This window comes from Brachypodium distachyon, chromosome 3 (assembly GCF_000005505.3).
Source record: "Brachypodium distachyon strain Bd21 chromosome 3, Brachypodium_distachyon_v3.0, whole genome shotgun sequence".
Classification (NCBI taxonomy): domain Eukaryota; kingdom Viridiplantae; phylum Streptophyta; class Magnoliopsida; order Poales; family Poaceae; genus Brachypodium; species Brachypodium distachyon.
The window spans coordinates 13,223,007-13,283,954 of NC_016133.3; the positions used below are offsets into that span (position 1 = coordinate 13,223,007).

Here is a 60,948-nt window from a genome sequence, read left to right on the forward strand (position 1 = left end):
CTACCCGCCATGCAATATGGACAAGTATAGCCGTGCAATTAAGATTCAGCTTTGCTAAATTTCAAGGCTGAGATTCAGCATTGCTAAATTTGTAGGACAAGATTCAGCACGAGAAACATATGGTGATATGCAGCTCAGTTTTTTTTAGGGAAGATATGCAGCTCAGTTCGTTGTGCAAGAACGAGAAGACATGTGTTCCTCGAGAAAGATGCCTACAAAGTTTGCAAAGTTCTTTTAGATAAACATGCAAAGTTTGCATAATACGGCTAGTTAATTACTCAACGAGCGCCATATCATGGACATACCCAAGGGCGGAATCAGGCCTGGGCCAACTAGGGCCGTAGCCCCAGGCCTAGCCCGTCTCATAATTATAGCCCACAGCAACAACTTGTTATTTTTCATAGCCCACTAAAGAGTAGCCCCGGGCCTAAGTCCAGCTCAGCCCATCTTCCATGCTTCCACCACGTACAGCCCAGAGCCCCTAAAAAGAAAACGTACAGCCAAGAGTCCCTGCTTTCTTTCGTTCCGCCTGTTCGTTTGCCCAGCGTTTCTATCGCACGGCACAGCGTTTCTCATCTTCAGGCATATGGTAACACAGTTACTCGAGAAATGAAGAATCATCTTCGGATATATGAGTAGAAATATCAATTCACTTCCGAACATATTTTTTCTATTTCTTAGGCGATTGATAAATAACTATTTCTAAGTCGTTTTAAAATTTGAATTTTCCAAACTTGTACACCTCTACCAGTTTAATAGCAAAACCGCAATAAATCCATCGTCTGAGAAATAGCAAAGCCGTATACTTAATAAGGATATCTATAGTAGCTTCAGTAAGGCCTCTCATTCCTATGTTTCATTCTCCGCAAATTAGCACTATATGATATATTTTCTCCTGTAATTATCAGGAACTTTAAACGCAAACTTTTTTTCTTCTTATCGAAGCTGCAATTTATTGTTTTTAGGACAAGATAAAGCGCGATCTCAGTGAACCTAAGTACACTAGCTTGGATGCACAAATACTCTGCAAATTCTTGTGTTCTGCCCGATGCTTAGCTCTCAGGATGACCGCTGCGTAGGAATTGATGACAGCACATTTGTGTAGAACAGAGAGCTAGCTATACTGATGGCCATATTGCAGGAGATTGACCGTGACATAACCTGTCCGAACGATCCTACCTGCAGCCTGAGGAGTTGATCAAGTTTTGCTTGGGTTCCTGGCGCCTCCTGTTCCCGCTTATGGACAATCCATCGTGATCATGCATGATATGTATCTTTAAATTTCCCTCATATATGTCAGATACACATTTCTGCTCTTTTTGTGTGCTATTTATGGTCGGCATGTGCAACATGTATGCATGTATTGAGATGAGTTTTACTAAAAAAAATTTGCTAGAAGAGATGAGTTTTACTAGCTAGGAAGGAAACCAAGATTGCTATTTATCTCCGTAGTCTCGAAAGAATTAAAGGAGCCAAGTGTGTAAGTGGTAGTGTCAATTGAATGATTCACCAACCAGACCACAACTTCTATTTCCATGAATATATAGTTTCCAAAACGGTTTTGCTAAACAACAGTCGCCTGAGATTTGTGTGATCGAAGTCGACGCGTGCGAACCATTTGATGGACTGTTAGATTCGTGCTGGAGTGGCGTCTCTGTGTTTGTGTTTTTGGGCTGGGCCGTGACCACAGAGTTTTTTGGGCTTCTCGTCTGTGCCTCTTTGTATGCATCGCCGTCCTTTGGCATTCTCCGTTAACTCTTTTCTTTTTCGTGGTTTCTTTCGTGGTGCTGCCGCGCGACGTCTCGGCTGCGCCTCATCGCCGCACGGCGCCGTCGTGATCGCGTCGGGGCAAGGCAATCAAGTAAGCCGACGCTGATTTCGACACCCCTCCGTTCCAATCCCCCCATCCCCCCTCCCCCACAGCTGTCTGCTTGCTCGCCGCCGCTCGCCGACGATGCTTAATTCGCGATGGGGGGCGATGCAAGCCGACGTCGACTAACTGGTGGCGGTCGAGGCCGGGGGTCGGTTTTGGGGATGTTCGGGGGCATCCGCGAATCGAGCTTTTTCCATGTATGCTTAATTTTGTTATGTTCATTTTTTGTGATACACTTCTGTTTTCTCGCACAGGTCATTTTTTCGGGAGAGAAGGAGTTAGAAGGTGGCAATGGAATTGAGCTCGCCATCAAGCCTTAACACGACAGTAAGTGTTACATGCCGCAGGGGGGAGGGGATCCCCACGTTTTCTGTGCCTTTCTGTTAGCTGTTTTGGTAGTAATTAGGGTTTATACAGGATATATGTGATAGATGTCCTTTCTCAATACCTGATGTGGATACCTGCTTTGGATTTTTTTTTTGCGCTACATGTTGTTCTTGTGTAGTGTACACTAGGGGGTCCTGCGCACAGATATACATGATGTGGATACCTGCCTGGTTTGTTCCATTTTTTCTCTTTTTTGTTTCTATGCAGATTACTTGTGCAATATATATTGTTGCGCGGAAAACGCACATCTTAATACTGCACTTACGCATGTTGTTTTTTGGCTGGAACTAGTGACATTCGACACAGCAGCAGGCTAGTAGGTGTATACCATGATCTTCATGTTCCTGTTTTTTATGAGGCACTTGTTTTTGTTTTTCATTCATTATTTTTTGTCGGGCTTTTCACTTTTTTTTTACAACTGTGTATTCGAGAGACAGATCTTTTTATTCTTTTATATTGGTTGTTCTTTGTACTTGTAATAATACACATGTTATGGTTTTATGTTACCTTTTTTATATTTTACTTTAGGCTGGCGGGGGAGGGCACGATCACCACGAGTCTGAGTCAGAGGATAGTGCTGAAGAAAACAATCCTAAATGCAGAGTTCAATTCATCTCAGATTCTTCATATGAAGATGACGATCATATTAATGAAGTAAGCGTTTTGTTCGCCATATTTTTTTGTTTGTTGTGATTTTTTTTCATAGGGATATTTGAGATTTCTTCAGCATGTTTTATAGGTAGCACGTTTTCTTTTTTTCTTTTTTTTTCCCACACTGACGGCGTGAAATTAACATCATCTCTATGTTATGAGCAGCTGGAACACACAGATTCTGACAACCAACACACAAAGTTCTTCCATGATGTTACAGATATGGTTAGGTTTTTATTGCTTTATGTCTTCTTACCTCCCATTTTTTTGGGCCATTCCATCCCATCATTCATTTTTTGTGTGTGGTGTACTATGCGTTTTATATAGGTATTGCAAGGGCTCAAACGGAAACGTCGGAGAAAGTCAATGCGCAAGGAAAGCAGGAAGGTATCTCTTTTTTTGCTTTCATTATTAAATTTTTTCTCTCTATGTTTTTTCTGTGTTTTTTACCTATCTGTTTTGTAGAGAGCAAAGTTTGGAATTCAGCTAGCAGGAGGGAATGAAGCTGAAATTGTGCCAAAAGCTTACAGCAGATGCAATGTACATTATCTGCATGAGGTTATAAGAAGTTTCCGCAATTGCGAAAGGAAATGTGGTCTCATAAGAGGAGCAGGTTTTGGGGACATTCTTCAGTTCGACGGCTGTATTGTACCAAGATCCTTTGCTCAATGGATTGCCGACTGCACGAATGTGCGTACTGAAGAAGTGTGTGTGGGGGAGCAAAGAATCCAGCTGGGCACAGAGCACGTGGCTTCCATTGTTGGCATTCCATCTGCTGGTCTAACTATACAAACTACTGGAGAAGATGGGAAGATTTCTTTTCTTGCTTCTATTGGATTGAAAGAGCTCCCACCAATAAAGTTTTTTGGCAGCAAAGTTATGAACGAAGATCTACCGGATGATATGTTCATTAGATGTGTTCTTGTTGTCGTCTTGTCCACTTTCCTGTGCCCAACCTCTAGCACATTCCCTAGCACTAAGTATCTTGGTGCTCTGGTAGATATTGACAAGATCAAAGACATGGACTGGGCAAAGCTAACGCACAACTGGATGATTAACTGCATCAAGAAGTATCAGAAACAAAGAGCAAAACGAAAACGTCTCACCTGCACTCTCGGGGGCTGCATCTATAGCTTGGCGGTAAGTGCAGTTTTTTTTTTCATTTACAAGGTGGGGAGTGGGGAGCGGGAATGCCTAGAGAGTGTTTTTGCGTATTTTTTTTCTTCCTGACAATTTTTTTGTTTTAATCTGCATGTGCCAGGTACGCTGCCTTGATGAAGTTGATTTTGAGGGAATTCATCTTGAACAAACACTGCCCAGGATACTTGTTTGGAAAGGTGACATGATAATTCAGTACAGCAAGCTATACATGTGCCCCAACGGGAAATATGGATTTTTACCTGTGAGTTTCAGCTCAGGTTTTTGTTTTTCTCTTTTTTTTCCCTGTTTTTTTTCTTCGGAGCGTGATTTGTTTTTTTCTTATTAGGTAAAAGAGAATAACAAATCTTCTTTTAGTATTGCTAACAAGAAAGAATCAAGAGAGAAGCTGTTGATGGAGTTGAAGAATTTTTTAGAGTGTTCAATGACACAATCCCTTTCTTCCGAGGTATTTTCTTTTTCACACCCAGAACAGTACAACTTTTTTATACATTGCAGTATCCTGCATTTTTTCCCCTTGAGATCATCTGCAACTTGCAACTGCAATATGTAATCTTGTACGACCAATGCCTGTTTTTTCTTTTTTTTCGCACCTTGAATTTTTATCAAAGATGTTATGTTTTTTTTATCTGCTTTTGCCCAATTGATTTTTTCTTGTTCCTGTAATGTTCACAGGTGAAGGAAAATGTTGTATCTATCTTTGATGCGTACATGGGGACTGAAGATGAACATTGTTGGGAAAAAGCAAAGCGCTTATTGACAGACGTGCTGATGAGCATCACGACTAATTGCAACATTATGTTGAAGGAAGAGCATCATAATGGAAACATAGGAATACTATCAGGCGACACTGAAGTAGCGGGGAGTTCACAGGAGGCATCATACAACTGCGAAGGCGCATCAGACAACACTCTGAAAGTTGACTCTGATGGTGCAAGTACAAATGAAGGTACTGGACTAGGTACTTTTTTTTTCTTTTTTTTTGTTATTCTTGAGGACACTCAACAACTGCAGACTTTTTTCTATCCCCCCTCGTGTGCGTGACCTCCTGATGTACCATAGTTTTTTTCTGTTTACCTTTGTTTCTTCGGCATTTTTTGTAGGAACTACAAATGGGGAAAGGAAAAAAGAGCAACCACCCCATAGTGGAGACAAATCTAAACAAGATTCAATGGTATGTCAACATCAAATTTTTTATTTTTTGGTTACGTGGCGTAAAATGAGGGTTTTTTTATTTCCTTTTTCCCTTGTGTCATAACTTGGTTTTTAAGCATCATTTTTTTTTTGTGTTTTTTAGGAGCACAAAGATGTGACAACAACACAATTTGAATCAGGTAACAAAGGGGGCGATGGGATGCATTTTGCTCATACAGTGCAAGAATTGGATGGTACAAATGGGAATGTTACAGGGCTTTCCAACCCAATCATGCCAACAGTGGTATATAACATGCTTTCCTTTTAAAATCTTTTGTTTGTTTTTCCTTTTTTTTCCCAACGGTAATTGATTTTTTGATGTGCTTTTTTTTTCGGCCTGTGTTTGGCACCTTAATGTTTTATGTTTATCCATTTTTTTATATGTTCACCCATTATTGATATGTTCCTTTTTTCTTTTTTGTCATATTAATGTTTTGTTTTTCTGTGTCAATAACAGATGGAGCTGGATACCTATGCCAAAGATGTAAACAAGGATGTACATCTCACCGATCATCAATATGAAAAAACTTCAAAACTGCCTACAACTGACACTAGTGCAGTCCAAAACGAAATTGCGTTGCATGTCCCCCCCTAAACCTGGAAATATTGTACTAGCTGATACCATAAGTTTCCCCGAGGTCACAAGAATCACAAAAGGTTCTGATTTTATGACTAAACCTCAGAAATCAAAGGAAACTTCAGGTATACTCAATGTGATGGAAGAAACACAGCCACCTGGTGACAAAGGAGCAAAAGTTGTTATTGTGAGTTTGTATATGTACATTTTTTTCATTTTGCATTTTTTTTAATGTGGGGGGGAGCTCCAGCTTTGCACACCATGCATTTTTTTCCTAATTGTTTCCATCATATAAGATCCGTTTTTTGTTATGTTGCTTTTTTCCTCACAGGCTAATAAGTTTTGCAATGAAGCAACAGTACCATCTTCAAGCAACCAGAGCGCAAGCCTAAACCATATGCTGCTGGATGATTCTCGCAGAGCTGATGATACAATCTCAGTATATTATGAAGCAACAAGCATTGCGATAGTTAACAACATAATGCAAAAATTGGAAAAGCCGAAGGAAACAACCATGCCTAGTTGGAAGGTTTCTCAACATGAAGAAGTAATGCATGAACCAGTTTTTTGTGTTTTAATTTTTCATTTTCCCAGAGTCACCGAACCCGATGCGGCAAAGGTTTCACCGACTGTTTTTTCTTCCCAAAATATGCTGTAAATCATTGCAGGCAAACATCAATAAAGATGAAGCGAACAAAAAGAGTTCCACATTTGCAGGTGCAACATCTTTTGTTCCTAATCTCCATTTTTTATTCATTTAACTTGTGCCTTTTTTATCTTTTTATTTTTTACTTTTTTTTTCTACGTACCTGATCATTAGCAGGGAAAACAATGACATGCCTTGATGTACAACATACTGACCAAGTACTTCAGAACACAAGCATGGCAGCAATAGGTTTTAAATTGACACCTTCCTGTTTTTCTTTTGTTATGTCCTCTTATACTTATGTCCTGCATTTTTATGTCCTCTTATACTTATGTCCTCCATCAGCACTTTTTTTGTCTCTTTAATGATTTAACGTCTTTGTTTTATCAAAACAGCGCAAGCATATCCATGCAGCGAAACAAAATCAGACTCAGATAAATATGCATTATATGACGAGCAATGCAGAAGTGTAAATAGTTGGTGCGAAGCGGATTTTTCAGAAGAGTATGTTGATAAGAGTAGCATCAACAATAAGGTAAATAAATATTTTTTCTCATGGGGGGAAAGAAATTCATGACAAATTCCTTTTTTTCATGGACTAATGTGAAAACCACCTCCACGGACTAATGTGAAAACTTCTTTTTTTTTCAGGAAAATATCCATCCCCTGACAAGCTACTATGCAAGTCCAGCATATCAGGTTAATGGTTTTTTTCTAAATGTACCAGACAGATGTACATTTTATTTTTCCATCTTCACATCTTTGCCTCCCTATTTTTTCCTTTCTATATCCGCATGTTTTTGGGCGCTATACATGCTTTTTTTGTTAACTGATTTTTCCTATGCTGTAGGCAAGGATGGCTACATATGGCCCTTAGCAGAAACTAAATGAATCTGATATTCAATGTGCCCAAAAACAACAAAACAATGGCCACTGTAGTTGTGCAAAAACAGTGTCTCCAATTAAGCCCAGAAAATTACTCGAACAGTTGGTATGTTTTTTTTCCTACATTTTTTCCATCGTTTCGTTTTATGTTTATTTTTTTGAACAGAATTTCTATAATTTTTTAGTTTCAGCATATTTAAGTTTACTTTTTCAAAAAACACATTTTACAGGACTCCGCTGTCACAGTGAGAGGAAATGGCAACCAACACTTTAATGAAGGAAAACGAGAGGACCCCATCAATATTGAGGTTTTCTTCTTTTTTTTATCCTCGTTTGTCAGTCATCCCTTCTTGATCATGGTGGGCAGGCCTTTAATTTATGAACATTTTCATCAAATAGGATTCAGAAGAGTTAGAAATTCTTGACGAGGAAAGCTATTCAAAACAACTCCAGGAAAAACAAGTGCAGCGAAGGTTCAAAGGAGCAGAAGCAAAACTACCAAAGATTTCAAATGCAGGGGTCTATTTTTTCATTGACTTTGTTATTTCATCGAAAATTTCATAGCTACAGACATTTTTGGTTCTTACAGATTCTGTTTAACATTTTCATTTTTTTTGCCCTTTTTACCCATCTTCTTTTTCAATTTTTTTTTGTTGCGACCAGGATGCTTCACCTGTCCAGTTTTTGGGGGAGAGGAACAGAGAAACTTGCAACATTCTAACTGACAAAACAGATCAGATGTACAACCAAGCCAATAACAAAAGACGAGTCCTGCAGCCTAGCAAGTGGGTATGTTCACCTTACGAGACAGGGAAAGTAAATGTAAGGAACGATGAAGCAAGACTTTACCAATGTATCATGGCACTTGGCTCAAGCAGAGAATATAAGTAGTAAGTTAACATCCCTTGTTGTCCTTTTCTTTTTTTCTACAAAGTTTATGCAAACCGTAACTTTTGTGTTTTTTTTCTTTTTGTTTGACTTGGGGGTCCTTGCAACTATGTTTGGGGGGTTTATCAAAGTATCAGTAGCGAGTTAACATTAACAACCACACCAAAACTTGCTATTGAGTAGTGCTAACACTATTTGTTGGCTTTCACTTGTAGAACCGCATTTTTTTTTCTATCTTCAATTTTTTTGCAGGGTTGTTTTTTTTAAATCGTACCGTAAACGTTCAACTTCTTGCAACCTGCAACCATGTTTTTTTTTTGCAACATGCAATTTTTTCCTACGCACTGCAACAAAAATCTTTTTTTGGAACCTGCAATTTGTGTTTCTTGCAACCTGCAATTTTCTTTTTTTTTCTGCAGAGCGGTTGCAACTGCAACCTGCAAATTTTTGCTGCACACTCCTTTTTTTTTTCCCTATGCACTTACTGGGATACAAATCTGGGAGTTGCAACCTGCAACTTTCTGTATATTGCAGCCTGCAACTTTGGTTTCTTTTTTTTGCAACCTGTGATTTTGTTAATTTTGCAGGTGGAAGGTCAAGCCACATGCTGCAGTAGCATTTTTGGTTTCTTTTTTTGCAACCTGCAACTTTTGGTTTCTTTTTTGCAACCTCTTGAGATTTTTGCAGTAGCATTTCGTACATTTTTTGCAACCTGCAACTTGCATTCTTTGTAACTGCAATTTTTTAAAAAAGCAAGATAACTAGCAATGTGCAAGTTTATGTGCTGCAAGTTGATTGAAAATTTGTTTTTATGCAGCCGGATAGCAATTTATTTCGACAAGGTGAGGGTGAGCTTCAAGACATTTGCTGACTCTTTCAGACCCGAGGGGTGGGTGGAGGGTTATGTTCTCAATACCTTCTGCCGCAAACTGTTTAGAGACAATCACCCAAGAGAGTCATTGAAACACTTCTTCCACACAATGAGTGTAAGTTTCTCTGAATTTATTTTAGTGCATTGTTTTCTTCTCACTGGATTTCCTTTTGTTACGTAATGTCATTATTTTAGTGCATTGTTTTATTTTTTGTGTTTGTATGTGCTGGATTTTCTTGTTTATTCTTTTTTTAATGTGAAAGTAAATTGCTTCCCAGGAATATTTCCTAGAGAAATATACAACTGATGCAAAGAGGGAGAAAATGAAAGTGGGGGTAATGCACGCGTTTGAGGGAGCAGGGTCGGCAATGAAATTGCACCTCAGTAACATGGTGATTGTTTTCTTTTTTTTTTGCACATCACACACATCCTGATGATGTTTTCATGTTTCTCTTTTTTTTTTCTTGTGATGCCCACATACATCACTCATGACCTTTTTTCACGTATTCCATGCAGCTATATTTCCCAACTCTTAACATGCAGCACTGGTTTCTATTTATCGTTGACTTGAGGGACGAGAAGTTCATCGTCCTGGATTCATTATTTGGACCCGACAATATTTTACACCGCGAATCTTCACAGCTTCTGGCAAGTTTGAACAATTTTTTTATAACACTCGTTCCTAGCTTCTTAAACAGTTTTTTTTTCATACTGCTTTGATCAACAGGCCTTTTTTTGGGGGTTTAATAATTTTGTATTGATAATGCAGATAAAGAATTTCATAAAAGCCTGGTACGATCGTGGATTACCCAGATTACGCTTCGAGGATTATGGCATAATGTTCCCAAGAGTTCCAAAACAAAATGACGGGTTAGTAACTGTTTTCCGAAATCATTATAGGACACACTGCTTTTTTTTTATGTTTCAAATGTTTATCTGATAATTTTTATTCTTTTTCATGTCTTTTGCGCTGTGTGTTTGGTGAGCAAGCATGACTGCGGGATCTTCGTGATGAAATTCATGGAGCTGTGGGACCCAAGGAACCAACCATCGTGTGCATTTTCTAAAGACGATATACCAAGCATAAGAATCAAAATATGCAACGATCTGATGTTCTCAAACTTCAACATAGAAGAGGATGCAAAGAATTTTGCCTGGAATTACGTCCCATCAGTAAGCAATGTTTGTTTCTCTTTTTTCTAACTTTGAAATGCCCGACCTCTTTTTTTTCTGATGGCTTATTCATTTTGATCCTGTTTTTTTTTTGTTTGGCAGATGTACATCCCAGGGAGCAAATGAGAAGTATGGACACTTGAAGATCTTTTAGCAGGCCATAGCACAACAGTTTAGAAGCAGATAGAGAGTTCGGTTTTTTCTTTGTGTCTTTTTTTTAGGGCTACACCTGTTACATACTAATGTACGCACGGATCTGAACAAGTTTAGTCCTCTCTTTTTTTGTTTTTTGGGATGACCAGCACGACTGTGTTTTTTGTTTGTTTTTTCTTTCTTCATTTTTTTTGGGATGACAGAAGTGTAAGAAGTTTAGTTTGAAGACAGCTTTTTAAAAAAATAAATAAAGCGCATCTCTTTCTAAATGCCAGTCATTTTGTTTGGTCTAATGTCATTTTAATTTTGGTTTCCCTCAATACATAGTAAAAAAATTTATGCAACAAGATGTGTAGTGCTATGTACAGATTCTTCTTTTTGTTTGCATTACAGACTTTATTCCTCAGATGTAGTAATAATGGAGCAATTACCCAGTCTGCTGGAATAAACATATGTAGCAAGCTTGTGTTTGTTTTTTATATTTTTTTATCTCATAACGTCATGCAGCAAAACACACAGCACAAAAACTAGGTGTATATGATTCATAAACATAAATTCCATGTTTTAATGTTCGAAGGAAGTCTGCCTATGTTCTGATATTTTTGTTCCCAAAAAAAAAATCCTCATACATGAATTTAGCCATCTTGCTTTCTCTGTTTCCTAGATGGTGTAAGGAGCATGCTCTCAATTGCTTTCCGAGTTGGTTTCCTGATCCTGGGAGATTGGACATCTCTTTGGGGGAACGGAGATGAGATATCTGTGTTAGCATGACCACTTCCGCCCGTTTTCGGGGTGCTTGGCTTCTTTCCTTTGTTTTTTTCAGCCGTCTTGGGGGCCCCTGCCTTGCGTGTACTCGCAACAGCAACCCTTTGCTTCTTTCTAGCATTCTGAGTCGCAGTAGGGACACTTCCTGTATTTTTATTAACAAAAAAACCAGATTATAACAAAAAAAATGCTGCAAGAGGCGCAGTATCAAAACAAATACATGCACAGAAAAGGGAAGTATAAGTTTTTTTTATGGGGTGGGGCAGGAGTGGTAGTGGGGGGGGGGAGGGGGGCATTACCTTGCTTTGTTTTATTGCTTCGTTTCCCTTTCTGGAATTTTTCCTTGTCTATGGCCAACTTTTTGCATGTTTTTATGTTGTGATCATGATCTCCACAATGGCTGCACGTAATCTGTTGTTTAGTGAAAATTTCTTCGGCAAGCGTCTTTTGCCTCCCCTGCACTTTAGGACGCCCTTTTGATTTAGCAACATCAGGTTCTTTGTATATAGCGCTAGAGTTATGTGCAACATGGGACACATCAGGTGCTGTATTGTCTGCAGGCAGTTGGTTATCAATCTCAGGCTGTCCAAATTGCTTTTGTTGTTCTTTCTGTTCTGCTTCTTTTCTGATCTCAGATAGCTTCCGACGAATTTTTGTGCTCTTGTTGACCAAGTACATATATGTTTCTGTCAACGTGCACGCTTCTGCTGCCAAATCTGTCATCGTCTTAGACAATATGTTGTATCTGAAATGGCTATTTTCTGCTGTTAGCTGCAGCGGCACACCGCATCGCATGTCACGTACATCTTTAATTTCTGTTGGTCTCCATCTTTCAATAAAATACTTTTCAGGCAGAACAGAAACATTAAGGTGCAAAAGGACCTTTAAGGCATGGCAGCACAATATCCCATCTTTTTGGAACCTAGCACAAATGCAAGATATGTCCTCATTTGCCCAATCCACCATGACCATGAATTTTCTTTCTCTGAAATCTAACTCTGCAAGCATATTGGATTTGTAAACTTCATAACTAACATTCTTCTCTACCTCTTCCACATGAATTTTTTGTGTCATCTTCAGCTGTGTTTGAAATTTGTAGAAAATGCTTCTATTGTACAATTTTGCAGCCTGTAACTCAATTTCAGAACCTGCCCACAAAGTTGGTTTAGTAGTTCTTGTTTTTGAGTCTTGCTCTTTTTCTTTTTCTACTATGTCCTCAGAAATTCTCTGATACTCACCAAGGAAACTGATGATGCTATATGTTGCCCCCACATTATCTTTGAAAATGGCATTTGTGCCCTCACTCCTGGCTGTAGAATGTATGAAGGGAAAAAAAATCCTTCTTGAAATATACAGGAACAAAGTTTTTCCTTATCTCCCACATATGCTGGAAATACTTGACATTCTCAAATCTGTACTTCTGTATCATTGCTTGCCAGAGTGTTTCAAACTCTTCCTCTGTCTGAGATCTGTTAATTATGTCATTAAACTCAACATGCAGTGTTCGTTTGGTTGCAAAACACCTAGCACACTTCTCCTCTGCCTTCTTTTTAATGTGGAACAGGCAGTTTCGATGAGTTGTTTGTGTGAACACACGGGGAATTGCTTGTTTCATCGCAACATCTTGATCCGTGATGATTGTTAGTGGCATTTTGCCTCTCATACACTGCAAGAACTCCTCAAAAAGCCATGTGAAAGTCTCTATCGTCTCATTTTGAAGGATTGCACAAGCAAATAGGCAGTTATCACCATGACCTGTTATCCCAACAAAAGGCGCAAATGGGAGATTATATTTGTTTGTCTTGTACGTAGTGTCAAAACTGACACAGTCTCCGTACAAGTGGTAAAACCTCCTACAGTGCCCATCTGCCCAAAATATATTTTGTACTTTATTCTCATCGTCTATCCGGAAAGCATAATAGAAGCGAGGATCTTCCATTTGCTTTTTTTTGAAGAAATCAATGACCATCATCATGTCATTTTGGTTGCTCTCATTTCTTATAGCCGTTCTGTAGTTGTTAATGTCCTTTTTTGTGTATGGCAGTGCAGAGATGCCACCTCTGAAACCAGCTAGGATTGCCATTATTTTTCTGCTAGGAAGCTTCACTGCATTCATAGTTCTTATCAGCAACTTTTCCTCATCTGTCATGTGCTTGTGCGACCTTAGAAACTTAGCTTCACCGGGGGGGCTTAAAACATGGTTGTGTTCTAATTCAATTTTTGTCACTATCCATTTATCACCTTTCAATGTCACCACCATCGTTGCATGGCAATCTGTCACATCAATGGAATTCTTATTCCTCGGCTTGTTTAACTGTACAGGACAAGCTAATCCATCTTTGGTCTTCCTATTTTGGTCTCTTTTTCTTTTCCTTTCCTCAAGAACTTCCCTACTAACAACTTTCCCTGCCCTGTTGCATCTATATGTATATCTTGTCACTGCATCAGCAGCTGTACCTCTACGATGATAGTTGCCTGCTATTTTTGCAGAGAAACCAACAATGCTGGCATAGGTGTTGTAGAAAGCGAAAGCCTCTACATGGCTGCAGAAAGACATATCAATGCGCGGGACATGCTGAGCTCTGATTTCCTGGCTGCACGACTGAGATGATATCAGTGTTTCATTTTGCAGGTAATTTTCAATATCTTCTTTGCTCAGTTGCTCAACTTCAATTGTGTGTTCTGCATGTGCCTGTTTATCAAATCTGTGAGTTTGTCCATTACCAGTTTGTGCTGTTTTATCTATGGCTGTTGACAAATTTTCAGAGTCAACGGAGACATGATATGTTTCTGCATTTTCATCTTCACTAACACAAGCATCATCATCAGACAAAGCTGGATCCTGATCATTGCATTGACCATCATCTGGTTCCTCAGGGTAAGAACCACGCCCATCCCTGCCAGTTATCATGAATGTTTTGTTCTGTAATACAAAAATTCACCTTCTATCACCATTTTTTGATTTTTGCAGTTAAATTTTTTATAAACATAACAGGAATCGCAGCAAGACATAAAATCTATAAATTTTACCTCAGAGCCCATAGGTTCATGTAAGATATGTTCATATCTTGGATAAAAAGAATCTTGCGGCATCTCAGTGAACGAACCACAGGCAGGTTGTTCACGGGCGACATGATGACCCAATAAATTTTGCACAGAATCATCAGAAATCTGTTTATTTATTTTTTTCAAAGCAAATTTCAGTAAAACAGAAAATAAACATTTAATCAGGAAAACTTTCTTCCATTATCAACATGTCCATACTTAAGAATTGCAGTTCATTTGGTTCTACACTATTATCAAAAGTTTTCGATCAGTTTTTTTGGACTTTTTCCTCCTCTCATACCTGTGTTGGCATGTATGGATCAACAGCTTCCTGCCCAGCAACCACCATTCCTTCCGCACACCGAATTGAATCTGAGGACTCCACACATGGCGGTGCATCCGCCAGGTGAATTGTCTGCAAGACAGGCAGGTTATTGTTCCTTTTTTGCATACAAATTATAATGTTTTTTTTCTTTTTTCTTTTTTAATGCAACCATGTGTTCACAGGGTTCTGGATCTATCAAAAAACGAACCTGACGCGTAACTTGTTGAAACCCAGGGTACCTACTTGGACCCAACAAGAAATCACCGTAAGAATCCATGATTCCTGCGTGTTTCAATCCCTCACACAATCAAACTCAGCATGTTTTGTTTTTTTCTCACGCTTTTTCTGTTGAATCTTTTGTTCATATGTCAAATCTTCGTGAGATCAACAAGAAATTGGTAACCAACAAATCAAGAGGACAAAAAAACTGGGGCTACAACACAAGAAGCAGAGAAGGAGGGAAAGCACTCACCCTGGTACGTATCATGTTCTTCCGCCATTGATAAATCCTGGGGGAGTTTACTTGTGCGTGCCGCCGACGCGCACGCCACCGTCACACCCCCACAGCACCCTCTCTCCGCTCTGGATGGTTATGTGTAGTTTCTGTAATCAGATCGATGCAAGGCTTGGAAAGATCGACGCCTGTTTGTTTTCCGCGGGTTTTTTCCTTTTCTGTCTTGAGGAGGAAGAAAGGGGATTATAGAGCTATGGGCTTGGATTGAGAACAAACAGAACATAAATACAAACAACAGATTCTTAAAGCCCAGTAGCAAGGTATTACAGTGGGATAAAAAAGCCCAATACAAACCGACACAAAGAAAGCCCATAATGGATTTTGACTGAGACACAGGTTCTCACAGTCGATCGGGAAGGGGGAGGAGGTATCGTCGACTGAAACACACGTTCTCGCAGTCGACTGAGATGAATCACATCTCAGTCGACTGCTCCCTAGACAGACCCAAAAAGATTTATCATTATATTTAATTTAGGAGTACAAATTCACTCTAGATTGTATGAATATGTCATATCTTCAATGTCTAAGATTTCTCATGGACGCCGTTAATTTTTGGCGCATGAACACAAACACAAACTGGCCATTTACCTTTATCGTTAAAAAAGTTTCAATTTGCTGAAAAACATTGCACGTGACAATTAGGATGGGATTTTCTACATTATCACAGTGCGATCATCTTCCTCTTCTTTTTTTTCTGTATGATCCATACGGACCGGATTCCACGATCATCCTCTTCTTGAACGGGACTATCCATAAGTCCATCGTGAAGCATCAGGTCATAACGGTCCAGTAACAGGAGTTGTCATTGACAGACTGTAGCCAATCAAGGATAATAACAACATTAGGTATTTTGGATTAAAGCAGGCAAGACCATATACTTCTTGCACATGTTCCTTGCATCAGCTTGCGTTCCCAGTGTCTCCTTTTCCTACTAGATCTATTGACCATTTGCTGTATCCATCTATTGCTTCCGAGTTGGATCATATGTAAGCTTATATTTGCCGGCTTCCGATCGATGTGAAGAAGCCTAGCTAGGCCTGATAGTGATATAAGGTCATATCCATAACTTAATTATGTCATGTGCAGGGATGTGTAATTTCTGTGATGCATTAATGGAAGGCACGTGAACAAATAAAATGTAAAAAAATTAAATGCATTACGTGATCGAGTGTCGTTGCATGTCACATCAAAGTTCCTCGAGCCTTGTGAAGAAATTAATTTCGGTGCAAGCTTTGGAATTCTGCATTTAATTTCTGTAGTAGAAGCCTGTGGTGCTTTAAAGGTCGGTAGGCACATAAAGAGTAAAACTTTTATCGTGAGGCCATTGACAACAAAACATTGAACCATGTGTAATTTTTGTCTTCTGCAGTTAATTTCCGAAGTCTGGAACAACTTTGATGTAACATATGTTTCGTTGTTTCCGTTTCAAGTATTTTTACCATTTTTGTTTAATTTATGTTACGCCAATTCATTGATAGAAGTTTATAGCCCCGTCGGGTTTTATGAGATGGAAAAATCAGTCAAGTGCAGAAATCTAGTTCAATGGTAATTCGGTCAGGTAATGATGTACTATGAATGAAACATCTCTCTTTCTGAATTGGTCCGATCGACATAGATAGCAGTTCAGGACTAATTGGTCCGAGCGTGTGGCTTAGCAGACAGATCAAGCAAGGAACATATCTACAGGATGAGCATCATTTCATTTTTGGCCTTGAGCTTAGATTCTTGATGTCTTACATGCCTAAATTATCAAGTCAATCCGTGCCAGTGCCATTCACATATTTTACACCTGTGTTCCTACATATGCCAACCTCCGTGACGAGTTATGTATGCGTATATATAGAGCATATTTGAGTTTATAACCACATAATGTCTCACCCACCGTCCAGGGTTCTGTCGGTTATATAGGGAGAAGTGAGCAACAAATGTGTGCTACACCAATTAGGATAATTAGCTTCCTGAACTCTACAGTTGTGACACGTACGCCTGTCAAGTTCAAAAGGCATTTGAAAATCAAATGGAAGCTATATCAGATGGTTTTCTCTCTTTGGGAAGCTAGCAATTGATTTTCTCTCTCTTTAATTAAAAGGTAATCTCTAGTCTAAACGTAAGAAAAGGGTGATTAGGAGTTTCTTAAAATCCCCGATCAAATTGTGTCTCAGGATAGAACCCTATCTCGAGCACGCCACGGCCGATTTTCTGGTCCACTGGATCTGGCCATTGTTTGAAGTATACTGTACGTGCTACTTTCAGTGATCAACAGCCATTGTTTTAAGTTTCTTTTTTCTCATCTCGTTCCATAGATCTAAGATGTAGTACATACGAGGAAAAAAACATGAACAGCTAAAAGAAATATATCCAAATTACCTCTTTACGATTGAATCCAAGGTACTCCCTAGTTTTTTAAGATGACACTCCTCCCATTTGGGTTGGAGTACCACTTCATATCATCCGTTGGATCTAAGAAAATAAAGGGCTCATGTCTCTTCCGGGGTACCGTGACGAAGGGAGAAATATGTGAGAGTCTTCCTAAGAAGAAACACATATGCTGCAAATCAGGGGCATGTAAAATTTCCAGCAACATGTTGACGCAAAGAGGGGAAATAAAAGATGGTACCAGGATGTTCTTCTACTGTGTTGGACGTTGGCTTTTAGAATGCTCGTCACTACATGTAGGTGCACAGATACGAAAACTGCGCAGCGACAGGTCACTCGCTATCGAAGCAATAACGTCGGCCCGTCGCCGACACCGCGACGAACCTGCCGAGTTCTTCCCCGGGTGCACAAGGCGATTCCCTTGCTCTTCCAACTCCCCCGCTCAGATCTCCGGTGGCCTGACTCCTCGGCGAATCGGCAGCGGCGACGGCGCACCGTCGGAGAGCCAGACTTGAAGCTTTACCCTCCCGCTTTGATCACATACGGCACTATAACTACAGAGAGAGATCACGTGGATGCATCCCGGCGTGCGATCAGTAAGCCTAGCGCATGTCGCGTGACCGAGCGTGTGGCTTAGCAGACTGATCATACTACAAACATACATACCGGATGAGCAACATTCCTTTGTTTGTCTTGAGCTTAGATTCCTGATGCCTTACATGCCTAAATTACCAAGTAAATCCTGCTGCATCACTCTCAAACGTGTCAGTGACATTCCCATTTTTTCCACCTATGCTCCTACATATGTCAACCTCTGTGACAAGTGATGTATGTGTATATGTATATATAGAGAGAGCATACTTGAGTTTATAACCACATAATGTCTCACCAACCGTCCAGATTCTGACGGGTATATATGGAGACGTGAGCAACAAATGTGCCCTACACCAACTAAGTTAATCAGCCGCCTGAATTCGTTCTACAGGTCACACGCCTGTTAGGTCCAAGGGCAGTTGAAATCAGCTGGAAGCTAGAGAATACAAAGAAGATGTAAGTTTTCTTAAATTGGTAACGGTAAAGTGATTCAGAAGCAGATAACAGAGATTATCTGTTTTTAAACTAACTGACTACATACATGATCACCATGGTAATAAGTTTGAGGGTTCAGTCGCTCTTAAGAAGAACGGGAAAAAATATGATCGTGACTGCATGAGGCAAGGAATAATTACCCCATGCGTGCGTGCCTGCTCAAAAATAGATGTGCAAAACGATTTGAGTGTACGTTGAGGAAAAAAACATACACGTTAAGCAATTCCCCTGAAAACAGAAAAAAAAAAAGAAGACAAACGATTCAGATGGGCCCATTTATTTATCTTTGAAGCACAAGTCCAGCCTGCTACAACGTCTATGGACCCAGTGGGCCGTGCTAATATATTATCTCGCGCTGACTGCAAAGACACGGGTCGTCGAGCTAAACGCTACCTAGGTGTCAGAGCCGCGATGGGATCGACCAGAGAAACACTCAAATCACACAAGCTAGTATACGGTGGAAATCCCCCAAAATAAATATCTATCCCAAAAAAATATATACGGTGGAATCGCAATGAACCGTATAGCTTCTATAGCTTGGTTCCATCCGATATTATATATTATACCCGCCGGAACCCTCATCCATGTTTTTTTCCACACAGGATTTCTTTCCTTTCCATTATAATAAAATAAAGAGGTATTTGCTGTTCAAAAGAAAAAAGGAAATACAACGTCTTAATCGCGCCCACATACATGATTAGAATTTAGAAGAGCGCCGAGGAGAGAAAAAAAGGAGAGGAAAACAACTAAATAAGCAGGAAACCCACATTCCTTCGCTCCTGCCTGGAATCTTTCCTCGGCAGTATCTTCCTTCCTCCGGTACTAAACCTCGGAGCTGGACTGAGCTATCGTGGACTCCATATTTTCAAACTCGGATCACATATTTGAGATTGCAGCTGGATTTGAGTAACATACTGTGGCATCCAACAAAGCATCATTTAATTTCGGTATTTAAGTCACAATTATTTTAGTATTTTGGAATAAACAGTAGTATTAAAATGCTAGTATATCTTAACCCACAATTATTTTAGTCACAATTACTTTAGTATTTTGGAATTATTTTAGTTCTGTATGGGTATATATGGAGCATATTTGAGTTTATAACCACATAATGTCTCACCCACCGTCCAGATTTTGACGGCTATATATATATGGAGAAGTGAGCAACAAATGTGCGCTATACTAGCTAGGATAATTAGCTACCCGAACTCTACGGGTGACACGCCTGTCAGGTTAACGTTCAAAGGCATTTGAAAAACAATTGGAAGCTATAGAGTACAGAGAACACGTAAGTTTTCTTAAATTTGATATGGTAAATTGATTCAGAAGCTGATAATAGAAAAACCATTTGTTTTCAAACAACTAAATATGCATGCATGATCTTCATGGCCGGTAAGTTTGCTGAAGTATGAATGTTGTAAACATAATTTCAAGAGTCACCAATGCTAAACCACATGGTCTTATAATAGAAAAAGGCACATATCAGTTTTTACTGAAGCTGGCAGAAGATCCTAACCAGTTCGATTTCTTCATCATGGGCTAGCTAGCTGTTGCGGGCAGTGGTTATGGGCCAGTAGTCATGCAAGTGAGCATGAGTTTATGTTTTTCACAGTACCCCATTTATATACCTATAATTCTTTACCGGCCCAATTGGCGTCCCACGTTTTCATTTCTTTTTTCCCTCTTTCTTCCCCCTTTGGCTTCTCTGGGCACCGGAGCTGCGGAGCAGTAGCAGCAAAGCAGGAGGAGCCCACGCCCGTCGGGTTCATCGACCTCCCGGTGAGTCCTCCTCCTCTGATCCACTTCCTACCCCGGCGAGCTCTTGTTCCCGGTCACGAATCCATCTGGTTGAATGCCGCGCCGCGAAGCTCTTCTTGATTTCTTGCTGCGTCTGCGAAGATTTTGGTTTCGTGTGGTGGTTTATTGTCGGTCGTCGTGTTCTGTGCAGGTAACTTGTTTGACGGAATGCTTCAGGGGGGCGGAGGGCATGGGCCGCCGGGGGACGGGTCCCCGGGGACGTCCGGCGGGGGAGACGGCAGTGCCCGCGACCGTGAGTCCTCTCCTTCTTCTCCTCCCTGTCACGCGAGAGTTCCCCGCGTGTTTCTTGTTCCTGCTCGTGAGCGAATCCGTTCGATTGAATGCTGCGTCTGCGAAGATTTTGGTCCCGCCGCTGGTTGATTGGTGGCCCTCGTTTTCCGTGCAGGCAATTTGCTTGACGTAATGCGCCAGGAGGGCGGAGGGCAGGGGACGCCCGGCGGGGGTGGAGGTGGCGGTGGCGGGGGAGGCGGCGGTGGCCGAGGCTTTTCCCACGACCGCATCAGCGACCTCCCGGACGAGCTGTGCCACCACGTCATGTCCTTCCTCAAGGCGTGGGAGGTGGTCCGCATGAGCGCGCTCTCGAGGCGGTGGCGCCACACGTGGGCCTCCGCGCCGTGCCTCGACATCCGCCACCCCTGCGCCTGCGACAACCGCGCCGACCATAGGTGGTACAACACGTTCGTCAACAACCTGCTGCTCAGGAGGAGCCCCGGCGTGCCGCTGGACACGCTCCGCCTGAGCTGGACCCACGATGGCGCCTCCGACATGTGGACCGCCCATGCCGTCAGGCGCCACGCCAGAGCCATCGAGTTCTCCGGGGCGCGGCACTACCCGAGGCCGGAGCCAGCGTACACGAGCTTCTTGTTCGGAAATTTCAAGATCTTGAAGCTCACCCGTGTCAAGATGCGTAGCGAGCTGCTCGCGCAACTCTGTTCTAGGTGCACTTGCTTGGAAGAACTGGAGCTCAAGGACAGTAACATACATGGACATGGCGTTACGGTTCGATCAGGCTCCCTCAGGCGTTTGACTATGGTCAGCTGCTTCGCCCCTAAGGGCCTCTTGGTTGATGCTCCGGGCCTCGTCTTGATGCGCTGCACCAGACCTTACAATTTTGTTCCCAAGATCAGGAACTCGGGCTCACTGGTGACTGCCACTATTATGCTTGATGACACTTGCTTGTTTCGTCATGATGGTGATGAACGGCCACATATGGAGGACCACGGAGATGACGATGATGTCTGCTTCGCTTATGCTGATGGTCAGAATCCTGATGACAGTGAATCTGCAGAATCTCATGCTGAGGACCCTGACTGCACTGAATCTGGTAATGATGACCATACTGCGGACCATGGTGGAACTGCCAGTGTGTATCCAAGTCTGAATGGTGATTACTGTGGGAGCAATGCTATTACAGTTTTTGGTGGCAATGGCATTCTTCGAAGCCTCTCCAATGTGAGAACAATGGAGCTGTTAGCTCATCGAGGAGAGGTACATTTATTCGCCTTCTCAGTTTTTATGCTTTATGCAGTGTTTAGTCCATATGGATGGGAACTGGGAAGAGGCTAATGGCATTACTAGAGTTTTTTCCCTTGAATTTTGATGTGTGGACATTTTTTGTTATTTCTTCTGGTGGTGAATTTATGAAATCAATATGAATCAGTTTGAAAATATGAAGAATTGCAATATGATTGTTGATATTGTATCATGCACTGCTTAAATATCGTAGGTAGTATTATTTTTTTAGGTTTCTATGTTAAACGTAGTTCTCTGCCCTAAAAAAAACTTAGTTCTCTGATGCCTGATGAACTTAAGGAAGTTCCTTTTACCATTGGATCAGCTTATTGGACAGGTGCCATTCAGACGAATAATGTTCACAATTGATAATGTTGTTATACTACTGCCAAAAAATATATATCTCCAATGCTGCCTGGACAGTATTGATATGTTATTTATCCTATCAAAACTAATGTAGCAGTGAAAGTTTTCAGTGCCCTACAAAAGTTTGAATTACTATTGTTTATGGTGTATTGAACTATGAACCTAAATTATGGTTTGATGTCCTACGATATCCTATCCTTAATGTACAATGCCATAGAGCTAGCATGCTTGCTTAATTTTATTTGTCAGTAAACGTAATACGTGTGGGCCATCAATACCAACTCCAATATTAATGTGCAGGTTCTGCTGAGGAGTCAATTGAGGAAGTGCCCTTTGTTCAAAAACCTCAAGACACTGTCGCTTGGTGAATGGTGTATAGGCCCTGACTTTGATGCATTGTCAACCATTCTTGAGCATTCACCCAACTTAGAGAGGCTTTATCTCTGCCTCGACAAGGTACGCATGATGCACTACTTGATGTATGTTTGCTCCGAGAGTTTAGAAGTGTGGTTGATCCCTTAAACAAGTTCATTATATATTCTGCAAAAGGCCTACAAGAGCAGAGGCGAAATCAATCCAAGTGGGAGACCGTTTACTTGCAATCACTTGAAGATGGTCGATATCATATGTTTGACGGATGACACGATGGGAGATAAGTTGGCAGAATTCTTCCACGCTACAAGTGGTTTTGTCTTTATCCTCAGAATGGCAACAGCACCACAGGCTCACGGGAGGCGCACATGGCGCAGGACGAAGCTGTGGAGGGTTCTGCAAAGAGCGTACGAGAAAGCCAGAGCCGGGAGTGAGGGAAAGGTGGTGCAGGAACAAGGTCCATGTAAGTAATACTACTGTGGTTGATGCAAGTAATCTGCTTCCAGCTGTGGTGTCGAGGTAAAACGGCAACCGGGACGCATTGAGCAGACTCTGAACACAGAAAAACAGCAGAATTCTCAGGTGCATTGTCATGGAACTCTTTAGTGCCGATAGATCTGTACATTGGTTTGTTTGTGTGGCATGGAAAATGGTTGACCAAACTGCATAGTGACTCTGAATCTTGTAGTGTCCTGTCTTCAGACATCTTATCAGCTATTCAGTTGCAGGGTCGCTGGATGAGCCTTGTCCTGCAATCTGGGCTGAGTTTATGAATGCAGTTGATGTTTGTGAGTTGTGACTATGTAGGATGGTTGGTGTTCACACAGAGTTTTCTGAATATTTTTTTGACAGGTAAATATGCATAAAAGTCAATTGCAAATATTACTGCTTGACTACTTGGACAGCTAGGAACTTCGATGTGGCCTAGGTCATGTTTGAATGGTTGTTCAAACTGCACGGCGACTCCGAATCTTGTAGCTTTCCTTTCTTCAGACCTCTTGTCAGTGTTCAGTAGCAATGGATGGATTTGAATCGCTGAATGAGCAATCTGGTCTGAATCTCTGAATGCTGTTGCTGTCTGTGAGTTGTAATCATGTTTGACAAGTAAATGTGTGTTGTTTACAATTCATGTGCAAATGTTATTGACTAGATTTTGCATGAAGAGATACTTCATTCACCGCACTACAATTTTGTTCAATCTTCAGTAAGAATTTTTTGCTGAAGTTTTAGATTTTGCTTTTCCCGGGTCTCTTGTCGTTTCCCAGCCGCTCTCCGTGGATCGGTTGGTGGAGGAGCGGAACACCTCGGGGTCAGCGGAGGAGCGGTTTAATATGCTTTGCTCAAGGTCAAAAGCTACAGTGTTGACATCGAGCCAAGCCAAATCAGCAGCACCAAGGTCAGCAGCGCGCATAGGAAAGCCCCGGCGACCTCCGCCGGCGAGCTCCATCCCTGCGGGGCGATCGACCAACGAGCAGGCTCCGCCGCCACCCCGCGCCAGGTAATTGATCTACCGCAAAAGCAATTCTGAATACTGTGACGCCCTCTGCGAGCGCAGCAGCCGCTGCCTAGTGGAGGAATTTCAGTTTGCTGCTGTTGTCGATTTATTGGGAATTGATGTGCTAGGGCTTGAGGGGAATGCTTAGCCTTGTTCGGTGGCTTCATGCTTCACAATATGTGGGTGGGTCTTTGCTGTGAAACTTGGGCAGGGGCACTGTCAGAATAGAGAAGTAATTCCACGAGAGATGGAAAAGGAGATGACATCATTACTAGTGTGTAAATTCAAAGGGAATATAATCAACCGAAAAGAGCAAATAAAGACATATGGCTGATTGCACTCTGTAGAGGAGGTTTGTTACTTTTTAGACAAGTAAATAATCAGCTATTTATCTATATAAAACCTTTTACAAACTGTACGAATTTTATTTGTTGCAAAGTTATGCTCAGCTGCATAATATACTTGGTTCTAGCCTTTCACTATGAGGTCTGCACTGCACATGTAGATTTATTGAAGGTATCTTCAACAGTTGGGACATTGCTGATTCAGGGCCAGGCATTTTTGTTTGTGGCTGTGAACCTCCTACGATGCATGGGTGATGAGGCTGAATTCGCGGCTGATCAAATTACACAAACCAAAACCTCTGATGCCAGCAAAAAGAGAAGATCAGAGTCCACGGTGTGGGAGGAATTCACCAAGCTGTCAAATGGTCAACAGGCAGAGTGTAAACATTGTCTAAAGCGGCTCAGCGGAAAGAGTACAGGAGGAACAAGCCATTTGTCCCGGCATCTGAAGATCTGCCCTGCACGACCTGGAAACACCAGCAAGCAGCCACAGGCTCCTGAAGCGCCCTCTAGGCCTACAGTCTCGAACCTTTGCTCGTTTCCAATCATGAGCAGTGCAGGTTTTAGGCAGGCTTTGGCTGGCATCTATCATCCTACTTCTAGCATGATACCACAGAACGTCACTGAAGGACAGTTTATCACTATGTTTCGTAATGAGAGGCTGAAACTGAAGGATAAAATAGCATCTGCTCCCGGCGGAGTTTTTTTGTCAGTTAGAAGATGGGACCTTGAAGAGAGCATTTTTGAATGTCTTGCAGTGCATTTTATTGATGCAGAATGGAAGATACATAGAAGAATCATCAGATATCGCTTGTCAATGCTTGGACATGCCGATCCTGGACACTACATCAGCATCTTTCCCATTCGGCAAAACTCCAGCCATCCCATCAGTGTTTTATCAAAGGAAACAGTAGTTGAATACAGTCTTATGGATAAGCTTCTGGGAATTGCATTGGAACATTTAACGGATGTTACAATTACGGGGCGCTTGGAGAATATCCTTACAGGGAAGAACTATCTTCTAGCCAAATGTAAGTTGATAACTATGCAATGTTCCGTAGATGTGCTTCATAGGATCTTCGGATATGAGCTGAATGACGTCATCCTGGAAACGGGTCAAAAATGGCTTAGCTACATGACATGCTCAGCGAGAAATATCAACAACTTCTTTCGCACATGTGTCTACCCAGACCCTCTTTGGCTTCGGTGATGTGGTACCCGACTTTCTACCTAATGGAGGCTCTGTTGGAGTTCAATAAGGAATTTCCAAACCCTGAACAGATGGACTCCAAATCATATCCGCCCAAACCACCTTTTGAGACAATAGAAGCAGCTGAAAGTTTCTGTCAGGTTGCAAGGCCAATTTATCATGCAATCAGAGTACTTTCCAATCCTCGTATGACTCTCAATTCATGTTTCCATGCACTCTGGAGCGTGAGGGCAGCTCTGCAAGAGTCATCTGGAAATATATGCATGGAGCGTGTTCTTGATATCGAGGACATGTTGGAAACTTTTGATAAACATTGGAGAAAGGTGTACTTGTGGCTGTCTCTGGCCGTCGTGCTAGATCCCAGATATAAGATGAGGTTCCTTGAACATTTCTTTAGACAAGCGTACGGTAATGGTGCCAGAATGTACATCTCTGAAGTGCGGGGAAAGATTTACGAGCTATTTATCCGATACTCTTGCTGTGCTGATCAACCAAGCACAAACAACGATATGCAGATGAATACTCATGTCAGTGATCCATTAGATGGCACAGGTCAGAATTACAATGAACTAGGAGTCAGTGAAGGCTATCTAAGAGAACTCCATGTGTACCTAGATGGAGAGCTCTGCCCTCCAAATGATGTCAACTATCTAAGCATGGAAGCCTTGTCTCAGGATGTCCATTTTAATATCCTGAAATGGTGGAAAGACAATGCTTCCATATATCCAGCTCTTGCTGCGCTCGCACGCGATGTCTTAGTAATACCTGGATGTGCAGTGTCGGCTGAATCTGCATTTGATAAAAGTGACGAACGTGCGCATATGTTCTATCGACAGCTAAGTCACGAGATTGTGGAAGCTGTCATCTGCACTCAGGATTGGTCCAAGATTCAGGTATAGTTATGTGCTTCAGCATGTCATGAAACCCAAACCTGCCACATTCCATTTGTGGTGCGGCTATTTCTCAGTCGATTGATTTTTAAGAAAAATGCCTTAAATCTCAATGGAGGCACTAGAGCCCCCATTTTCTCACCTCCCACACACTGCCATTGGATTAAGATCTAACGGTCAACACGTCGACTTATCTCTAACTAAAAATCAGTTGACTTCTCTATAGCAAAACTGTTTCACAAATGATGACGGTGAACAAGAACAATCTCTAACTGAATATTACTCTTTGGCGTACAGGAATGAGCGATGGCGATGGTGGGATCTGCAGTATGCCTATTTAACTTGTGGGTGAGGTTATTTTCCTGTCTTTCTTATGATTCCCGCTAAGCCTTATTTTCAACACAGTTTCCAAGAGGCCTTATGTAAAGTTTTCTGTTTGAGTACTTCCGATGTCTTTCTTGCTGCTGGTATTGTAATGTGATGCTGGTATTGTACTTGTGCTACGGGTATTCTAGTCGTTGCTGCTGCTGTGCACCATGGTTGTAACCAATACGGCATTTAGCCGCGTTCAGTGAGAAGTTTGGAATGCCTTGCTGATGTTAACTCTGTAGTAATTTGCATATTTTGCCTAAATGTAAACGAAGGGAGAAAGTTTTACAGGGATTATCACATATTGGCTTCCGGTGAGAAGTACATTTTGAGAGTAGAAAGAAAACTTAAAACTAAAAGGAGGTTATTTCTTAGCAATCCTGTGTACAAATGTTATACCAAGCTATTTCACTAATCTGCTGCGTACAAACTGACATAACTGCACACACTTCATCAAATTAAGACAATAGACACCGCTTTAACCAATACTAGTCCAATATCATTACAAAGAATATGTCATATACTCCTGCTTAACTAGCAGCACAATATATAACCTCATATCAGATTCAGAGGGGCGTCCACATCTATGACAAGGCAATCTCCTGGCTCCAGTTTGGAGGCAACTCCAGTTTAATTGCTGTTGCTTGATCTTGCCAGCTTTGGTTCATCTGATATATCATGTGTGCTCCGATGCTTTTCTTTGCCGTTTGGAGTAGTAGAGATTCCTTTGACCATTTGTTGGCCAAATTTCCAAGAATGCTTGTGAAGGAAATATGAGAAGTAGGCAAAATTTTGGCAACTGACACCGACCAATTAATCAGAAGCCATCTTATCATCGAAAACTGAATTTTGGCCGGAAATTTTTGGCAGCCGGCCTAGCTTTGCGCGCGCCAAGCCTTACGCTCATTCCCTTCGTTTGCCCGTGCCTGCCGTCGGATGCTGATCGAACGGCGTACAAATCCTGGCAGAGGCGGGCAACTTCGAATCTTAACAAAACCCCTGTGTTTCAACTCAAATTCAGTTTTAGAATCCGATAACAATTAACAACCCGTTTTCCTTCTCCCAATCGCCGCCGAACCCGAGCCCTAATCACCATCAGCTTGACATGATACACGACACAGATTTCCCTGCAGACTAATTTAGATCGACCAAAGCACTTACGCTAACTAAGATCGATCGTTCCATGTACTCGTGCTGGTCGCTGATCAGAAGCAGCGACGCCGACATGCTGTCCAAGCTCTCCGACCGCCTCGGCAAGCTCCTCTGCGGCCTCTCGCCGCCCTCCACCGCCACGACCCCGTCCGACGCCGATCCTCCGCCGCGCGCCGCGTGCGGCGGCGGCGGCGGGCTGAGCTCCCCGCTCCTCTTCCCGTCCGTCTCACAGCAAGAAGGCCTCCGCGGGTGCCTGCCGCCGCCGCCGTCGTCTTCCTCGCGTCCGGCGCCGACGGACGAGGGGGACGATGAAGTGCTGCTGCCGTGCCTGGCTTTCGGGTCGGAGGACGGGTACAGGGTGTTTTCCATGGCGGACAACCGGATGCTGGAGGACGGCGCCGAGGTCCGGATGCGGCTGGCGAGGGGGCGGCGGGTGATGCCGTCGTCGCTGGGGGGCAAGGTGTTCGCCACGGACATGTGCGGGCTGTTAAACTCCCACCTCGCCGACCCCTTCACCGGCGCCCGGACGCCGCTGCCGGGCCTGCCCGTCCCGCTCTGCCAGGAGGAGCCCATGCCGGCCCAGGCCCACGAGCCCGAGCCCAATAAGCTGATGAACACCGACGACGCCTTCGCCTGGGACCTGTCCCCTCACGGCGCCATGGTGGCCCGCGGCGACACCGTCTTTTTCTCCTCCTTCTCCCCCGGCTCCGGCGGTGATGGGTGGGTCCCGGTGCACCGGTCGAGGGACGGGTCGGCCATGACGGTCAACTGCCGGGGCGGATTCTTCTTCGTCCTCGAGCTGGGCGCGCTCGTGACCACCGTCATCGACGCCGGGACGCTGGAAGTCGCCGCCGTGATCGACCCCCCGCCGCACCGCGGCGAGATCTTCCACGCCATCCTCGTGACCTCCGCCGGCGCCGACGAGGTGCTCCTCCTGACGCTCCGCCGCGGTCGATACCGCTACGACGACGACTCCAGCAAGGCGTACCGCGCGCGGCTAGACGGGCGGGAGCAGCCGAGGTGGGAGCCGGTGAAGGACATCGGCGACCGGGCCGCGTTCGTCGACACGCGCCACGGCTTCGCGGTGCGCGCCGGCGAGCGAGCGAGGAGGAACTGCGTCTACATGGCGATGCGCAAGGAGGAGCTGGACGACGATGGGTCGACACAGCACGGAGGAGGAGTCGTGGCACGCCACGTCATCAAGGTGGCGCCGTTGGGCGAGCTGATCGTGGGGTGGGAGCTGGACGAGGGGAGCGACCAGCTTGGACGCTTCAAGGTTAAGCAGCCGGCGGTGTGGGGACGAGCGCATTGGATCATCCCTGACCGTCGGACATTGTAAACATCGTGAAGATCAAATTCAATGGTAGCAATTTATTTAGAGAATTAGTAGACTATAGTAGTGTATGGATGATCGAGCGCATTGGATGATTATCAACTGTAAACCATGAATTTGAGTAAGTTTAATTAGTTAGAAAAATATTCGTTTTTTTGTTTAAAAATAGTTCGTAGCCACGTTAAATCGTCGACATCATCGTCGTGAGGTTTATAAGGTTTTCATCCGTGTTATGATTGATTCACTCTATCCTTATTTTTTTAGAACATCCTGCCCCTTTCAAGGTTTTCAAAAGAAATCCAACTATTCTTGAATATCTTGCCCCTGATCCTCTAAATTGAAACATTAGTTCCAAATAACATACACAATTTGATATCGACCACTGAAGCAGAGTGCTTTTGAAAATGTGTTATGATATTCCCTTTGTGGCACCGAATCCTTCGCTTGTGATGTGGCGTTTGGCCTTCTTTTTTGCCACGGAGGATTTTTTTCTGAAGATAGGCCACCATGGCAAGTTTTATTACGAATTAGATCAAAGTTACATCATCGATGAGCAATGGTAAAATAAAATTAGGACGATTGTCCAACCACACACTCGGTGGATCGATTCTCGCAACTACAGCTATCTCTCTCGCAACTACAACTATCTCATGAGTGAGCTTGTTTAATTCTCTCAGACAATGCTTGATGATACTCTTCTAAAAGTCCCTCAAGGTATCTAAACAGTCGATATATATGGCGCCGCCAGAGATGATGGCCAATTACCGCTTGTCATCTCGTGTATGACTTTGCTGCCATCAGAACTGATAAGGAGATTGGACAACCTATACTCTGGACAAAATAAATCTTTACTACTACTTAATTTGCAGTTTGGTTGGTCGGACCGTCGTTTCTCTTTCCTTTTCTCGCATCTCGCCCAATCCGCATGCCACCGCTGCTCCCCGCCTCGCGCGCCGCCACCACTGCCCACCAGCCTCTCATCTCCCGAAATATCTCCTCTCCACCGGAACCCACTCGATTCCTTCATCTCCCTCTCGATCCCTTCCTCTCCCTCACCATCCCTCCATGTGCCGGTCCACGCCGCCGCCGTCATGGGGTGCCGCATTGCCGGTCCCCGTGGACGCCGCCATGGGACGCAGTCCCGCCGTAGGGTAAGTTCCACAAATTAAACCCATAGCAGGGTAAGTTCCACAAATTAAGCCCATAGCAAGGTAAGTTATACAAATTAAGGAAACCATGCGTAATCTATATTTGAGAAAATTAAGCCCATGTGGAAGGTAAGTTCTGTGTTTGTCAATTACGTTTTGGAAAGAAAAAAATTCGATCGGTCGATGGACATGCGTAATCTATATTTGAGACGTAAATCATTGAAATATTTATGTCTTCGTTGCAACGCACGGGTACTTAGCTAGTCATACTTTATTTCAAGGCCGAAAAAAACCTACTTTCTCCGCCCAACAAAGATGTCTCAAGTTTTTTAAAATTTGAATGTATCTAGACATTACCTAGTGTATAGATGCATTCAAATTTGGTTAAAGTTGAGACATCCTTTATTGGATGGAGGGAGTACTTACTTTTTTAGAGTAAAAAAACAAATCCTACATTGTTAGAAGAATAATAATAATAAATCCTAACTTTTTTTGAGAAATATAATAAATCCTACTAAAAATAAAAATCGCCTCAAACTAGACGGGCTGTTCTAATCAGAAATTCTAATCACAACATGGACTGGAGACAAACAAGACAGAAATGGGCCGGTATCAACCGTTAAAAGCCCAACAGAAGCGGAGGACGGCCCAAGAAAACCCCTAACCGAGAGGCTCGCACGGGATGCTATAAAAGACCCCCCGCCGTCTCCTCTCGCAAACCCTCTCTAAAACCCTAGCGACTAGGGTTCCTCCCATTCCCCACCCCGCCTCCTCGTCTCACCGCCGCCAGCGAACCCATGGGCAAGTCCAGCAAGAAGTCCGCGGCTCCCGCCGCCGTGGCGGCCGAGGCCGTCGTCCCCAAGGGCAAGGCCGGGAAGAAGCGCGAGGCGGAGGACGAGATCGAGAAGGCCGTGAGCGCAAAGAAGCAGAAGGCGGCGCCGGCCAAGGCGGTGCCCGTGCCCGCCAAGGCCGCCAAGAAGCAGCCGCCGCCCAAGCAGGCCGAGAGCAGCTCCGAAGAGGACTCCTCGGAGTCCGAGGAGGAGGTATGCATATCTCGTCGTTTCCCCCTTTCTATGTTCATGCGTGCTTGTTAGGTTTTTGTAGCATGGCTGATTCGGTGCTTATCGTTCTAGTAATATCTGGAGGTTGCATGGTTGCGAGCCCCCCTGTAGAATATTTGAAGTCCCTTGCAAAAATTTGAAAGGAATAATCCGACAGAGCATGTAGTTGTTTTGTGTATAGGGAACATATTGCTCGGCTGTACATAAATATTTCACAGTTTTTAATACCATCCCGTCGTTGTTCTGTACCATTCCGTCGTTCTGTAAATACTAGCGTGTAGTTCTCTGGTATCAAACTAGTTGCTACCATGCGTCTGTCCATCTGTGCTCCGGGTTTAACCCTTGATGTTTGCAGGTCAAGGTCCAGGCGAAGAAGCCTGCGGCGAAGCCTGCCAAACCGGTGTCATCTTCTGATGATAGCAGTGATGAATCATCTGATGAGGTAGAACGTCACTAGCCTAGCTCCATGTAGTTTTTCAGATGACAAGATGCTAATTTGTGTCCTTTCCTTCCGATTAAGGAACCTGCAAAAAAGCCTGCTGCTAAACCTGCGGCCCCAGTTGCCAACAATGGTTTGAAGAAAGGCAAGCAAGAGAGCAGCTCTTCTGAGGATGAGTCGGAGGAGGAGTCGGATGAGGATGAGGTGAATAATATTTTCACTTCTGTTAATGTGTTGCACTTACCAAGTTCATTTTTCTTCACATATATGGGATTCGGTGAATATTTCACATGTCTCTTTGTGTTGCACTTGCTGTGCTCCATGGTATCTTTGTGGTTCCTTTTTCCAGTGTAGCAACATGCATATGGAACCTGTATATACATTATATATGAACCGTTTTATTGTGTCTGGTATATTTGGCCAAGTCATACTGGGATGTTGTTATTGCTGTTATATATGGACCTCTCTTATCGTTTTGTAGTATTCTTGTTCTGTTGTTCGTGTGCCTTTTGCGACGTTATATTGAAAGATTTATCAGTTCAGATTAAGTCCACCATGTTGTGTTGTTTTGTACTTCACTTAACAATTTTGCTGATCTGTATTTTCCAGAAACCTGCCGCTCCCGTAAAGAAACCATCTGCGAAGGAATCTGACAGCTCCGAGAGTGACTCAGAGGATGACTCAGATGAGGTGAGTGCATATGGGAGGAGTTGCTTCACTTATTGTCTCTTTGTTGTTCTTGCTTCCAGTTGTCATCCTTCGCTGTTTAGTTGGTTTGTTTATTTATCTGTACAATAATGGCTAGCATCATGAGTTTTGCATGGCTGACTGATTGTCTTTTAGGATGTACCTGCCAAGCCTAAGACTCCTGCTGCTGTTACCAAAAAGGAAGATTCTAGTGATAGTTCCGAGTCGGAGAGTGAAGAATCTGAGGATGAGGTACACACAGAACTATGTATTCCTTGTCATGTCTCCATTTGTCAATTGATATAATTTTGTTAATTCTTCTCCCTTGACATTTAAGGATAAAACTAAGAAAGTCCCTCCAGCTGCTGCTAAAAGGAAAGAGGAATCCAGTGATTCCTCAGAGAGTGATGAGAGTGATGAAGAGCCTCCCCAGAAGAAGCAGAAGGTACCTATTCTTGATATCCTTCTCTTTACACTTTGGCTTTCCTAATTTTGAAGGTCACGACAATTGGTTACATTTTCTGTTTTTGTTTAACAGGAGGCTGCTAAGGTTGCCCCCAAGGCTGTCAAAAAGGAGAGTAGCAGCGATGAGGAAAGTGATGAGGAAAGTTCTGATGATGAACCTAAGCAAACACAACAAAAGAAGGTACGTTAGGAATTTCTGTAATTTTATGAGGCCAGTACATTTTCCAGAACAGTACTTTGTCAACTAACTTCATGGGTTAAATGTTATAGCCAGCAGCTAAGGCAGCAGACAGCAGTGACTCTGAGGACTCTGAGGAGGACAGTGATGATGAAGATGACAAATCAACTAAAACACCAAAGAAGGTTGGTTCGCTTATGATTTTGTTCTCTTTTTAAATTTTAACTCGTAGTTTGTATTCTTGAACTCTTTTGAGTTCCGTTCTGCATTGCTATAGGCTAATGACCTTCTCTTGTTACGTGAAACTCCACAGGAAGCACCAACTGCCACAAAAGCACAGAAGGAAGAGGTAAGAATGAGTACCTGATATGATCCTTTTTATGACCTTCTCTTGTTACGTGCCACAATATGCAGGTATTTACTATTTGATATTTATTACAGCCTAAAACTCCTGCTAGCAACCAAAGTCAGGGAACAGGGTCCAAGACCCTTTTTATGGGCAACCTTCCCTTCAGTGCTGAGTTTGGGCAAGTGTAAGTTTTTCTGCAAAAGTTATATTCTTTTTTATTAGTTCAACAGTCAATACCTGTTAATGCTTAACTCACTTTGTTTATAGGAAGGAATTTTTCGCAGAGGCTGGTGAGGTTGTTGATGTTCGTCTGGCTACACATGAGGATGGTCATCCTAAGGGCTATGCTCATGTTGAATTTGCCACAGCTGAAGATGCCAAGAAGGTAATTGTCTCAGTTTTATTTGTCATCTGTTTTGGTTTCTGACTTGGCTAACTGCAGCAGTTTTGCAATTATAGCAAGTCTGCTGTATAACACTCGAGTTGTTTTCATTTATATATTTATAGAACCGAGATTATTTTTGTAAGTACTGGGTTATGAAACGGAGCTGGACTAGTGTATATTTGGTTGCTGCTTAATTGTCAATGCACACTTCAGCGACATGCATACAATAGCTGAACTAAAATTTTGGGACAATTGTTTTTGTGCAGGGACTTGAGTTGAATGGTCAGGAACTAATGGGTCGTGCAGTGAGACTTGACTTGGCACTTGAAAGAGGTGCTACTCCCCGCCCCAGGTAAATTGAATTTATGTTTTCTTAAATTTAAACATTGATCACTTATGTTTTCTCTGGTTATTAATTTAATTTTCTATATATATGCTATTTCTTGGATACAGGGATGGTGGGTCTTTCCAGAAGCCATCTGGAGGTTCCAGCCTCTCTGTATTTGTTAAGGGTTTTGATTCATCTCAACAGGAGGACAAGGTAACTTTATCTGTTAATTCTTGCCTGTTTCTTAGTTTTTTTTGGCGAAAATGTTTGTTGGGTATTCTTACCTTTCTTATTGTTTGTTTTGCTTTGTGAATTCCAGATCCGAAGCTCTCTTGAACAACATTTCTCCAAATGTGGAGAGATTACACGTGTCTCAGTTCCGATGGATTATGAGAGTGGTGAAAGCAAAGGGTATTTCACTAAACTACAAATTTAACCATAGTTAAATCTTTGATAATAAATATTTAGATACGGAGGCATCATAATTTTTTTAGGTTTTATATACATGTAGACAATTCAAGTTTGAACTTACCTATGTGTTTGTTGTTTATGTTTTGATTTGAATTTTGCAGCATAGCATACATGGATTTTACTGATGAGAGTTCCTTCTCAAAAGCACTCGAGCTTAGCGGGTCTGACCTTGGTGGCTACAACCTGTATGTTGCTGAAGCAAAGCCTAAAGGTCAGTTTGGTAGTGGCGGCGGCCGTTCTGGTGGTAGAGATGGTGGCCGATCTGGAGGCCGTGGTTTCGGTGGCCGGTCTGGTGGCCGTGATGGTGGTGGCAGGTTTGGCCGGTCTGGTGGCCGTGATGGTGGTGGCAGGTTTGGCCGATCTGGTGGCCGAGATGGTGGTAGAAGAGGAGGTGGCCGAGGCTTCCAGAGCAGGCAGAGTGCTGGTACCGCTAGCGCAGGTAATATAAACTTGCCATTTCCCTTATTAGTCTGAAGATTTGTTTGTGTTCGTGGTTTGGTTTAGTATAAATGTCCTGCAACCAAGAAACTGTTCTCATTCAATATTCCTTTTGCCTTGCAGGAAAGAAAACTACATTCGGCGATGATTAGAGACGTTTGAGCAAAAATGGTGTTTCACAGCTACACTCTGATGCGACAATTTATCTTATGTTTTCTGAATACTGTTCTGTCTCTAAAATGGTTGTCCTAGTGGACCTAGTATCATTTTTGTCTGTAACATTGGCTGCTGCCGTTTTGGTTGGTTGAACCATGAAGGATTTCTATTATATATGCAACACCTAGTATGTTGGCCTCGTTTGTCAATCTTATTGTCTATGCTTGGCCCGTTCTCTATGGTCTCTGGGTATGTTGATTGTTGTCATGCTGTTTGCTTTCCAGCAATGGATCAACTCCTTGGCAATGACGCAATGTCTAGCCGAGCTGGCCACACAAGCATTTCTAATCTTGTACATGCTCAGACGCTCAAGCCAAAAGGTTAACAGACTTGAGTCGACGTTTTTAAAATGTTTGCAATTTCGGAAACAAAAAGTATAACGGATACTGATTAGACGATTCATAATTGTGTGACTAGGAGCTGAAACGGCGAAGCCTAGCACGCTATGTTAGCAGAACATGCTATGCTAAAGAGCCTGTTTGTTAGGGCTTCACTTCACAGCTTCAGCACTTCAGCAAAACTTCACCACATAGCTGAAGTTAAACCATATACCTCTTTTTTTCATTTTACAGAAGCCATATACCTCTTTATTTCATTTTACTGGAGCTAAGAAAGAGTCGTTTCACCTGCTCCACTTCACCTAAAGTTGGAATAATTTATCCACCAATGCCATCAGTGAACCGAGCCGTTATCTTTCTATCTCCACACCCGACTCTGGCGGCTCATCTGCAGCCCGCCGGAATCCTTCTCCCGCGACCTCCCGCCCTTGTTCTCCCGCGATCCCGCTTCAATCTCGTTCGCCCTCGAGCCCGCCCTTCAAGTGATTCGCCACCACCAAGGGGATTCGCCGCCACAGAGAAGGTAACAACTTCGCCGTCCCCCTCCTAACAGCTAAGCTAGGTTGCCATTCCCACATCCAGGACCCTGACCGGAGCTAGCTATTCCCTTTTTTTTGTGACAAACAGAGGCCGCGTCCTCTCTGATTTCGCCTCTGAACTCAGCCTTTCTCTCCAGTAACAGTAACCGAATGTGCTACCTAATTTTGCAGAACATTACCATAGTTCACAGGTGAAGTAATCTAGTCCATCGATGATCCATAATGGAAAGAAACAAAAAAAAAAGACAGCAAACAAGGAAAATGACAGTGTGGAGCTGGTATGTGTGCCAAACGCTTTTTTCAGGTGAAGTGGAGCTGGGGTGGAGTGGAGTTTAGAGGTGGAGTGAAGTTTAGGTAGAGTGGAGCCCTCCCAAAGTTCCGCATTTGGTCAACTCACTCCGCACCTGCATCTTTGCTCATCTCTCTCCGGAACTTCTCATACTCTATTTTGATTACGGAAGGATTGTTCAAATAGTATACAAACTGATGTCGTCAGATTCATATATGTCACTGAAATTAAACTACTTGTGATTACACATAACTCATATTAATGGAGAGTGATTGTAGGTCAAATCTTTGTTTCAACAAATCTAAAAACACTTCCCGTGCTCAATGCTCTTACTGAAGTTGCATCAAGGTTTAGCACTCCATTAAGAAAGGATAGCTCTAAGCATTATCATGACCTAACTAGTGGAGTGGTGGTAGTAATTCTGTTTCCAGGGATTTGAAGGGACAAAGAAATATTAGCACGCTTGCACATGCTTTGCGATGGCAATATGAGCATAGGTGGTTCAGTTTCATGTACAGTGGTAATTCAAATTTGAACCACTTGCAACACTATAATTTGCCAACGATACGAACATGTCCACTGTTACAGAAGCATGAAATAAGCACATTAAGAACCTGCCAAAACAGACACAAAATGCTTTAGGCTTTCCATCAAGGGAAGAAGAGGGGTTAGGTACAGGGCTACAGGCGAATCATGCCCCAAAAAAACTCCGGTTGATCTTGTGAAGACAAATAGCCACATCAATAATCCTCCTATGTCCCAAGCCTTGCTTGCCTGCCGACAGATGGCTTACTTCAGGAAGATGAGGTTGAAGTTATCAACTATGTAAAGATCAAGTGTGGTAAAATCTGACCTATTGCCTTGTTGTACACTAAGTCTGGAGCCGATTCACATAGTTTCCGTCGATGTCGACCTCAAGCTTCTCTGTCACAGCCATTCTGCACTGCTCATTCAGCTGCTCGCTGCATTTGTATATCCACAGGAGCTGTAGTGAAGCCGGGAGGCCCTTTTCGGGTAGTCTTGAGATCGCCGGACAGTCGATGATCGTCAGATCCTCAAGGCAGGGTAGGCTATGGAGGTCTACAGGAACATGCAGGAGATTTGGGCAGTTTCCAAATGTGAGCGCCTGGAGGGACTGAAGTCCTGCTTCTTCCTCTCGTTCCACTCTCTCAAGATGCCTGCCCACCCTCACATGGTTAGACCCCAATGAACTCTTCCACTTCGTCTCACGACTCGTTGGAACTTCAGACATGGCGCAAGATGAATGCAGCTGCAGGGATTTGAGCTTTGGGCTGTCCCATATTGCCAATGTCCTGAGGGAGCTCATATCGTCATCCCCGAGGAAGACTTCAGCTGGCAGATGGTCGATATCAAGTTCTTCGAGCGATAGTGGAAGGCGGTGGTGGCTGTTTTGCTCCTGGAAGATGGATGAGACCAGCCTGGGGCACCTTCTGATTTCTAGCACCTGGAGGGACTTGAAAGCTGCAAAGCCTCCATGTCTCTGGCCAAGAAGCAGGTCTGGGCAATTGGAAATGTGTAAACTCCTCAGAGATGAACAGACCCCTGTCGGAAACTTGAAGACACACTCTTCGGGTGTCACTGCTGCAGCATCTAGGAGTCCTGATGATGAAGCTAAACTCCAACTTTCTTCCTCTTCCAGGGGACAGATGATGAGCAACAGTTTCACATTTGGACAGTGTGCCAAATGCAACCCAAACATGGAGTGAGCATGCGACAACATCTGAGATATCCACTTCCCGGAGATACCACATCTCCGAATATCGAGACAATCCAGACATGGGAGTACAAAGCGCTTTGTGGCAGCATCGCACTCGTTGTCGGCATCTGACATAACATGCTCTTGAAGAAAATTGGGGCAGTCTTCTATTATCATTTCTGACAGTGAGGTTAATTGACTGAAGGCTTCAAATGAAACTGATATCAGCCTGGGGCAGTTCCTTATGCGTATTGTTCGATGCTTCCGATTACAAAATGCCAAGATCTTGTCATCAAGCATCTGCAACTCAGCAGAAGAGAGTTCTAATTCGGCGTCACTTTTGTATATCTCTAGAGCCTGTGAAGATCCCTTGATGCTCACATAAGGGATATTAACAATAGGACATGCCACCGTTACATTAGGACAGTCATAGATGGTGAGCTTGAATAAGCTAGGAAAACTTCCCATCTCCTTTACCTCGTTAGGATAACCACGGTTGGGAGGAAACGACCACACCAACCTGGGACAATCCATGACTGTGAGTTCGCTGAGGGATGGAAACCGTATACTCTGCTCGACTTCCAAATTGTGATAATCCCAAAAAAGAGTGAGGTCCTTCAGACTGTGGCAGCTCTTAATCACTAGCACCCTTAAAGAAGAAGCCAACTCAGTTGTACAGAAACTAGTACATATCTCCAATTTAGGCATTTGATTTAACACCAGCACCTCTAGCGAAGGAATACAGACTTCTGTTGCATTCAGCATCTTGACCAATTTCAGCTTCTTTAGTGAAGAAAGCATATCCATTGATGGGAATAAAATCCATTCCCTGCAGTTCTGCAAATGAAGTGTCTGCAGAGAGTCAACTGTGGGATTGCGGGCAAGCCAACTTGGGGACGTTAAACCCATGTATCCAATAATCTGGAGATGTTTGAGGTTTTGATGTGGCTGAAGAGCCTCGAGAACATCTGCTGCCTGGGCAGAAAGCCCATTCAAAATACAACTGTCACCCCATGACAAGCTTAATGTATTGAGGTGAGTTTTGTTTATTAACATCGCCTGGCGAGCCTCCTTTCCAGATTCAACATTCTCTAGCTGAGAAATTCGAAGCAGGGCTAGCTCATTCATGAATTTTATCTGTGCTATGTCAAATCCAGCAGTTTTTTGAACCTTGAAATTCTGTAGTTCCTGGAGAGAGGTCATTTTGCCTACACCAGCGATTGCTGAGTGCACCTTCTCGTCAGCAATAAGATGCCTCAAGTTGACAAGATTAGAGAGTTTTGAGGAATCAACCATGTCACCAATACCTAATACTTCAAGATTGTAATATTTGCTCATGTCTTGTGGCTTAGCTCCAATATTTGGGACACCCAGGTTCAAATAGCGAAGATGGTGGGGATTCAAAAAGTTACAAACAGAAGCACTGAGGTCAGCACATGTTCCATCATGACAGTGATTGACGTATTTAAGTAGCACCAAACGCAATCTTTGTGCTTCTCCAAATATGCTTTGGAAGAATCTTAAATAACAACCCTTGCAGATCCCAATTAATATCAGGGTCCTCAACTTTCTCACTGACCTTACTTTGTACAGTATTTTCTCAATCTTCTCAACCAGTAATGGATCGTCACAGCTATATGAATAACATATGATCGACAAATGACGTGTTCCTGGTAATATTTCTTTGGGCTCAGAGACATCTAATGTGACACATTCATTTGCTGAAACCAAACATGCCAAATCATGCATAAGATCATGCATCACATAGTATCCATCATATCCATTTGTGGTGTCTGAATAATGCATCACATTCCTTTCATATTGGAAAAAACCATAATTGACTAAATCAGCAAGATATTCAGATCCCGTCTCCTCCATTCTCTTGCTTGGTTTTCTGGTACACACAAAGCCTTGCGAAATCCACATTTGGACCAACTCTGCTTCATCAAATTTATAACCCTTTGGGAATAAGGAACAATAGAAGAAACACTCTTGTAGATGGCAGGGTAGACGGTCATAACTAAGCTTGAGTGCAGGCATAATACCATTGCTGTTCTGGAGGGATTTCCACTCCTCATCTCTTAGAACTCTGTTCCAATGCTGAGCAGTAAGATTCTTCCTCAATAGTGCACCAACAGTTTTTGCTGCTAATGGGTAACCTTTCAACTTTTTAGCAATTTCACGACCAATAGCCTCTAATCTTCGATGCATATGATATTTCTCATCACCACATGCATATGATTTAAACAACAACCAGAAATCACTCTCTCTCAAGGCATCCAAACGAATCAAGTCAACAGAATCAATTGCTTGTGCAACAGATAGATTCCGTGTTGTTACCAGAATGAAGCTGCCAGCTGCTTGGTTACAGTCCAATGGAGCTAACAGTTTGTGCCACTTGTCTGCAATATCCCAGACATCATCTAGAACGAGTAGAAACCTCTTCGACTCCAAATTCTCCTCCAGTATCTCTTGAAGCTTGTTGAAATTTGTTATCCCTTTATGCCTGTCTTCAGAGAAATAATCTAACATCTCGTGTATGATCCTCACTGGGTCGAAGTTATCAGACACACAGATCCACATCTGCAATTCAAAATGACTTCGGATTCTTGAATCCTTGAATACAGCTTGAGCAAGAGTTGTCTTCCCCAATCCTCCATTACCCACTATTGACAGAACTTTTAAGCCATCAAACATCTCATTTGTCATTAACTCTATGATGTGGTCAGTCTCTGTGTCTCTCCCGTGTACTTTTTGCTCGGGAAGATATGATCCTGTCAGACGGGAGCTTGCTATTGCATTCAGGCCCTGGTTGAACATTACAATAGACTCCAGTTTATCCAACTTGAGTGCCTGATACACTGGAACAGTGATGTGACGAGCCTGTCTAACGATTCCCTCCACGGTGTAAGCAATACCCTGCATTTCCTCGTGTGGCACGCAAAGCGCATCGGCTATATGCTGGTGAATCAACTCATCGCTTCTCTGAAGATCAGAAGATAAAGTACAAAAAAGCGCACTGAAATTCCCTGCAGAGGCAAATAAACTGCTTGTTACATCATATGGATGCAAAATGAAACACATAACATTTTCTCCTGTCATTTTTAAAATGAAAACAAAAATTCATGTTCGCAATGTCGTCTTCTAGTTACATCCAAGATACTTCTTGCAGATGCAGATAAACTGCTTGTTAGTTTCTGAGTACATACCTTTTAAACAAGGGCAGGGGCTCTGCTTTATTCCTTAATAGAGAGATGAGAATGCAAATACCAGGGGGCGACAGCTCATTACCGATGAGGTGGAGAGCGTTGAAAAGTGGTGAGGGCAACACTCAGGGAAGTGCTGTAATCCCGACAATGAGAAGGCTATAGGCATGTGGCAGCATAGTGATAGTAACCAAACCTGGGAGCTCAGTTGGCAACACAGTTGAAGCCTTGCCATTCGACAATCTCTTTTAGCCAAACAGTTCTCCATTCACCCTCGGCAATAGAGGACATTTCTTAGTCCATCTTCTTTGCGGAGACAGAGAGCCAACTTGCCTGCTTATATCGAACAATGCAGGACTGCGTGTGATACATTAAGGAAGGAATGACAGCCTTGGTTTGTGTGCAACATTTCAGCGAACAGGTGGTGTGCACTGAAAGGTTAAGACAAGCTTGGGAGGTGCAGCTGTGCAGGTGGTTGGCGAGATCGAAGATGAGCAGAGAGAGGTCAAGTTGGACACGGATGCCCCGATTGGTAGCAGAGCAGAGCCTGCCGGACCTTCAACGGCGGCGAGATTCAGAGAGCGACAAAGGAAAAGCATTGAGCCGCTCGGAGCGACCACACTCCGCATCAATTTACCGAAATCGCTGGTCACAAAGAACACGAGGCGGAAAAATGTATCGTACCTCGTTCGATCTGGTGCTTGAGGCGGTAGTAGTGGAGCTCATCCAGCGCGTCCTCGCCGTCAAGCTGCAGCTGCTTGAGCTCACGGAGGCACGGCGCCAGCTGCTCGTTGTTGACCTTGCTGGTCCGAGCCGCCCCAAGCAGCAACTTGATCCGGGCGATCTCACTCTCCAGCTCCCCGACAGCTTTGCCGAGGCGAACCACCTCACACGGCTCTTCTTTCTCGAGCTCCCGAAAATCCGCCGTGGCGCTGCAGCTTGCTACCATGGCCATGGATGGATTGGTCGATCTCCGAGCATGCGGTCGTGGAGAGATCGATGGGGAGGAAGCAAGGGAGAGCAATGGCGCGGGTTCTTCTTCCCCACCGGAAAAGCGCAAGTCAACGTGCGATGGTTCCGGCAAATTGCACTCGTTGAGACAAAATCACCAATCCCATGTGTGAGCACAAGGAACTATTTTTCCCAGAAGAAAGGCCACATATTAAATTAACAAATTCTTACAGGACTATTTTTAAAGAAACAGAAAAATAAACACAATTCATCGGTGAAAGTCGTGAGCCAAGCTCGAAGTGGTCTATGGACCTCCGAAGCACCTTGACATCACGGAAAAAACGTTGTTAGCATAGTAGACGGGAAGTTGCCGTTCGAAATCAAAAGATGCCGGCGACATTGATCTGAGAAACATATCACTGCCCTAAAGACGACGACGACGAATAGGACTGGATGACCACTCCAGATCCGGAAAGACCTAACCTCACTAGTTCCAAAACAAGCCGAAGCTACCCAAACCTCGCCAATCGGAGGTTCTGTCCATAACTGATCAATTTTCAGAAGTTAAAATTTGGCATTAGTATGAAAAGAAAAACATCTGCTTCTTAATTCGAATTCTTGATTCAGACCCGTGTAGATTAATGCAGATTAAAGCAAGCAGTGAATGTATGAGTGAACAAAGACTTGAAGTTTCTGAAATACATTTTCAGTTGGTGAGATGTTCATCTGTATATTGTAATCCTACATGAAGTAGACGGACACAGGCTGTCTGAGAGAGACAGTTTACAGGAACGTAATGCTTACATACAGTTCAAATGGTCCTGCATGCAGCAGATGATAAACAAGGGCATTCTTTAATGTCACGGTAATTCAATTGGTCAAGAGACTGCAAACCATCAATGGAAGCTAGTACCATACAATCTTTGATGCTCAACTTTGTCAATGCCTTGCAAGAAAGAAGCCCCACTGACGTTAAAGCTGAACACTTCGATATCTCAAGTTCAGTAAGGGCCAGTTCTTCAAACTCTGGCATATCATACTTAGATGAACCACTACCTCTGCTTGCAGGACCACAAATGGAACCAAACTTGACCTCCTTCAAAGAAGACATACCAACCAAGGATAGCTTCTCCAGATATGGCATTTCGATGAAGGGCGGCAGAGTCTCCATTCCTGTACAATCATGAAGATAGAGACTCTCTAAATTGTCGAGGGAGAAGTTTTGTCTCAACCAGGATGGGGTGGCACCAATGTAATTTATGATATGGAGATGCTGGAGACGATCATGTGGTTCAAGACCCTCCATTACTTCCATCAGAAATGCAGGATCACCACTTGTTCCTCCCCATGATAGTGACAGTGTCTTGAGATGCTTTTTATCTTTAATCCTTGCACGAGTAGCCCCATCCTTTCTTATGACGTTCTCAAGGTTCAAGATTCTAAGTGATCCTCTGATCTCATTTAAGTTCTCCAGCTGCGAGATATCAAACCCACTCTCTATTTGAACACGGTATTCTTTCAATTCTTGCAGAAATTTAAGTTCACCGACTCTTGCTATCTTTGAGTGCAGGTGTACGGGCCCTGGCTCTCGAACAAGGAGATAGCGCAGATTTACAAGATTACTCATGCCTCTTGGCAAGCGATCAAGCCCACTCCAATTTATTATGTCCAGTACCTGCAGGTGGTAAAGTCTACACAGAGCTTCAGGTAAAGGTTTGAGGGTGTCGGTGGTGGATTTCAGTTCCAGATAGCGAAGATGGATGAGCCTTGAAATACTGGATAACAAAATGTCAGCACTAAAAGGCATTGCTGATAGCCTTAGCACTCGTACATACTGTAGTTTCTTGAGAATCTTCGCAAAGATTGTAGAGAAAGTCTCATCGTAGGCACCAACTAGCATTAAACTGTCCAAGCTTCTTAAGATCTCATCTTTTCGAATGGCAGTTAACCCTTTTTCAAAGGTTTCATTGCGTGATACGTTTCCATTTTGTTGCCTCTTGTATTCTGATTCAGTCCAGATGCTGACATGACTAACATGTGAGGAGACTGTTATAGGACCTGAACCATCTACAGTGAGGCATTCATCTACTGAGACACTCTGTGCTACATCATGAATTAAATCATGCATGAGATAGTAGGGATATTTCTCTGACTCAAATTTTTCAAAGAAGCTCCTGTCTACCAAGTCATCAAAATAGTCACTTCCAATATCTTCTAATCTCTTCCTTTCATTTATGATAAGGCCAAGAGCAGTCCAGATATGTACCAAGTGTTCCTTTTGAAACTTGTAGCCCTTTGGAAATAAAGCGCAGTAAGAGAACAATCTCTGAAGGTGGTAGGGGAGGTGATTGTAACTGAGCATAAGTGCTGGCATAATGTCATCACTGCCTTCTAGTAGTGTCCACTCAACACCATCAGAAATTCTCTGCCAGTAATCCTCTTCAAGTCTCCTTTTCAAAAGTGTACCAACACTTTTTGCTGCTAAAGGGTTACCTCCTAACTTAGCGACGATTTCCTTCCCAATTTTCTGCAACTTTCTTCGGCCTTGATAATTTTCATCACCAAATATGCATCTTTTGAAGAAAAGCCAAAACAGATCTTCCTCTAAACCACGCAAGTTAATGTGCTGTTCTATTGTGCTTGTCATCTTGACAACTGACAAATTCCGAGTAGTCACCAAAATGACATTACCGGTGATTTCTGTACATCTTAAGGGAGCCAATAGCTTGTACCAGCGGGTCTCGTTATATTCCCACATATCATCCAAAACAAGCAGAAATCTTTTGGTCAAGCATTTCTTGACACCATCTTGGAGCATACAGAAGTTCTTAGTCAAGTTTTTATGCTTGCCTTCGGAAATGCAACCAAGAATCTCCCTTATAAGGTTGACTTCATCAAAGTTGGCAGATACATAAATCCAAATCTTGAGACCAAATTTAGCTTCTATTTCTGGGTCATTGTACACTGTCCGAGCAAGTGTTGTCTTCCCAACACCTCCAGTACCAAGAATAGGAAGAACCGTAAGTTTCTGGTTGCTTGCTACACTATTAGTAATTAACTTTTCAATCTGGTTCTTCTCATGTTTTCTTTCAAATACTTTATTTTCAACATAGCAAGCGCCTTCCTCCCTTGAGTTTGAGCTTGTGTTTTGGGTCACTCGAGTAATTTCATCAAGTTTCTCTTGCTTGAGAGCCTTACGAACATCCTCGCAGATCTCATGTAGCTGGTCCACAATATTTGTTATTCTCTGTGATATGTCATCTTTACTGAGTTTCTTCTCTGGTATTTCATCTGAAAATGCATCACTTTCAAGCATTTGCTCTGGAATCATTTTGTCATCTGGGTCAGAAAGCTTCATTTTTTTCATTCCTGTCATGATATCATGACGATCAATTCTTCGTTTGGTTGTTGAAGGGTCATCCTCTCTATACACGGTAGGACCTTTTGCATTGATTTTTACTGCAGATGATATATACTTGCTCGCCTGACTGGCAAAACCATGCGCGAATTGAATAAAAGATTGTGCCTTTGATGAACTCAGGCTGCTGCAGTCGTGTTCCTTATCCTTGATCTGCTAGATGTAGATCAAAAGCATTAGCAAGTGCATATCTTTCAATTATTTTTCAGCAATATGAGCAAATTAACAGCATATGCAATCAAATATATCTGGAACTATGTTTAGAAGCACAATTAAGTTGATACACTATACATCTATATCAGGCACAAGTTGAAACAATGAGCTTATGCTCCCTGGTCCCTTGTCATGCCCTTCAATTGGGATTTGAGCATCCTCTAGGATCTTCATGTCCTAATGCTTGACATATTGGAGTTTGAGCGCCCCTTAGTTGTGATATTTATTTTGTGATGGATTTTACAACATTCTACCCCTTAGTTGGGATCTTGTGACAGCTTTATCTAATTTTATTATTTCCCTGGATTGACAAGCTGGACCCACATATCAAGGGTGGACAACTAGGACAAGCAAGAATTAAATTATGTTAATTCTACCAAGCTCTTTTAAATTCTGCTACGTACTATCAAATTTTGAACCGAAGTGGCCGAATTTAACAAACTTCAATATAACTTAAAATTAGTTTAATACACCCCCTATGATTATGAGTTCAAATTGACCGCCCAGTTAGCTGCAAAAATCATCTTGACATGTGAGTTCAGCTTGTCATTTTTAGGAAAATGATAAAAAAGGGTAAAAGTTTTCATAAAATTACAGCTAGGGTAAAAAGTGGCATTCACTCCCAGAAATAAGATAGTGATAAATACTGGTTCTTTTTACTCGATGAGGAATTCTTGTCAAAATAGTCTTCGGCAAAGATGCCCTTGTTCTTGTTATCGGAACCAACCATGGAAGGATGTCATCACAAAAAAGAAAAAAACAGAGAGGATGCATTGGCAAATCAGGCAAATAAAAAGGCACCGAGTCAAGGTTCTTTGATTCAACGGGGAGGTGAGGAGATCTTCTGTTTTGGGGAGGAGCTGAGCAATATACTAGCCTGTTTGGATGTGAGCTGGGCGCTTTCCAGTTCTGATATCTGCCAGGATTCATGAAAAAAAAGAGAGACATTTCCAGGATATCTTGACATTTCTCTGGGTTAAGCACGCATTGTAGTTAAGTCTCCCAAATTCTTTTGTCCAGACTTCTATAGGTTCCCAATTTCCAGATGGGCCTTTACCCCAGACAATGTCACTCTATCACTTGGAACGTTAACCTACCAATATTGGTATTACACCAACCTCAAAAGGAGTAAAATTCAGAGAACTTGAGGTTCTGTGGTCATAGTCGCACAAAACAGCAGTTTATAATTTCATCCTCGGCAAATGAGTTTTGCTCAAAAGTAAAAAATAAAAATAAAAATCCTTGGCAAATGAGCTGATCAATGACTCCCAGTTTTAGCACAACAAATCCTTGGCGAATAAACAGATAGCAAGGCGCAGTAGCAAAAGCGGGAGAGCGATATACCTTGTCGTGGATCTCGAGGTAATCGAGCTCGTCGAGCAGGTTGCGGGCGTCGGCCGCCAGCCGCCGCACGTCGGCGATGGCCTCCGCCAGATGCTCGTTCCCGACCTTCTTCTGGCCGCCGCCGGCGCGGGCGGAGCCGAGGACGAGCTTGGCGCGCCGCAGCTCGTTCCCGAGGCGGGAGACCTCCTTCTCGAGGCCGTGGCGGCCGGCCCAGGCCGCGATGGCGTCGCCGACGAGCCGCTCGGCCACCACGCCGACCAGCCATGTCGCCGCGCCCACGGCCTTGCCGACGGCGTCGAACGGGAGCGGCATTTGGCAAGCAAGGGGGCCGATCTCAAAACGGCGAAGGTGAAGGTGCCTCTCTTCCACCGGATGGAGCTTGCAAGTTGTCGTTTCTTGGCGACGGCATCGCGGGGGAAGGAGCCTGGTTGACTTTCCGTAAACCAGATTTGGACATCTGGTGCAACTATTGGGTGAGCTACTGTACAACTCTTTTCATCCTGTCTCAAGTCAATACTACAATTTTGTACTAACTACTAAGTCAGCACAAAAATCTGAAACACTTATTATGAATCGGAGATAGTAGCATTTTGAATTACTTTTTGAGCTGTGAGATACTAATTTTTTGGGAACATGTTACCTCTTAAATGCCATGTTTTCTTCTCTAATGCTCTCATTTCTCTCCTCTTCTCTCCCGACATGCCGCTCCTTTTTCTCTGTTTGCGCCGATGCCTCCTCTCTTCTTTGTGCGCCATGCAGTTTCTTTTTCTCTTCTCGTGCCGCTGTGCGCGTCTTTTGTCCCGTATGTGCACTGCCGTCCCTTCTACTCACGTGGGGAAATGCCATCTCCGCCAAAAGAGACCGGATCTCTGCACCCAGGACTTCCCTATGGCCCAGATCTGCACTGCCACGGCTCGCCGACGTGGATCTGTCATGCAGGAAGGAGAAGAGCGACGACCACCAGGAGGACCAAGATCCTTGCGCCATTGTCATCTTCGTCCCACGCATCGTGAGGCTATCGGGGAGTCAACGCTGCCGGGAAGTGAGTTTTCTAATTTTTATCTTTAAAACAATTAAAAGTTCGAGACAAAAGTTAAACATGAAAAATTTGAAAAAATAAAGCTGCAAATAAAAAAAATAAACATTAAAAGTTGTTGATAAAATTAAAAGTCAAGCGAATAAAAATTAAAAACAGAACAAAAAAAAAATCTTTTCCACAGCCCAAAAATGGTTTCTCAAAATCCGTTCGCCAAAAACTCCGCTGGTAACTCCAGTCTCGAAAGATTTATGTACTTTGTCTTTCATGTGCACAATCAGATATATTGGAGATAGCATGGCATTCTAATCCTCTATTTTTGAGAATCATGTGAATCGACTTTCATTTCTCCCTTGCTTCTGCTATCTATAGTTTTCAACATTGTAAAACACTAAACCTAGTTTAAAACATTTACCCCTAAACAAGTCGGATGGATTTAAAATATTTATCCGCAGGTTTACCATTTTTTTAAGAATTTCAGACAACCTACATAGGCTTCGACAGTTCCCAGTGTTTCAGAAAGTTCCACGTGAAGGCAATCACTCCAATCGTTTTGACCGATGTTTCATTTTAGAATTGTGCAATAAGTGTGCCAAAACTCGGGCCTGATTAGATCAGATTGTGCTTTCACCAGATACCCGTATCTGTTGTTCGGCAAAAGCTTCCGTGAAGACTGCAGAGCCAGTTTTGGACATGCTGCAACCTGCTCCACAGCAAATGCCGCTGCGTCTGCTATCAGCCTGCTTTTCATCTCCACATCGGCCTGAAGACTACTACCCCACTTATATCGATACTACTTTTCACAAATCAAACAAGAAATGGCTGCTACGGAGGAGTAAAATTTATATTACTATACAAACCAATCTGCATCAAACATCTTCCACACATGCTGTAATACTTTTCATTGGTTGGTCTTTTGGATGAATGGTCTGGGCTACCAACATGAGGGCGAGATTCAGTCGTTTGACAGAACTTTCTTCCAGAAGCTGGAACCGGTATTCTCAATCAAGCAGCAGCATTAATTAAAGATGCGCACAGCTCTTGAACAGAGTAAAGATTTAAAACCCAAAAAAGGAACCAAACTTCTAGGCAGCATTGCTATCCAATTGATTTGATTTGCTAATGCATTCTGGCATGAGTATTGACTCATGAATGATCAGTGTATTATGTTCAAACCTAAAATTAAGTTTCAGCCTTTTACATGATTTGTGAGAAAGCAGCATAAACAAGGATTTATATCTAAGCATCAAGAAAACCTCGTTTCCTGATATTGAAGATCAAGGTGAACAGATGCAGCTTAAATTAAGCTAAGTTCAGCTGGGAATGCAGCACAATAAAATCAAGCCTTAAGACACATTCAACACACGGACATTGCAATGTAGGCCTTTCTGGTAGGCTTGCCTTTTACCAGGAGGGAGCAAGTAAAGTTTGCACCAGATCAAGGATTAAGTTAGATTCTGGACACACTTAAGTCCTTATAGTTCTTCTTTTCTGAGATCAGCCCTTTAATAGTTCACCAATCCTAGAAAGAAGCACGAGACAATTTACCTTGTAGAATTTAGGATTAACCTACCATGTATTTATTCTCTTTTCCATTTGTTGGAAGACAGGATACTAGAATTCAATAAAACCTCATCCTGTCTAACAGGGAAATGAAATGCTGCATCAAAGCACTCACACATATCACTAACTAATATACCTGCCATCATAAAAGCACAGTAGCACCGCAATTGTACCAAGGGATTGGATTCACTCTACTTCATAACTTAGCACTATTTCAAGCAGTGCAACTGTACCATTGGACTATTATTATGATGTTCGGCAAATAAGCTAAACCATTATTCAATGGGGGTAATGTTTTAGCATGTGAAGCACCAACGCCTGAACATAGTGTTTTCACCTTGATTAGAATCACATTAGTTTTAAAACACACAAACCAAGATGCTAAAAAATACACACTAGAACAGCTAAGAAAATAACACATGTAGCAACATGATAAAAGCTGTTAACAAAAATGCCAAGGCATTGTTACTTCTCTCTTTTTTCCAATCATATGCCCTTCTTTACATTCGCCGCCATTTACCAAACTACCCAACATCTACCTATCTACTACAAAATAACAACCTAATCTGCATGGACACGCGCACGCCCGCAGACATACGCCACAACAACATGAATCAACAATAACCCTCCAATTTGCTATACACTACTTAAATCACCTTACCAAAAGAACTTAAGTCACCTATTGAAATAACTAGATTCTATTGTTAACAGAAAGAAGCACCACCTAATCTGGTGACCGAGCATCATCCCCATCAGAATCAGAGTCCGCAGAGCTCCTCGAGTCAGAATCTGCAAACAATTTAATGGGTCAAACAAGAATTCATCAAGAAATCAGTAAAACAGGAGTATAGCTCATCCTCCATCATACCACTCGATGAAGACGAGCCACTTCCAGACCCACTTGAGCTGCTCGCCACCTGGGCATCTTTCTCAATCTCTACCGACTGGTAATTTGCAGTCGGCATCCCATCACCAATATCCACATACTCATCAACCATCTCAGCCTCCGAAGTCCTCTTCTCTGGCATGTCAGTCTCCTGCAAAAATCATGAAAAACAGAGCAACCAGCATAAGAACACAATTAAACATACTTTGATTAGAAAAGAATAACCACATTGTCGTTCCAATGCCTTACCGACTCTCCAATGTCAACCACCACAGTAGTATCCACATTCACCATCATCATATCATCCTCAATAGGAATAACTGGAGTAACAACAGCATCACCGTTCATCACAACAGTCTGCCGGTTCTTCTTGAGAGCCTTCTTCCAATTGACCACAAACCGGTCAAGCTCCCACAGAGTGTCAACATCCATTTCATCGAAATCAAGCTCAACAACTTCCCCCATCAGCGCGGGATCACTACTCCTCTTCTGCACAATCTGCAGCACATTCTCCATCTTCTCCTCGGGCAGATTCTCTATCTCCACCCTCAACTTATGCTTCTCCTCATCACTCATCTCCCTCTTGTTTGGCTCCCTCGCCTTGGGCTTCGGCCTCCTTCCAGGCCCCATCCTGGGCGGCTCCTGCAACCTCGGCACTGGTGACACCCGCACAGGCACAGGTACCAGCGGCTGCGGTGGCGGTGGGAGAGCCAGCATCGGTGGAGGTGGAAGAGCCAGCTGCATTGGCTCAAAGTGCTCACACTCCTGCTCGAACCAGGAAACCGCCTCTCCGTACATCCCTTCAAATGAAGCAAGGAGTGAGCCGGCGGATCTATGGACCTGGTGCCCGACCGGGTTGTACCTCAGCGCATTGTTGAAGGTGAGCCGGACGTCGTCGGCGAATGCCTCGTGCGAGTGGTACCTCCCAGCGGTGAGGTTCTCCTTGACGGTGCCGAGATCCATGGGGTTCCTGATGACGGCGTGGTAGTCGTGCAGCTTGAGCCTCTCGACGTCCACGGGCTTGTTGAACCACACGCTGTTCCTCTGCTTCCGAATCTTGGTCAGTATCTGCGCGCACCGCTTCCGCATCGCCGCCTGCAGCTGCGGCGGCAGCTCCTCGCGACGCGGCCGTCGGCGGTCCTCCCACGTGTCGATGCGGGAGAGGAGGGCGCGGACCCGGCCGAGCTCGCCGGCGAGCCGCGAACGCAGCTCCAGCGCCTCCCTGCGGGACAGCGACGAGGTGCGGATGGTCACGTAGCCCGACGGCGAGGGCTCCGGGGCAGCCGCAGCGGAAGGTACCGCCGGCCGATGCTGCGGCGGCGGCGGGCGCGGAATGCTGTGGGTAGGGTTTGGGCCGGGCCGGTGGCGCCTAGGGTTAGGGTTGGAGGGTTTGGGCATAAGCGGGACGCGGGCTTCCCCGCCGCCCCAGTGGTGGTTGTGGTGGTGGACCTCATTCCGGCCCGCGAGCACGGCGGACGTCATCGGCGGCGGCGGGTGCGAGCGAGCGATCTCACGCTGATCTCCGGCGGGGGCAGGGCATCGCTGCCTCGGGCGGCCTGATGCCTATCGGGTTTCGAGGCCCGTTTGGGATTTGGGGACGGGGAATTGAGAAGGGGAATGGGTGGCCCTTTATAGCAGCGGGGCGCCCCCGGAGGCGTCGATCACCGTCGGTTTTCGAGCCCCAATAGATTCAACGGCGGAGATCTCCCACGGGCAGCGGCGCGCGGAGGGCTGTGATGCTCGTTTTCCGCCACGTGTCGGGCATCCGGCGGTTGGAGCGGCTTTCCTTCGGGAAACTGCTACGTGCACGCGCGGGATCTAGTGGTTGTTAGGGGCGCTTGAACTGACGTGTGGGGTATGTTTGCGGCCGGGAGCTAATAGGATGAGGCCGACACGCGGGTCCAGGGGAAGGTTGGTGGACCCATGTTGACAGAGGGTGTGCATGATTTGCGGGTAGCTTTTGTGGGTTCGCGTGGGAATTTTCGGAGATGACGTAGCTTGCGCGAGCCTCTGGGCCTCACGAGTTGTGTGCGTCTCACGAGTCGCCCGCTTTCGCGATTTTCTGCGGGCAGGAGCTTATCAGTTTTCGGAATGCACCCCTGATTATGTGAAAATTGCAATGGCTTATAATAAGCCGGCAACTCACTCCACTGAACCTCCTGAAATCATCTGCGATTTTGGTGTATGTTCCAGCTTATATACAAAAAAGGATATTTCAAGTACGGAGTAGAATGTTGTAATTTGTGTAAATTGGATGTGGTCCACGGCAAGCCTGTGAGTCTAATTAATCTGTGTGTTTTTATTTGCAAGTGTGGTTGTTGCTATACTGTCCTTGAGGAGTACTGTTGTTTTTTCTATTTGACATATAAACATGCATTTCACTTGTCATATATTTCTTCAATGGCATACGAAGCAAATAATTTGAGAGCGTTCCTCTCGTGATGCTAGCAAATAAAATGTGTGGTGTACCAGCTCCACATGTATGCAATTTTTCTCAATGTCAAAACTTATAGTCCCTCCGTCGAACAAAACATGTCTCAACTTTGACCAAATTTGAATGCATCTATCCATTACTTAATGCATAGATCCATCCAAATTTTGACAAATTTGAGACATCTTTTATTGGACAGAGGGAGTAGCAGAATCCATGGAAAAAATTGGAATTCAGAAGTACAACGAAAAAAAACCCAACAGCACTGGCCTTTTCAGCTCGCAGGGGCACATCTGCGGAGACAACTTTCTAAGGGGACCTATCACGAAAAAAACAGGCTGGAGCGGCTCCCGTCCTCTTCGCTCGCGGGGAAAAGAAAAGAAAAGCGAAAAAAGGCGAAAGGAAGGACGTGGGGCCCAGCGCGACGCCAGCTGGGAGACGGCAGCAGGCAAAGGGATTGCGAGCAGGCTGCAAACCGACCCGTCTGCTAGAGCAGTGGGACCATGCACGGGGTGGGGCCCAGGAACGTGCCTCGCGCGGGACGCAAAGGAGCGCGGTGCCATGCGTGGGTAAGGGCCGGCCGACGTGGAAATGGTCCCTTTTCTTTCTGCTTCTTCTCCTCTCTCTCTGCCGTTGGGGGCCACCGAACAGGCAAGCGCGGCTCATGAACTTGGGAGGAGCCTTCCAAGTTGTGCGTTGCGTTGTTCTGGCAGTGCAATGGAATGCAAACGGATCCCTCCAACCACAGTTTAATTCCCCTATGATCTATTTATATTTTGCGCAAAATCTGAATACTCGTATAATCTTGACAAATGAACCAGAAGTGGACCTTTCCGCAGAAGGGTCGGCGTATTTTGCGAGCAGGACTAGTTCACACACTGCGTGAAGAAGAATCAGCCGTGGCCGGGTTGCGGGCCTCCGAGAGCCTGTTTGGTGTTAGTGGATTTTTTAGTCACTGATGTTTTGGTATTTGAGTGTGTCCAAAATACTCAAAAATCCAAAACACTGGTGTTCTGAACGAAGAGGAAATCACAGCATAAGGACACACGAATTTAACATGGAAAAACCTCTCAAACAACGAGAGGAAAAAATCACGGGCGCCAGCCAGCGAAATTTCACTATATTGGGGAGTGTTTACAGCGCCAGAGAGGTTCTAAGATGCAACTCGTACAAACTCTTCCTAAACGGCAGCTTACAAGGGGTATAAATAGCAGGAGAATTAGGGCAAAACAGATCCGTATTGGAGACCCCAAAAGTTCCAGGCTTGTTCCGGACCAACCTCCGCAGTTTTCACGCGAAGTTCCAATAGCACCACGGAGGTGAGCCGGATGTTTGGTGGAAGTTCCGGTCTTGGGAAACAGCTCCTTGAGAATTTGGATCACAAGTTCAACAGTGTTTTTCTCTAAAAAACACTAGTTTGAGAAGTGTTTTTAATTTGGTAAAAAATGGAGTGTTTTGTTGGAAAAACTAGAGATAATCCTCCTCCAAACCCTTCCTACCAGTGTTTTTCAGTTTAGAGTAGATAATATACTACTACCTCCGTTCTTAAATACTTGTCGCTGTTTCGACAAGTATTTAGGAACGAAAGTGGGTAGAAAAACTAAAAAACTCTAATACCAAACAGCTCATAAAGAGATTCGTCCATCGGTGTCCTGTGCCACCTGGAGTGAGCGCGTCGACGCCGATGATGGGACAAGAGATCGGTCGACCTATGGAAGCTCGTCTCGTCTCCAAATGTACTCCACTGGCTCAGAATCAGGAAACAAATATGCATGATGCAACACAACGTACGTTACCCACGCACGTTACATCATCAAGTCTGCAAGTAGACCGTACCAACTCGATCCCAACTTGGATTTGAGAAAAGAAGCATGAAAGCAGAACAATTGGAGCTAGCTGCAGAGTAATTTCCAGTGGCAGCAGCATCATGAGCTCGAAAGGGGAAAATAGGCGCAGGGACGGCCAGCCGCGAATTAGCCAAGCCTTTCCGGCCGGGAGTAAGATAATCAACTGGATCAGTCCAGTTTGAAGAAAAATCCACGGCAAAGGTTGAACTCAATGGCTGGATGGAGCAGGTCGGTCTGGATGACGTGGTACGTACGGCAGACATGAGATCGAGAAGCTTCACTAGATTAACCGTGATTAATTAATTAGCGGGTGCCATTTGTATCAGGGTATTTTTTTTAGATTAGCACAGTAGTACCCCTCCAATCCGAAATGGAGCCTTGCGTTGGCTTGGCCATAGCTTAACACGAACGGCAGTTTTAATTTTATTAGGGTATCACAATAAGTAGTTACTTGGTCATTACTGAGAGGACAAAGAATATTTTTGATTTATCACTAACAACATTTCTAGTAGAACCCGAAAAAAAGAACATTTCCAATACCTCATTACTGAGATAGTTGATACTAAGATAAAAAAGGCTAGAGATTACTGTAAGATGGTGAAACACTGAAACCCGCCACAAAATAAAGGTTTTAGTAACAAGTGATATTTTCAACAAATGTTCAGATGGTTCTAACAAAGTTTTCTTTTTTGCTTTATCAGTGTGCTTAACTTAGCTGGTAGTATAAGCCTAAATTTATCGATCATATGTACCTTCAGTAAGTTGGATTCTAATAAAAGTAGTAGTAATCCCCAAAAACATGTCACCGTCCTCAAATAAAAATGTCACCGCGAAAAGAAAATGCCCACAAGGATCGATCTCCACACAGTTATTGACTGACATCTGCCATGATATAACTAGCCAGCGGTCTTCCGAAACCAAATTAAGTAGCCAAACCGCTATCATGGCAGTCCAGTTGCCACTTACGGGCAGGCACTGCTTTCTATCTTGCTTGTCAGCAGAGAGCTTTGCTTGGGGAATGTTTCCAGGAGATCTCTCACCTGCCATCTTGCGCTGCTTTGCTCCGATCGAGCAGCAAAAGGGAGACGAGGAAAGGATGGCTGGATGGGCTGATCATGATGTCTGAGGGGCAAAATTAAGCACCATGTGCCCTTGTACCCAGAAGATGAGAAGAGCATATGCTTATTTGCCTGTCAATTAAAAAGATTTGCTTGCAAGGGTAACTCTGTCCAAGATGGTGTGCAACTGTGCATCATGCTAGTTTCTGCATATCCCTTCTGGTTTCTGAACGATCATCCGATGATATATAAGATTATTTATACTACGAGCTCTTTTACGGTACCCCGGATTTAATATGAGCCGTTTATTTGTCCCGATCTAATGGCTATCATTGCTTGTTACTCCATCTCAATCTCACGGAGTAATGGGTGGAAAAATCAGGAAGTATCCCGAATTGGATGGCTAACTTGTAATTACGTTTGATTGTCAGGTCCTTGGGATTTTGATTTGCAATTAAGAAAAATAAAAAATAAAAGGTTAGTACGTCTCTTCCTTCCCGATCTATTCTAGGCGTCGGCAGAGGGGACGAGGCCGCCGCCGCCTCAACGGCGGCCACGCCGGCTGAGGGATCGAGGGCCTGAAGGGGTGAGGGGAAGAGGCCGCCAAGCCGGTTCAGGGGAAATTGCGGCCTCCGCCATGAGGGCATGTGGCTTGGCGGGCGATCCGGCGAATATGCTGCGCCTGCGGGGGAGAGGATGAGGCCGCTCGCCGGCGGAGGGGCTGGGTGGCCGCACCGGCGGATCGGATGACGGAGCCGCTCAAATGGGCCGCGGCCGGCCGAGATGTGCGTACGCAGCCTCCCTCCCCTCTCCACGACGTGTTGATTTGCCGCAGGCGGAAGCCTCCGTCGCCGGAGAGCGTCCGTATTGGGGTGCCACGCCGGCGGAGCAGACGCCGGCGACGATCTGGAGCACATCAGCGCATGTTCATTAGGCGGACCATCAGCGCAGGTTCATTAGCCGGATGATCGGCTGCGACCTGCAAGGACCGTGAAGGTGACAAGTCGTTTGGCGCTGGCTTCTTGAAATAGGTTAGCTAATATTGGATCATGTCACTTCTGCACAAATATGGCATTCCTTCCGTGATCATGGTCAGTCTCTGCAATTGGTTAATTTTGAAGTAGCGTGTATGTGTTGTTGGATGACATTTTTTTGGTATGGAAGTAATTTCTTATGTCCTTCGTAGTTGAAACTGGGATTCTATCAGGTGCAGAGTATGTCAAATTTCCTAGAATTTTGGTGTACGCATGATTAATGTCCTGATTAAGCAAGGTCAGAAGAGGGAAAACGATATCTGGTCCATAGTTTGAAAAATATAATGCACCCACTCAGTTCTGTAATAGTTGATGTTGATTATTTTTCCTATTAGATGTGATCATACTCTGCCTTATTTTGCTTCTGTACTCTGTGGAGATCTCCAAGATTAAACCGAGGCGATGGGAGAGAGGCGACGGGAGAAGGCGGCCAGCCAGCATCGACGGAGCTAGCGAGATGTCACGGTCGTCGGCGACAAAGGCGCACACCAGTTGATTTTGCAGCAAGAAAGCGCCTCGCTGGATCTCTCTTCTTGCGGCAAAGCACTGGTAAATGGGTAATTAAGTCCTCTGTTCTCCATCTCTTCCACTTGTTGATTTTGCTCTCTGTCCTCCCTTGTTCCAGCATTTTGATTTTTTTCCCTTAATTGCGAACAGACAGGAGGTGGATGTGGTTACTTTCGATGGTTTGATGCTGAGGGATGAAGTATGGAGATTTCAAGATGGTCATAGTGAGCTTCTGCCTTCCTGCGCTGAAAGCAGAGTGAATAAAAGAAGCTGCAGCATTTCGACATCATGTTGATGAGAAGAATGCCAATGTTTTGTATGCTCTAGTTGCAGGCATTGTGATGATGTGTTCCTAGTAGAGATAATAATCTGTAATGAAAATTGAGTGTACTGTGTTGAAGCAGACTTAATGCAGAATGAGATCATATGAATTTGATGTTCTATCCAGAAAGTTGGTGTCTTTACCATGACAAATTCTGGCATGCACATGTATATGCTGAAATAAGAATGCCTGGGCATATATGTCCCAAAACAAATTCTAGCAAGCATCTGAGATGCAAAACAAAATAAGCACAGCTTCATTTGCAGCAGCACTATAATGGATTGAAATAAAACAGAAAACAAACTCCAGATAAACCATTCTAACTTTGTTTTGCAAGTACCACATAATCTTGGAGATCTCCACAGAGTACAGAAGCAAAACGATTACTACCTCCGATCCATAATAAGTGTCGTTTTTGTACTAAATCAAAGACACTTATTATGGATCAGAGTACTAAATAGTTGATGTTGATTATATTTCTTATTAGATGTGATCATACTCTGGGCTGTATCAAACGTGCGTCATGTTGACCATAATCTTGCCGAGTTACTGAGGTAAGATACCCAGAAACTGCATTATTTTACACAACTGGATTTAACATTGTAGAAAATAAAGAGCATTTACTACTGAATATAACTCTTTAGGAAATAATAGAGATATATAAAACACATGAAGTAACAAATACTAGACTGGAGTAGTATGTTAAGCTCAGCACAAAAGATCTGCTGCAAATGAAGAAATAAAGAAATGATTTGACAGATGGGTAATACAGACACATGATAGTTTCCATGGATCAATACAGAGATAGTAATTTCTCAGATTATTCAACAGGTAGTATTTCTTGGGGTTGAGAGGTAGATGCCCCAGCAGCAGCAGCGTCTTCATCAGGCCTCCAGCGTCTGCTATCTAGAACTACCATCTTAAAAGCACAAAACAAAATTTCGCCGCACAAAGCAAATAACTACTTCAGTTTTCGACAAGTGCGCCTGTCATGTGTGGAATCGCCACATTCGCCGCACGATCTGTTTCGCCTCTTGTGCCCATTCGACTGCCTCAATGTCTCGTGAAATGGCTTCATTCTCTTCTTTGATGGAGCACCTTTTGTCACGATTATTGGATCTCCCCAAAAGCATTGCTTGAGCCGGAATAATGGGATGGTATAGGGCCAAATGCTGTCTCATTTGGGGTCTCATCATTCTCAATGGGGCCATCGAGAATGCTTTGCAGAAAATCCATCACCTGCTGCGAACGCTCTTCGAAGCTTTGAATAGAGCAACACTAGCCTTGTTTCGCATTTGCCAGTAACGACCCATCTCTTTTGACCACACATGTGTTTCACATTCGCCAGTAACGTCTTCTTTTCAATTCAGTGGTGCCACTAATGTACTCCTTATCGTCCAATCTCACACTAAACCCTTTTGATTTTGCATAGCTGTTGTAGTGGTCGTAACCTTCTTCAACGCTTCCAAACATCTGACTCACCATCATGTGATATTCTTCCATCTCCTCCATGCTGGAATTATAACCATCCATCTCACAAACTGACAAACCTGACATTATGAGACACCATCATCAAATTAGCACCTTTGTTCCAACATTAATAATTCCTTGTCATTGTTATCAACACGCACTAATATAATTATAAGATAGGAAGGAGTATTACATTAGAATGGAACGAGGGTTTGGGTGCGGGCAGGCAACCCGATTTCTTCCATTCTGGGGGTGCCGGTGCTGCGCCTCGTTTGGAATGTCCGCGGGGGCCATGGGGATCGGCGCAGTGGCTCGATTGGAACGGGCTGGGGGAGAAGCGGTCAGGGTGGCGTGGCGCTCGGTAGATCGGGTCAGGATGTGGCGGTGCGGCGCACTGGGGGCGCTCCGGCTGGGGGCGGCGGCGGCGCTCGGGATGGAGCCGGCGCTAGGGCAGGGGGCGCTCCGACTGGGGGTGGTGGCGGCGCTCGGGCTGGAGCAGGCGCAGTCAGGTGGCGGGGTGGCGGCGCTAGGGTTGGAGGCGAAGCACTCAGGCGGTGGCTCATGGTGCGGCTGCAGCTGCGTGGAGGCAAAGCACAGGCGGCAGCTCGTCTATCGGTCTGGTCGGACCACCGAACAGATAATCCCATCTATTTGATACAGGGGTGAAAAGACCAATGTACCCTTTTGATGTCAGCCGTTGATGCCTTTGATACTCCCAGATACGTTTTTGGAGTACCGGGCACTGTAAATTTTCTCTATACTATTTGGTAAGTACTGACATGGTGTTAGGGATGACTGCCATTATTTGAGATTCAGAACCAGGCAGACAGTAGCGGACGGACCTGAGGCAGATGAGGTAGGGAAGTACTAGCATTTATTCGCTATGCTTTTGTGGCTAACCACATCAGAGCCCCATTGAAATGCACAAGCTGTGTTCCAACTTGTTAGGGATAAGAACGTTGTAGTGGATTCAATTTATCTATGGTTCGTAAATTGGTCTTTGTTTCACTGTGGATTTTGACCCGTGGTCATGCGCGACATAAAATAAATTGTTGCTAGCTAAAATTAGTTTGCCTAAGGGAAAGATAAACTAGCCAAGCTAAACCTACAGTGCTTTTTTTTTAGCAACGACTAACCCTACAGGCTACAGTGGTAAAATAAGATTGCCAGTAATACCCATGGG

The 60,948-nt window shown here is 43.8% G+C and overlaps 8 protein-coding genes and 2 long non-coding RNA genes across 14 annotated transcripts; 6 read left to right on the forward strand and 4 right to left on the reverse strand.

Moving 5' to 3' along the window:
* The first annotated feature begins 1,772 nt into the window (after positions 1-1,772).
* Positions 1,773-9,778, forward strand: LOC112271480. Its single transcript, XM_024460625.1, has 24 exons — positions 1,773-1,861; positions 2,128-2,200; positions 2,789-2,914; positions 3,077-3,136; positions 3,239-3,298; positions 3,377-4,051; positions 4,173-4,313; positions 4,398-4,517; positions 4,745-5,018; positions 5,173-5,243; positions 5,367-5,507; positions 5,721-6,027; positions 6,172-6,387; positions 6,509-6,557; positions 6,664-6,735; positions 6,882-7,021; positions 7,138-7,185; positions 7,337-7,477; positions 7,602-7,679; positions 7,771-7,890; positions 8,035-8,261; positions 9,077-9,245; positions 9,409-9,522; positions 9,647-9,778. The coding sequence occupies exons 2-12, from the start codon at positions 2,165-2,167 to the stop codon at positions 5,856-5,858; spliced, it is 1,842 nt and encodes a 613-aa protein (XP_024316393.1). The 5' UTR covers positions 1,773-1,861; positions 2,128-2,164; the 3' UTR covers positions 5,859-6,027; positions 6,172-6,387; positions 6,509-6,557; positions 6,664-6,735; positions 6,882-7,021; positions 7,138-7,185; positions 7,337-7,477; positions 7,602-7,679; positions 7,771-7,890; positions 8,035-8,261; positions 9,077-9,245; positions 9,409-9,522; positions 9,647-9,778.
* Positions 9,779-9,898: 120 nt separating this feature from the next.
* Positions 9,899-10,725, forward strand: LOC112271481. Its single transcript, XR_002964483.1, has 3 exons — positions 9,899-10,000; positions 10,121-10,303; positions 10,406-10,725. It is a non-coding gene; the product is annotated as an uncharacterized LOC112271481 (long non-coding RNA).
* A 295-nt stretch (positions 10,726-11,020) lies between these two features.
* On the reverse strand, positions 11,021-15,230 carry LOC112271820 (protein FAR1-RELATED SEQUENCE 5-like). The gene is made up of 6 exons (XM_024462000.1): positions 15,064-15,230; positions 14,800-14,873; positions 14,568-14,681; positions 14,252-14,392; positions 11,521-14,144; positions 11,021-11,366 (listed from the first exon to the last, which is right to left on the reverse strand). The coding sequence occupies exons 1-5, from the start codon at positions 15,089-15,091 to the stop codon at positions 12,522-12,524; spliced, it is 1,980 nt and encodes a 659-aa protein (XP_024317768.1). The 5' UTR covers positions 15,092-15,230; the 3' UTR covers positions 11,021-11,366; positions 11,521-12,521.
* Positions 15,231-20,175: 4,945 nt separating this feature from the next.
* LOC100844182 lies at positions 20,176-27,246 on the forward strand. Of its 4 annotated transcripts, XR_002964283.1 has the most exons (8): positions 20,176-20,349; positions 20,519-20,620; positions 20,774-21,876; positions 22,567-22,722; positions 22,816-23,220; positions 23,904-24,136; positions 24,639-26,580; positions 26,875-27,246. XR_002964283.1 is itself a non-coding variant. In XM_010238118.3 (5 exons), the coding sequence occupies exons 2-5, from the start codon at positions 20,536-20,538 to the stop codon at positions 23,107-23,109; spliced, it is 1,638 nt and encodes a 545-aa protein (XP_010236420.2). In that variant the 5' UTR covers positions 20,177-20,349; positions 20,519-20,535; the 3' UTR covers positions 23,110-23,763. The 4 variants fall into 4 exon arrangements, 1 of the variants encoding a protein (XP_010236420.2); XR_002964284.1 differs by lacking the exon at positions 24,639-26,580; XR_002964285.1 differs by lacking the exons at positions 23,904-24,136; positions 24,639-26,580; positions 26,875-27,246 and adding an exon at positions 23,491-23,763.
* Positions 25,687-26,880, forward strand: LOC112271635 (zinc finger BED domain-containing protein RICESLEEPER 1-like). Its single transcript, XM_024461358.1, has 2 exons — positions 25,687-26,580; positions 26,875-26,880. The coding sequence occupies exons 1-2, from the start codon at positions 25,687-25,689 to the stop codon at positions 26,878-26,880; spliced, it is 900 nt and encodes a 299-aa protein (XP_024317126.1).
* Positions 27,247-31,294: 4,048 nt separating the features above from the next.
* LOC100836665 (nucleolin 1) lies at positions 31,295-35,745 on the forward strand. Its single transcript, XM_003573331.4, has 16 exons — positions 31,295-31,622; positions 31,996-32,082; positions 32,161-32,283; positions 32,689-32,769; positions 32,923-33,018; positions 33,104-33,211; positions 33,305-33,412; positions 33,502-33,594; positions 33,723-33,758; positions 33,851-33,942; positions 34,026-34,143; positions 34,410-34,495; positions 34,597-34,684; positions 34,791-34,882; positions 35,044-35,381; positions 35,504-35,745. The coding sequence occupies exons 1-16, from the start codon at positions 31,377-31,379 to the stop codon at positions 35,530-35,532; spliced, it is 1,821 nt and encodes a 606-aa protein (XP_003573379.1). The 5' UTR covers positions 31,295-31,376; the 3' UTR covers positions 35,533-35,745.
* Positions 35,746-37,203: 1,458 nt separating this feature from the next.
* On the reverse strand, positions 37,204-42,821 carry LOC100845399 (putative disease resistance protein RGA4). Of its 2 annotated transcripts, none has more exons than XM_014901624.2 (3): positions 42,370-42,821; positions 37,616-41,508; positions 37,204-37,536 (listed from the first exon to the last, which is right to left on the reverse strand). In XM_014901624.2, the coding sequence occupies exons 1-2, from the start codon at positions 42,638-42,640 to the stop codon at positions 37,634-37,636; spliced, it is 4,146 nt and encodes a 1,381-aa protein (XP_014757110.1). In that variant the 5' UTR covers positions 42,641-42,821; the 3' UTR covers positions 37,204-37,536; positions 37,616-37,633. The 2 variants fall into 2 exon arrangements, with proteins under 2 accessions (XP_014757110.1, XP_014757111.1); XM_014901625.2 differs by lacking the exon at positions 42,370-42,821 and adding an exon at positions 41,689-42,347.
* A 482-nt stretch (positions 42,822-43,303) lies between these two features.
* Positions 43,304-48,121, reverse strand: LOC106865412 (putative disease resistance protein RGA3). The gene is made up of 2 exons (XM_014900146.2): positions 47,612-48,121; positions 43,304-46,207 (listed from the first exon to the last, which is right to left on the reverse strand). The coding sequence occupies exons 1-2, from the start codon at positions 47,921-47,923 to the stop codon at positions 43,448-43,450; spliced, it is 3,072 nt and encodes a 1,023-aa protein (XP_014755632.1). The 5' UTR covers positions 47,924-48,121; the 3' UTR covers positions 43,304-43,447.
* A 2,494-nt stretch (positions 48,122-50,615) lies between these two features.
* Positions 50,616-52,693, reverse strand: LOC100837399 (transcription factor GTE7). Its single transcript, XM_003573334.4, has 3 exons — positions 51,346-52,693; positions 51,079-51,247; positions 50,616-50,999 (listed from the first exon to the last, which is right to left on the reverse strand). The coding sequence occupies exons 1-3, from the start codon at positions 52,576-52,578 to the stop codon at positions 50,935-50,937; spliced, it is 1,467 nt and encodes a 488-aa protein (XP_003573382.1). The 5' UTR covers positions 52,579-52,693; the 3' UTR covers positions 50,616-50,934.
* Positions 52,694-57,265: 4,572 nt separating this feature from the next.
* Positions 57,266-58,424, forward strand: LOC104583541. The gene is made up of 3 exons (XR_731360.3): positions 57,266-57,463; positions 57,846-58,023; positions 58,124-58,424. It is a non-coding gene; the product is annotated as an uncharacterized LOC104583541 (long non-coding RNA).
* Positions 58,425-60,948: the final 2,524 nt, after the last annotated feature.

Bases quoted from the DNA above. Each gene is read 5' to 3' on its own strand.
- LOC100844182 (XM_010238118.3), top strand. From the start codon at position 20,536: ATGCTTCAGGGGGGCGGAGGGCATGGGCCGCCGGGGGACGGGTCCCCG. The intron at 20,621-20,773 runs GTGAGTCCTCTC...TTTTCCGTGCAG, and splicing joins AGACGGCAGTGCCCGCGACC to GCAATTTGCTTGACGTAATG. The intron at 22,723-22,815 runs GTACGCATGATG...ATTCTGCAAAAG, and splicing joins TTTATCTCTGCCTCGACAAG to GCCTACAAGAGCAGAGGCGA.
- LOC100837399 (XM_003573334.4), bottom strand. From the start codon at position 52,578: ATGACGTCCGCCGTGCTCGCGGGCCGGAATGAGGTCCACCACCACAAC. The intron at 51,248-51,345 runs GTAAGGCATTGG...TGATTTTTGCAG, and splicing joins TGGTTGACATTGGAGAGTCG to GAGACTGACATGCCAGAGAA. The intron at 51,000-51,078 runs GTATGATGGAGG...AATTGTTTGCAG, and splicing joins TGGCTCGTCTTCATCGAGTG to ATTCTGACTCGAGGAGCTCT.
- LOC100836665 (XM_003573331.4), top strand. From the start codon at position 31,377: ATGGGCAAGTCCAGCAAGAAGTCCGCGGCTCCCGCCGCCGTGGCGGCC. The intron at 33,759-33,850 runs GTAAGAATGAGT...TATTTATTACAG, and splicing joins CAAAAGCACAGAAGGAAGAG to CCTAAAACTCCTGCTAGCAA. The intron at 35,382-35,503 runs GTAATATAAACT...TTTGCCTTGCAG, and splicing joins TGCTGGTACCGCTAGCGCAG to GAAAGAAAACTACATTCGGC.
- LOC112271635 (XM_024461358.1), top strand. From the start codon at position 25,687: ATGTGGTACCCGACTTTCTACCTAATGGAGGCTCTGTTGGAGTTCAAT.
- LOC112271820 (XM_024462000.1), bottom strand. From the start codon at position 15,091: ATGGCGGAAGAACATGATACGTACCAGG. The intron at 14,682-14,799 runs GTTCGTTTTTTG...CCTGTCTTGCAG, and splicing joins TTCAACAAGTTACGCGTCAG to ACAATTCACCTGGCGGATGC. The intron at 14,393-14,567 runs GTATGAGAGGAG...ATAAATAAACAG, and splicing joins ATCCATACATGCCAACACAG to ATTTCTGATGATTCTGTGCA.
- LOC100845399 (XM_014901624.2), bottom strand. From the start codon at position 42,640: ATGGCCATGGTAGCAAGCTGCAGCGCCACGGCGGATTTTCGGGAGCTC. The intron at 41,509-42,369 runs GTACGATACATT...TTGCCTCTGCAG, and splicing joins CAAGCACCAGATCGAACGAG to GGAATTTCAGTGCGCTTTTT.
- LOC112271480 (XM_024460625.1), top strand. From the start codon at position 2,165: ATGGAATTGAGCTCGCCATCAAGCCTTAACACGACA. The intron at 4,052-4,172 runs GTAAGTGCAGTT...TGCATGTGCCAG, and splicing joins GCTGCATCTATAGCTTGGCG to GTACGCTGCCTTGATGAAGT. The intron at 4,518-4,744 runs GTATTTTCTTTT...TAATGTTCACAG, and splicing joins CACAATCCCTTTCTTCCGAG to GTGAAGGAAAATGTTGTATC.
- LOC106865412 (XM_014900146.2), bottom strand. From the start codon at position 47,923: ATGCCGCTCCCGTTCGACGCCGTCGGCAAGGCCGTGGGCGCGGCGACA. The intron at 46,208-47,611 runs GTATATCGCTCT...TACATCTAGCAG, and splicing joins ACCTCGAGATCCACGACAAG to ATCAAGGATAAGGAACACGA.